This window comes from Chiloscyllium punctatum, chromosome 38, assembly GCF_047496795.1.
Source record: "Chiloscyllium punctatum isolate Juve2018m chromosome 38, sChiPun1.3, whole genome shotgun sequence".
NCBI classification, from domain to species: Eukaryota; Metazoa; Chordata; class Chondrichthyes; order Orectolobiformes; family Hemiscylliidae; genus Chiloscyllium; species Chiloscyllium punctatum.
In genome coordinates, this window is record NC_092776.1 from 168738 (window position 1) to 240826 (window position 72089).

The 72089-nt window shown below is 44.7% G+C and overlaps 1 long non-coding RNA gene across 1 annotated transcript; it reads left to right on the plus strand.

Annotated features, from left to right (window-relative positions):
• The first annotated feature begins 647 nt into the window (after window positions 1-647).
• On the plus strand, window positions 648-30589 carry LOC140463698 (uncharacterized). Its single transcript, XR_011954745.1, has 4 exons — window positions 648-717; window positions 5221-5333; window positions 28713-28954; window positions 30488-30589. It is a non-coding gene; the product is annotated as an uncharacterized lncRNA (long non-coding RNA).
• Window positions 30590-72089: the final 41500 nt, after the last annotated feature.

A 72089-nucleotide genomic window follows, 5' to 3' on the forward strand; every position in this document is an offset into this window, starting at 1 on the left:
TGGATCTGAAAGCATAGAGTATAGTCAGTTCAGAAAAAGATAGGTTGGATTGGGTGAATGGGGGAGGGCAGAGAAATTGATGAGATCTATGTGAGAATGATAGTTCTCAATGAACAAGTCAAGCACAGATAAAAAGCCATCGGAAAGGGTTGAGGTAGAGGGACAACATTGGAAGTGAGTGAAGGGGTCTGTGGGATGGGGAGAGGACTCTTACCGAAAGAAATAGACATTGAAGCAAAGGCGACCAAAGAAGAATTTAGTGTTACGTTGTGCCTGAAATTTGTGAAGATGGAATAGAGGGGATAATGCAGGAACAGGCCTTTTGGCCCACCAAGACTGTGCTGACACATGATGCCTTTTTAAACTAAAATTCATTTGTCACTACATGGTTCGTATCCCTCTACTCACTTTCTATTCATGGCTGAAGGGCCTGTCTCTGTGCTGTAAGACTCTAGGACACTTTGACTCTAGAAAATGGCTGCCTGAGTGAGCTCCTAATTAAACATTGGACTTTTTTTCAGGAAAGTCCAGGGACTATCAAAGGGAGAAGGCCACCTTGCATGTTGACCAAGAAGAAATTCCACAATTCTCCAAGGTCTGCCCAGTGCCATTTGCCTTCTATGCAAAAGTAGAGGCTGAAGTCAGGACGCTGGAAAGTGAAGAAATCATCAAACCAGTCTAGTTTGCACCAGTTGTACTGATTGTGAAGCCCGACAGGTCAGAAACTATGTCTCAACAATTAAGTATCAACTTAATTCATTTTAGTTAGTGTCCTTTAAAGAAGAAAACTGCCATCCTTACCCGGCCTGGCTTACATGTGACTCCAGACCCACAGCAATGTGGTTAACTCTTAACTGCCCCAGGTGCAAATTAGGAATGGGCAATAAATGCTGCCTAGCCAGCGACATGTTCATCCCAGGAATGAATAAACAAAAACATTACTGAATTTGCATTTTATCACAGTTATAACAATTTGCATACAGTTAGTGTTCTCAAAAGACTCAAATTTACAGCATTGGGATGTGGAAAATAATTTATCAAGAAATTCAATTTTGACGTTTCTGTAAGTGGAGCATTTGGTAAATGTTAACAATAGATACCGATGAAATGAAGGGAGAGCATGTTGAAACAAATCAGTGTCTAATAAGTAATACAAGAAAGAACATAAAACATGAGCCAGCTTGAGCCTACTCTGCCATTCAAAACAGTCTTAACTGAGCTACTCCTTTCACTCCCAGTTTCCTACGTGGCCTTGCCTTCCTGATATACAAGTCTGTCTGTCTGAGCCTAAAAATATACATGGACCATTGACGGTCCTTTGAGTGAAAACTTTATCCTCATCTCCATCCTAAATGCTCGGCCATTATTGAGACTCTGTCCCCATGTTCTAAACTCCCCAGCCATGGCAAACAATAACTTGATGTTTTCTCCCTTCTTATTCTTCTGAACTCTAATCGATATAGGAAGATTTGGATAGTTTCCAATTTTGTCCAGCCAGAGGCCCAGCTATGACAACTTCTAGGACCTGTATATATGTTTTTTCTAAGCTTTATTTGCAAAAAAGAAACTTCACATATTTATAATGATTTTGCTTAGTGTTGTCAAATTCTGTTAATTGGCAAGCATTTTATGTTAGAAGAAAGTAAGGTCTGCAGATGCTGGAGATCAGAGTTGAGAGTGTGGTGCTGAAAAAGCACAGCATGTCAGACAGCATCAGAGAAGCAGAAGAATCAATGCTTCGGACAAAAGTCCTTCATCAGGATGCATTTTATGCTTGGGACTATGGAAAAATATTGTGAAAATAATTTGCATCTAGAGTGTCTTTAATACAGCATAACATCACAAGATTTCTTTGAGAAGGTGACCAAGGAAGTGGACGAGGGTAAAGCAGTAGATATGGTGTATATGGATTTTAGCAAGGCATTCGATAAGGTACCCCATGGCAGGCTAATGCAAAAACTACGGAGGTATGGCATTGAGGGTGCATTAGAGGTTTGGATTAGGAATTGGCTGGCTGGAAAGAGACAGAGGGTAGTAGTTGATGGTATAGGTTCATCTTGGAGCGCAGTTACTAGCAGTGTTCCACAAGGATCTGTTTTGGGACCATTGCTGTTTGTCATTTTTTTTAATGACCTGGAGGAGGGGCTTGAAGGCTGGGTGAGCAAGTTTACGGATGACACGAAAGTCGGTAGATTTGTGGACAGCGAAGAAGTATGTGGCAGGTTACAGCGCGATATAGATAAGTTGCAGAGCTGGGCAGTAAGGTGGCAAATGGAATTCAATGTAGCTAAGTGTGAAGTCATTCACTTTGGTAGGAGTAACAAGAAGATGGATTACTGGGCTAATGGTAGACTACTTGGTAGTGTGGATGAGCAGGGGGATCTTGGTGTCCATGTACACAGATCTTTGAAAGTTGCCACCCGGGTAAATAGTGCTGTGAAGAAGGCATATGGTGTACTGGGCTTTATTGGTAGAGGAATTGAGTTCCGGAGTCCTGAGGTCATGTTGCAGTTGTATAAGACTCTGGTGCGGCCTCATCTGGAGTATTGTGTACAGTTTTGGTCGCCATACTACAGGAAGGATGTGGAGGCATTGGAACGGGTGCAGAAGAGGTTTACCAGGATGTTGCCTGGCATGGTAGGAAGATCGTATGAGGAAAGGCTGAGGCACTTGGGGCTTTTCTCATTGGAGAAAAGAAGGTTTAGGGGAGATTTGATAGAGGTGTACAAGATGATTAGGGGTTTAGATAGGGTTGACAGTGAGAACCTTTTTCCGCGTATGGAGTCAGCTGTTACGAGGGGACACAGCTTTAAATTAAGGGGTGGTAGGTATAGGACAGATGTTAGGGGTAGATGTTTTACTCAGCGGGTTGGGAGTTCATGGAATGCCCTGCCAGTAGCAGTGGTGGACTCTCCCTCTTTAGGGTCATTTAAGCGGGCATTGGACAAGCATATGGAGGTTATTGGGCTAGTGTAGGTTAGGTAGGCTTCGGTCGGCGCAACATCGAGGGCTGAAGGGCCTGTACTGTGCTGTATTTTTCTATGTTCTATGTTCTAAGATCAAACAAAATACTCTAAGCAAAAAAAAGACAATGGATTGGATGGCCATTGGCTTAGTTAAAGAGCGAAGAGATGAGGAGTGTCTTAAACAAGGTGAGAGGTGTTAAGAGGAGATGTTTTGGAAGTGAATTCTAGATAATTGGGCTTAGGCAGTTGACAGCATGGTCACTAATAATGGAACAATTGAAATAAATAGGTCTAAAGTGGAGAAATACAGATATGTAAAGGTATTGTGATATTAGAGAGAATTAGAGATGTGGGGAAGCATCACTCTTGGAGTTAGATTACTTTTTGCAGCATAGCAAAGAACTTTGTATCCACAAGAAAGATTCCTTAGATTAATATTTACAAATTGCAAAATAGAGAGACAATTTTTGTTTCCAAGATTGTATAGATACCTTGAATGTACAGTTTATAATAGACACCTCGAACCTAGAAGTATAATGTACTGTTCAAGCTAGTCAGAAGGGGTGGGGGAGTCCAGAACTAGAGGGCAATTGGTTTAGGGTGAGAGGGGAAAAATTTAAAAGGGACCTAAGGGGCAACTCTTTCATGCAGAGGGTGATGCATGTTTGAAGTGAATTGTCAAAGGGAGTGGTAGAGGCTGGTACAATTACAAAATTTAAAAGGCATCTGTATGGGGATATGAATAGGAAATGTTTAGAGGAATATTAACCAAGAGCTGGCAAATGGGACTAGATTAATTTAGGACATCTGGTTGGCATAGACGAGTTCTATGACTCTAAATCAACCTCTTGCTCCTTTTCCTGGAGACACAGCTTTCTCCCGCTCCTCCTTCAAATCTGTTTTCCTGGTGACTGGGCAAAGTTATCCAAGGAGATGGAGAACTCATTCTTTCTCAATTAAATTCAAGAATATTTGGAATAATCATTACTTGAGCATTGGTAAGGTTTTGACAGGAAATCTCCGGATGTATTTCCAAGGTTCTTTTCATGGATCTAGCAACAGTGATGTTAAATAATGAGTATTGTTTTGAATAATGATGTTTCATGAGCATTCCTTTTAGTCATGTTCAGTTCTAACTAGTTTTCTCATCAATCTGTTCAGAGATATTATTTGACATTTCTGGAGCAGATGGGGCCTGAACCCCAGTTCCTAGTTCAAGGGAAAGTGGCCCTAACTTTGGACCACAAAAGTTCCCCTGCTCAACTTTAACTTCAGCCCTTGTTTACTTCAAACACCTGGTTGCTGTTAGGTGAGGGTATTAGCTAAAGTGCTCACCACCACTTCACACAATTTTCACTGCACTAGCTTAAATACAGGAGCTCAAGAAATATGAGCAGGTATCTTAATTAGTTATAAGCTGCATAACAAGACAATGGACAGTTTTTCTAAGCATTGGCTTCACATCTTTCATCAAGATGTCCTCAATAGCAGTTAACTCAGTGCTTCAGCTTATTATCACACCCTGAACAACACTTTAGCACTTAAATATTCATCAAAGATCACCCTCATAACATTTTGAAAGAAAATATCTGGGAGAAAATATTCTGTAGAAAGGAAGCTGAGTATTCAATGATAGCAATGACAATTTGTGATAAGACACTGTGGCACTGAAGTGCATCATTACAAGAAATGAAATAACAGTAAATCAGTGCAATGCTTGGGGGTAATAACAAACAGAATGAAAAAAGCAAAGTAATATTAAGAAGTCTGTCAGTCTCTGTCTTATGCCTCTGTGCAACATAACGGTTTTCCTTACCATAAGATGGAAGTATTTTGAAAGTCAGTGTATTTAATTCGCATTGTGAGGCAAAAGCTTTATCCAAATCACAAAGCAATGGCTGTGGGGCAATTATCCCCTAATCAAGGCTCACTTGGTACCAAATGTGATTGCTAGCCCATGGCAAATAATCTGGGTTTAATGCATTAAACTGAGTTCAATTATTATCCAGTAAACTTTAGATGAAATAACATAGATCATAAAAACTTCATCTTATGCACAGTGTAACCAAATTTGGTAGTGCAAAAAATGTTGTTTTAGTTTCTTCACAAAGTTAAACTGCATTCACCTATTTTCAAGAAATAGAATCACAGAATTGCTCCTTACAGAAGACATTTGACCTATCATTTTCATGTCAATCCCTGCAAAACCAACTCAGTTACTGACACTCATTTCTCAATTTCTCTTTCTCCTCAGGTTATTATTAAATTCTCATTGAAAGCCATGATACACCATGAGACCATAAGACATAGGAGCAGAAATTAGGCCATTCAGCCCATCGAGTCTGCTCTGCCATTCAACCATGGCTGGTAAGTTTCTCAACCCCATTCTCCCGCCTTCTCCCTGTAACCTCTGATTCCCTTAACAACCAAGAACCTATCTCTCTCTTAAATATACTCAATGAACTGGCCTCCACCGCCTTCTGTTGCAATGAATTCCATAGATTCACCACTCTCTAGCTGAAGAAGTTTCTCCTCATCTCTGTTCTAAAAGGCCTTCCTTTTTCTCTAAGGCTACGCCCTCGGGTCCTGGTCTGTCCAACCAATGGAATCATCTTCCCAACATCCACTCTACCGAGGCATTTCAGTATCCCGTAAATTTCAGTGAGATCTCCCTCATTCTTCTAAATTCCATTGAATAAAGACCCAGAGTCCTCATACATTCCTCATAAGTTAACCCTGGTTTCCAGCATCTGCAGTCATTGTTTTTACCTCCTAAATTGCCCATAGAGTTAGGTGCATTAGTCAGGGGTAAATGTAGGGGAATGGGTCTGGGTGGATTGCTCTTCAGAGGGTCGGTGTGGACTTGTTAGAACGAAGGACCTGTTTCCACACTGGCCTAATCTCAGGAAGGATGTATTGGCCCTGGAGCAGATCCAGAGGAGGTTCACAAGAATAATCCCAGGGGAATGGACTAGGGGGGATCGGACAGTGTCGAGGTAGGTTGAGATAAGTTCAGTGGGGCAGGAGCATGCTGAGACAATGGGTCAGCCAGGGTGGTCAGGCTTGTGGATCTTGGGAAGGAGGTAGAACCGGGCAGTGCAGGGTTCCTGGACTATTAGGTTGGAAGCTGTGGGTGGGAGATCTCCTGAGGTGATGAGGTTCTGTATGGTCTGGGAGATGTTCTATCCCCCCTAGTCCAGGAATTCCCCACATATGTTTGAGACACCACCCACGCCCTCCATCTCCTCCAAGACTTCCGTTTCCCTGGCCCCCAACGCCTTATCTTCACCATGGATATTCAATCCCTCTACACCTCCATCCGCCATGACCAGGGCCTCCAAGCCCTCCATTTTTTCCTCTCCAGACGTCCCCAACAGTACCCTTCCACCGACACTCTCATTCGTTTGGCCGAACTGGTCCTCACCTTTAACAATTTCTCCTTCGAATCCTCCCACTGCTTCCAGACCAAAGGGGTAGCCATGGGCACAAATATGGACCCCAGCTATGCCTGTCTCTTTGTTGGCTACATAGAGCAGTTGATCTTCCGTAATTACACTGGCACCACTCCCCACTTCTTCCTCCGCTACATTGATGACTGCATTGGTGTCATCTCGTGCTCCCGCGAGGAGATTGTGCAATTCATCAACTTCACCAACACATTCCACCCTGACCTTAAATTTACCTGGACCATCTCTGACACCTCCCTCCCCTTCCTGGACCTCTCCATCTCCATTAGTGACGACCGACTTGACACTGACATTTTTTACAAACCCACCGAATCCCACAGCTACCTGGATTATACCTCTTCCCACCCTACCTCTTACAAAAATGCCATCCCATATTCCCAATTCCTCCGCCTCCACCGGATCTGCTCCCAGGAGGACCAGTTCCACCACAGAACACACCAGATGGCCTCCTTCTTTAGAGACTGCAATTTCCCTTCCCACGTGGTTAAAGATGCCCTCCAACACATCTCGTCCACATCCCGCACCTCCGCCCTCAGACCCCACCCGTCCAACCATAACAAGGACAGAACGCCCCTGGTGCTCACATTCCACGCTACCAACCTTCGCATAAACCAAATCATCCGCCGACATTTCCGCCACCTCCAAAAAGACCCTACCACCAGGGATATATTTCCCTCCCCACCCCTTTCCGTCTTCCGCAAAGACCGTTCCCTCCGTGACTACCTGGTCAGGTCCACGCCCCCCTACAGCCCACCCTCCCATCCTGGCACCTTCCCCTGCCACCGCAGGAACTGTAAAACCTGTGCCCACACCTCCTCCCTCACCTCTATCCAAGGCCCTAAAGGAGCCTTTCACATCCATCAAAGTTTTACCTGCGCATCTACTAATATCATTTATTGTATCCGTTGCTCCCGATGCAGTCTTCCCTACATTGGGGAGACTGGACGCCTCCTAGCAGAGTGCTTTAGGGAACATCTCCGAGACACCCGCACCAATCAACCACACCGCCCCATGGCCCAACATTTCAACTCCCCCTCCCACTCTGCCGAGGACATGGAGGTCCTGGGCCTCCTTCACCGCCGCTCCCTCACCACCAGACGCCTGGAGGAAGAACGCCTCATCTTCCGCCTCGGAACACTTCAACCCCAGGGCATCAATGTGGACTTCAACAGTTTCCTCATTTCCCCTTCCCCCACCTCACCCTAGTTCCAAACTTCCAGCTCAGCACTGTCCCCATGACTTGTCCTACCTGCCTATCCCCTTTTCCACCTATCCACTCCACCCTCTCCTCCCTGACCTATCACCTTCATCCCCTCCCCCACGCACCTATTGTACTCTCTGCTACTTTTCCCTCCCCCCTCCACCACCCCCCATCTCGCTTACCTCTCCATGCTTCAGGCTCTCTGCCTTTATTTCTGATGAAGGGCTTTTGCCCGAAACGTCGACTTCGCTGCTCCTTGGATGCTGCCTGAACTGCTGTGCTCTTCCAGCACCAGTAATCCAGGATCTATGGGCAATTTCGCATGGCCAATTCACCTGACCTGCACATCTATGGACTGTGGGAGGAATCCGGAGCACCCGGAGGAAACCCACACAGACACGGGGAGGGTGTGCAAACTCCACACAGTCAGTCACTCGAGGCTGGAATCGAACCTCACAATATTCTAAATGTGGTCTGACCAGAAACCTTATAAATACTCAAAGTACATCCCTGCTTTTATATTCTCGTCCTCTTGAAATAAATGCTAACATTGTATTTTCCTTCCTAACTACTGACTCAATCTACAAGTTAAATTTCAGAGAATCCTGGTCTAGGACTCCCAAGTCTCTTTGTACTGTAGATTTCTGAATTTTCACCTATTTAGAAAATAGTCTATGCTCTATTCTTCCAACCAAAATGTATGGCTTCACCCTTTATCATGTTGTATTCCATGTACCACTTCTTTGCCCACTCTCCTAACCTGTCTATATTCTTCTTCAGCCTCCCTGCCTCCTCAATACTAACTGCCCATTCCCCATCTTTGTGTCATCTAAAAATATAGCCAGAATGCCCTCAGTTCCTTCATCAAGATTGTTAATGTATAAAGTGATCGGTTTTGGTCCCAACACTGAGCCTTGTGGAACACCATTTGTCACCAACTTCCATCCATTCTGATCCCCACTCTCTGCTTTCTTCCAGACAGCCAATCATTTATTCATGCTAGCACCCTGCCTCTAACACCATGGGTTCTTATCCTACTCAGCAGCCTCGTGTGCCGTATCTTGTCAAAGGCCTTCTGGAAGTCCAGATAGATGACATTCATTGGCTCTCCTTGGTTTAACCTGCTTGTTACCTCCTCCAAAGGATTCTAAGATTTGTCAGGCATGACCTCCCCTTGATGAAACCTCGCTGATTTTACCCTATTTTACCATACATAAATTATTCTGAAATCTCATCCTTCACAATGAATACCAAAATCTTACCAATGACCAAGGTCAGGCTATTTGGTCTGTAATTTTTCATCTTTTGCCTCGCTCCCTTCTTAAACAAAGGGTTACATTAATGATTATCCAGTTGTCCTCGACTAGTGATTGCATCTATCTTCACTACATTCTCAGGCAATGCGTTCCAAATCCTAACCATTTATTGGCACAAAAGACTTCTCCTTATTTTGTGCTCAATTTGTTTTAATCATCTTAAATCAGTGCTCTTTGGTTTTTGTCTCTTTCACCAATGGAAACAATTTTTACATATCTGCTCTGTCTAGTCGTGGAATGATTTTGAATACCTTTGCCAAAGCTCCTCTCAATCTTCTCTCCTGTAAAGAGGCAGCTCAGCTTCTCTAGCCTGAGAGTGTGCCTGAGGTTCCTTTTCCATGGACCCATCTTTGGAAAGTTTTCTTTCTGCACCCTTTATAACGCTTCCCCAAGTGTGAAATGAAGACCATGCTCCAATTGAGGCTGTATCAGAGTTTTCTAAAGATTGATCATTACTTCTTTTTTACCTCTAACATTCTAGTTCAAAAGCCTGGTTTCACTATACATAGTTCATACCATTCCCAAGCAGTCATGTCACCTTCAATACCTAGAATCATGGAACACTACAGTGTGGAAACAGGCCATTCAGTCCATTGAATCCTCCGAAGAACATCCCACCCAGACCCACACCCCTGTAACCCTGCATTTCTCATACTAACCCACCTAGCCTGCAAATATCTGGATGATACAAGCATTTTAGCAAGGCCAATCCACCTAAACTGTGCATCTTAAAATTGTGTGAGGAAACCAGAGAGAACGTGGAAATGTCACACAGAAGGTCACCCGAGGCTAGAATCAAACTCAAGTCCCGGGTGCTGTGAATCAGCAATGCTAACCATTGAATCACCATGCCACTGTACTTGAGAATGGATATTTTCTGATTCCTCTTTTGGATGTATTTTATATTATTTATCTTTATTTTATTTTGCCTGTCATAGAAACATAGAAAATATGGACAGGATAGGCCATTCAACTCTGAGCCTGCTCTCTCATTTAATTTGATCATTGCTAATCATTCAATTCAATAGCCGGTTCCTGCTGTCTCCACATATCCTTTGATTCCTTTAGCCTTCGGAACTATATCTAAATTCTCCTTGAAAAAATACAATGCTTTTGCCTCAATCACTTATTGTAGAAGAGAATTCCACAGGTCCACCATTCTCTGGGTGAAGAAATTTCTCCTCAACTCAGTTCTAAATAGCCTATGATTAAAGGTGACTCCTGGCTCTTGATTCCTTGGTCATCAGCAACATTCTTCCTGTATTTACAGTCTAGTTCTGTAAACATTTTATAGATTTCTGAGATTCCCTCTCATTCTTCTAAACGCCTGTGGATGCAGTCCTAACTGATTCAGTCTCTCTTCTTATTGTCAATGCTGCCATCCCAGGAAACAGTGTGGTAAACATTTGCTGCACTCCCTCCACAGCTGGAACATTCTTACAGAAGGAGGCCAAAACTGCACACACCGCTGTACGTGTGGTTCTTACCAAGGCCCTCCATAATTGCAGCATGGCACACCGGTTTCTGCACTCGAATCCTCTTGTCGTGAAGGTCAACACACCATTTTCCTTTCTCATCACTGCTGCATCTGCATGTTTATTGACAGAGACTGGTGTACATGGACACCTAAGTCTCATTGCCTGGCACCTTCCCCCGCCACCGCAGGAATCGCAAAACCTAAGCCCACACCTCCTCCCTCACCTCCATCCAAGACCCTAAAGGAGCCTGAGATCCACCAATATCATTTATTGTATCCGTTGCTCACGATGTGGTCTCCTCTACATTGGGGAGACTGGACGCTGCCTAGCAGAGCGCTTTAGGGAATATCTCTGGGACACCCGCACCAATCAACCACACCGCCCAGTGTTCCAACATTTCAACTCCCCCTCCCACTCTGCCCAGAACATGGAGGTCCTGGGCCTCCTTCACTGCCGCTCCTTCACCACCAGACGCCTGGAGGAAGAACGCCTCATCTTCCGCCTCGGAACACTTCAACCCCAGGGCATCAATGTGGACTTCAACAGTTTCCTCATTTCCCCTTCCCCCACCTCACCCTAGTTCTAAACTTCCAGCTCAGTAACTGTCCCCATGACTTGTCCGGACTTGTCCTACCTGCCTATCTTCTTTTCCACCTATCCACTCCACCCTCCCCCCCCGACCTATCACCTTCATCCCCTCCCCACTCACCTATTGTACTCTATGTTACTTTTTCCCCACCCCCACCCTCCTCGCACTTAACTCTCCACCCTTCAGGCTCTCTGCCTTTATTCCTGATGAAGGGTTTTTGCCCGAAACGTCGATTTTACTGCTCCTCGGATGCTGCCTGAACTGCTATGCTTTTCCAGCACTACTCTAATCTAGACTCATTGCACATCCCCATCTCTCAATGTATAACCTTGAAATAACTGCAGAGGCTGATATCCTGTCACCAAGTCACCCTTTACTTGCGATTTGGAGATGCCGGTGTTGGACCGGGGTGTACAAAGATAAAAATCACACAACACCAGGTTATAGTCCAACAGGTTTAATTGGAAGCACACTAGCTTTCCGAGCTCCAAAAGCTAGTGTGCTTCCAATTAAACCTGTTGGACTTTAACCTGGTGTTGTGTGATTTTTAACTTTGTACCCTTTATTTACGTGTGCAGTGCCAGCCAGCTTAAGTCAGTTGCCTGAACCGAGGAGATTCTAAACTCCTGGTTAGATTTTATTAAACAGTACAGTTTATAAATAAACAATTAATATTAACAGCTGTATACAGAGAAACAGCAATTTTACTGGGGAGAGGGCAAAAGCAGGCCCCAAACCTCACCATTCAACCAGTTTTCAGGGAAATGAGGATAAATCTCAAATCCCACTTACAGTCATCACAAACGAAGCAGTAACAAATACATACAAGACAGTCCAATTAGATAACAAACAGTACTTAAAATACAGACACTACCCCCTCCACCCCAAGCAACTCAGCAAACTACCCGTCCCTCGCACCTTCGGCCACTCTAAGGCAGCGCGCCCCTACGCCCCTTCCAGCTCTCTGTGTGCTCTGACACCTTCTGGCTATCTCTAAGACAGTTTGCCCTGGTACCTGCCGGGGTGACAGTGCTGAGGATGGCCTACCTGCCTTCCAGATCTCGGTCTGCCCGTATGCACCAGCTGGCTCCTGCCCACCCCAACACACCGTCCAGCCTGTGGACTGCCCTGACATACCTTCCGGCCCCCTCTAGCACAGCCTGTCCCCTTCCCTGGGATGACAATGTACAGGGCAGCCCACAAGCCTTCCGGGTCTCAGCCTGCCCCTACTAACCTTCTGGCTCTCAGTCGCTCTGACACACCGTCCGACCACCTCTAGGACAGCCCATCGCAAATATCCCTTCTCAGGGTGACAGTATTCAGAAAGGCCTACCCACCTTCCAGCTCTCAGGCAACTGGCATTGGGGTGGCCTACCCATCCTCCACCTTTCAGGACAGGCTACCCACCTTCAGGTTCACAGGATGGCTTCCTACCCACACTCCGGCTCTCGGAGTGACAGCTTTCAGGATGACCTATGAGCCTCCCAGCTCACAGTAAGGCTTGCTAGACCCAGGGACACAGGACAGTTCAAGTGATAACCCCAACAAGCAACAAGATGGTCAATTACCAACAAACAGAGTTCTTTCTGGTATCCAGAGTTCATTATCATAAACAGTTTTCTACAAAACGTAGAGTCCATTCCCAGGAACAGAGTCCACTCCAGTATACAAAGTGCATTGTTAGAAATAGAGTCCACTCCAAACTGCAGAGTCACTTCCAAAAACAGAGTCCACAATCAAGGGCAGAGTCCATTCCTGAAGGCAGCAAATGCACACCCCACAGCACACACAGGTGTTCAGTCTCCTTAGAGTCCTGGCCCATTCATAGAGAACCAGGCCCACTCGCAGGAACACAGTACTTTGTAGAGGCGCAGTTAACTCACAAGGATTTGTTCCAGTCATGAAGGCAGGGTCTACTCCCTAACTCCAGGATGCAGCAAGTGCTCACCGCCCGGCACATACAGGTGTTCAGTCTTTATAGAGGCCTAGTCCCAGGGTCAGGTCTACCCCCAGGAACAGCTCATCTGAAAGGATGTATTTTTTCACAAGGGTTCAGTCCAAACACAAAAGTGAAGATACATTCAAAAAACAAAGAAAACTTGAGTGCAAGGGCTAAGCCCTGCCACAAAATCAACATAGTCCTTTTCTCAAAGTAAAAGAGATAAGAATATCACACAGGCTGCACCCAGCCAGTGAAACAACAGTTCCCTACTGAGAACTGAGTTACATCTGAAACATACTGACTGTGTGGATCAGGCAGTTTAGAAATCAGTCCTCACGCAAAAAAAAAACAGTTAAATAATTCAACCAGTTTAGGAATCAGGGTTCCCCCAAAAAAGCAGCAACGAACAACAGCAGTGACACACTGACTGTGGTCTAGCCAGAAGAGAGTCAGTGCCCTAAATTTCCTGGTTAGATTTTTGTTTCCCTGGAAAAGGGGAAAGAAAAATAAACTCTCCTCCTCAAAACACAGAAACCAGTAGTAGCAGGAACTCTCCTGGTTAGATTTTATTATTTCATTTTTAAAAAACTTTTCTTAGGAAACACCAACTGTTGTCCATCCAGCACAGAGTCAGTCTCCTAAACTGAAGAGATTCTAAATTTCCTGTTTATAATGTTTTATCCCCACAGTACCGCCAAACTGCGGTAGTGCTTATATTTTCCGCAGCACCCATGTTGTGTGTGTGCAGGTGTAGGACAGAGTCAAAGACGACATCAAAGACAACAGGTGTACAAATCTTTATTCAAATCTCCACCTCCAGGAAGAAAGGAAACACCCGAGTGGCCTGTGACAAGCAGGGCCCTTCTCAAAGGGCAATGCTGCGTGATCAAACAGTGAAGGGGAAGGCAGGGATTAAATCAAAATAGAATTGGAGGGGGAGATAATACACTTCACTCCCTACAGTGCCCACCTCTCCCTGAATAGCTCCAGTGAGTTGGGAGATACAGCGTGCTCCTTCTCCAGGACACAGCTGCAGAAGAGGGGCAGGCAATTGGCCACAAAAAACCACTCCACAAGGTAAAAACAATGACTGCAGACGCTGGAAACCAGATTCTGGATTAGTGGTGCTGGAAGAGCACAGCAGTTCAGGCAGCATCCAAGTAGCTTTGAAATCGACGTTTCGGGCAAAAGCCCTTCATCAGGAAATAAAGGCAGTGAGCCTGAAGCGTGGAGAGATAAGCTAGAGGAGGGTGTGGGTGGGGAGAGAGTAGCATAGAGTACAATGGGTGAGTGGGGGAGGGGATGAAGGTGATAGGTCAAGGAGGAGAGGGTGGAGTGGATAGGTGGAAAAGGAGATAGGCAGGTCGGACAAGTCAAGGAGACAGTTACTGAGCTGGAAGTTTAGAACTAGGGTGAGGTGGAGGAAGGGGAAATGAGGAAACTGTTGAAGTCCACATTGATGCCCTGGGGTTGAAGTGTTCCGAGGCGGAAGATGAGACGTTCTTCCTCCAGGCGTCTGGTGGTGAGGGAACGGCAGTGAAGGAGGCCCAGGACCTCCATGTCCTCGGCAGAGTGGGAGGGGGAGTTGAAATGTTGGGCCACGGGGCGGTTTGGTTGATTGGTGCGGGTGTCCCAGAGATGTTCCCTAAAGCACTCTGCTAGGAGGCGCCCAGTCTCCCCAATGTAGAGGAGACCGCATCGGGAGCAACGGATACAATAAATGATATTAGTGGATGTGCAAGTAAAACTTTGATGGAGGTGGAAGGCTCCTTTAGGGCCTTGAATAGAGGTGAGGGACGAGGTGTGGGCACAGGTTTTACAGTTCCTGCGGTGGCAGGGGAAAGTGCCAGGATTGGAGGGTGGGTTGTTTGGGGGCGTGGACCTGACCAGGTAGTCGCAGAGAGAACGGTCTTTGAGGAAGGCGGGAAGGGGTGGGGAGGGAAATATATCCCTGTTAGTGGGGTCTGTTTGGAGGTGGCGGAAATGTCGGTGGATGATTTGGTTTATGCGAAGGTTTGTAGGATGGAAGGTGAGCACCAGGGGCGTTATGTCCTTGTTACGGTTGGAGGGGTGGGGTCTGAGGGCGGAGGTGCGGGATGTAGACGAGATGCGTTGGAGGGCATCTTTAATCACATGGGAAGGGAAATTGCGGTCTCTAAAGAAGGAGGCCATCTGGTGTGTTCTGTGGTGGAACTGGTCCTCCTGGGAGCAGATCCGGTGGAGGCGGAGGAATTGGGAATACGAGATGGCATTTTTGCAATAGGTAGGGTGGGAAGAGGTGTAATCCAGGTAGCTGTGGGATTCGGTGGGTTTGTAAAAAATGTCAGTGTCAAGTCAGTCGTCACTAATGGAGATAGAGAGGTCCAGGAAGGGGAGGAAGGTGTCAGAGATGGTCCAGGTAAATTTAAGGTCAGGGTGGAATGTGTTGGTGAAGTTGATGAATTGCTCAACCTCCTCGCGGGAGCACGAGGTGGCGCCAATGCAGTCATCAATGTAGCGGAGGAAGAGGTGGGGAGTGGTGCCGGTGTAATTACAGAAGATCAACTGCTCTACGTAGCCAACAAAGAGACAGGCATAGCTGGGGCCCATACGTGTGCCCATGGTTACTCCTTTCGTCTGGAGGAAGTGGGACGATTCAAAGGAGAAATTGTTAAGGGTGAGGACCAGTTCGGCCAAACGAATGAGTGTGTCAGGGGAAGGGTACTGTTGGGGACGTCTGGAGAGGAAAAAACGGAGGGCTTGGAGGCTCTGGTCATGGCGGATGGAGGTGTAGAGGGATTGGATATCCATGGTGAAGATGAGGCGTTGGGGGCCAGGGAAATGGAAGTCTTGGAGGAGGTGGAGGGCGTGGGTGGTGTCTCAAACGTATGTGGGGAGTTCCTGGACTAGGGGGGATAGGACAGTGTCGAGGAAAGTAGAGGTGAGTTCAGTGGGGCAGGAGCATGCTGAGACAATGGGTCGGCCAGGGTGGTCAGGGGATCTTCTGAAGGAGGTCGAACCGGGTAATGCGGGGTTCCCGGACTATGAGTTTGGAAGCTGTGGGTGGGAGATCTCCTGAGGTGATGAGGTTCTGTATAGTCTGGGAGATGATGGTTTGGTGATGGGGGTGGGGTCATGGTCGAGGGGGCAGTAGGAAGAGGTGTCCTCGAGTTGACGTTTGGCTTCAGCAGTGTAGAGGTCAGTGTGCCAGACTACCACTGCATCCCCTTTATCCGCTGGCTTGATGGTGAGGTTGGGATTGGAGCAGAGGGATTGGAGGGCTGCACGTTGTGAGGGTGAGAGGTTGGAGTGGGGGAGGGAGGTAGACAGGTTGAGGCGGTTAATGTCCCGGCGGCAGTTGGAAATGAAGAGGTCGAGGGCAGGTAATAGGCCAGCGCGGGGTGTCCAGGTGGATGCAGTGTGTTGGAGGTGGGTGAAGGGGTCCTCGGAAGGTGGGCGGGAGTCCTGATTGTGAAAGTACGCTCGGAGGCGGAGGCGACGGAAGAATTGTTCGACGTCACGGCGTGTATTAAATTCATTGATGCGTGGACGGAGGGGGATGAAGGTGAGTCCTTTGCTGAAGACTGATCATTCACTCTCCATGAGGGGGAGGTCTGGGGGGATGGTGAAAACTCGGCAGGGCTGGGAGCTGGGATCTGGTGTGGGTGTGGAGCTGGGAGTGGGGGCGGAACCTGTAACTGGAGTAGGTGTGATGGTGGGGGGAACGGGGGTGGAGTCATGAGCAGGGGTAGTGTTCCCTTTGGGGTTCTGGGGGGTGGGGATAGTGACAGTGGGGTCTGTGGGGGGCATGTCAGCAGAATGCGGGTGAGTGGCGCTGGTGGGGGCGGAAGTGGTGGTGACCACGGCAGTAGGGGTAGCGGAAGTCACTGAGCATGTGGCATCAGCGATGATGTGAAGGGCGGAAATGATGTCAGGTGTGATGCATGAGGAATTGTGAGGGGTGGAAGTGGGAGTGGCCATGATGGGGGCGGAAGTGACATCATCAATCAGCGTGGGGGTGGTAGCTGTATCAGCCGCATGGCTAATGGTGGAATAGGTTCCAAGGCCAGGGGAATCTTCTGGAATGTTTGAGGAGCGCTGGTTATGGAGGTGGGTGGATAAAAGTTTGTTGTACTTACAGTTTTTGATGTTTGAGATGGAATTGAAATACTGTTTGTTGAGAGTATGAATTCTCCTCCACAGCCCATTGCCTGGACCTGTTTGGCCAGGCCCACGAGGAGGTCCTCTGACCTGCCCTCCCTGCTCTGCACAGGGTGCCCAAAGATCAGGAGGATGGAACTGAAGTGCAGCCAAAAGCAGAGGAGAAGGTTCTGTAGAAAACTAAAAAGGGACCATATACACTTGGACAATGGACTCCACAGCACCATAGAACAAGCAGTTGGGCTGGGAGACTGTGAGCCACCACAATCTGCGGCTGTAGGGGACCACTGCTTGCAGCACCCTCCACCCCAGAGGATGGTGGTGGAGGGTTGTTTGTCAGACTGGAGGCCTGTGACCAGTGGAGTGTTACAAGGATCGGTGCTGGGTCCTTTACTTTTTGTCATTTACATAAATGATTTGGATGCGAGCATAAGAGGTACAGTTAGTAAGTTTGCAGATGACACCAAATTTGGAGGTGGAGTGGACAGCGAAGAGGGTTACCTCAGAATAAAACAGGATCTGGACCAGATGGGCCAATGGGCTGAGAAGTGGCAGATGGAGTTTAATTCAGATAAATGCGAGATGCTGCATTTTAGGAAAGCAAATCTTAGCAAGACTTATGCACTTAATGGTAAGGTCTGAGGGAGTGTTGCTGAACAATGAGACCTGGGAGTGCAGATTCATAGCTACTTGAAAGTGGAGTCGCAGGTAGATAGGATAGTGAAGAAGGCGTTTGGTATGCTTTCCTTTATTGGTCAGAGTATTGAGTACAGGAGTTGGGAGGTCATGTTGCAGCTGTACAGGACATTGGTTAGGCCATTGTTGGAATATTGCGTGCAATTCTGGTCTCCTTCCTATCGGAAAGATGTTGTGAAACTTGAAAGGATTCAGAAATGATTTGCAAGGATGTTGCCAGGGTTGGAGGATTTGAGCTACAGGGAGAGATTGAATAGGCTGGGCTGTTTTTCTGGAGCGTCAGAGACTGAGGGGTGACCTTATAGAGGTTTATAAAATGATGGGGAGCACAGAGAGGGTAAATAGACAAAGTCTTCTCCCGGAGGTCGGAGAGTCCAGAACTAGAGGGCATAGGTTTAGGGTGAGAGGGGAAAAATATAAAAGAGACCTAAGGGGCAACGTTTTCATGCAGAAGGTGGTACGTGTATGGAATAAGCTGCCAGAGGAAGTGGTGGAGGCTGGTACAATTACAACATTCAAGAGGCATTTGGATGGGTATATGAATAGGAAGGGTTTGGAGGGATATGGGCCGGGTGCTGGCAGGTGGGACTAGATTGGGTTTGGATATCTGGTCGGCATGGACGGGTTGGACCGAAGGCTGACCAGGACGTGACTCTAAATTGGACACCTCCTTTTCCAATTCCTCAATCCTGGATTTCCGCCACTTTGTCGACCTCCTCGCGTACCCCTGACAAAAAAACGCAGATGTGAGCCTTGCCCACATCCCGCCATAGCCTCAGGGAGGGGAAGTTTCCCGGCTTCCTTCTCCAGCCGACCCAGAAACGACAAAATGAGTCCCGGAACCGCTTATCCTCCAACAGTAGGTTGTTAAAGTGCCAGTATGGGTACCCGAGCTGGGCGCCGAAAGGAAGGAGTTCCGCCTACACCAGTTGATGGTTCGTGCACGACACCTGCCATGTGGAGGCCGTGGGAAAACAGGAGGCGTATGCCCGTGAAACGTACAGGTGGTCAATTCTGGATGCTCCGACCCCAGGCCTCACGAAGGTGAAGGCGATGGAGTCGGGATGGAGATCCTGTCAGACGTCCACCAGGCAGAAGGACTTGGCCAAGTCCCCCAACCTCCTCCCCAATGCCAAACTCGACCGGGTACTGCCGTGATCCCTGTCCTCGAGGATGCTTCTCCGAAGAAGCTCACTTGCCTCGGTCTGACTACGGGAGGGTAGACATTCACAAAGTGAATCACTATGCCCCCCCAGCTGAACTATCAGATGAAGCAAAATGCCTGGGACAGGTGAGCAGTCTGGGCTGACTAGTACACTCATTCAAAGGAGCTCTAGTGATTGAGTGCCAGTTGGGCTCTATCCCGGTGACTTCGAGTTTCCTTGACAAATTCCCAGAATTCCTCAAGGGAGATGAGGGGAGCTCGGTGCGATCACCTGAGTCAGAAAAACCTTGCTGGAGACTGACTCCACGTCATCCCCAGTGTCCACCACCAAATCCAAACCGTCCTTCGGGACATCACCCTCGGTCACCGGGCCCTCCCCCACTGAGAGAGTGGGGTCTTGTCCAGCACTGCTAACTGGTCTCAAACCCCCAGCGACGCTATCCCCAGGTTCACCAGTGGTAACGTCCTTAGTTCACCCCTTCCCAGAATGCCCAAGGGTCGGGTCATCTGGTGGTAGAGGCTCAGGGCCCCATTTCTCTCCTGACACCGGGACGCCAGGCTCCTCGGGGAAAAGATCCTCCACAGGGCCAAGGTCCCCGGAAAAACAGTCTTGGAGGGAGGAGTGAGGATAACACTGCTGTCCTCCCCCCACCACTCGATGACCCAATGGTATTAAAAATATTAAGGCCCACACCACGAGTGTGGACTTGTTGGGCCGAAGGGCCTGTTTCCACACTGTAAGTAATCTAAACCACAGCTCACATTGATTTTTAGGTTGTCCCCCGGGAGGGGGGGGGTGGGGGGGAGACGCTGGTGGGACGGTGGCAGCAGAAGGACCTACTGCAGCATCTGGGTCGTTGGACAGGCTGGACCGCGGTGGGAGACAGCAGAGGCTCATCCACTGGGGAGGAACAGCGCTGCTGGTGTGACACCGGGAAGTCTCTCCCCTCCAGGGGCTGGCATTTCTTCCCCAGGGTGACAGGGGTAATTTATGAGCCCTCCCTTCCCCGCCCACCTTGGTGGTCATGGGTGGTGAGGGTCCTCACCCTGCCTTTCTAGGAATACTATTGGCTAGTGAAAAGCTGGGGGCATGGCAAGGGCAGGGACAGTCTTTTGTGTCACTTCCTGTCCCACCCTTGGGATGTCAGGTGGTGGTGGGCAGGGCAGGTGCCCCACTTCCTGCCCAGGACTCAGAGGGATGACAGTAGTGATGGAGGCCGAGGTCAGTGCTGGCCGAGGTCAGTGCTGGGTTCTGACTGAGTGGGGCAGAGCTCGGGAACGTCAGAGTTATCACCATGGGGCAGGTATAAATGACAGGGTCAGGGGGCTCAGACTCCCCAGGAATCGATACCACAGACTTAGGCTCAAGGACCTGGTCAGGGGTATTTGGGGGTATGGTTGTTAACAGGGCAAGGTACAGGCATAGAATCGGGGGGTGGTGGGGGTCAGGGTTTCTGCGCCAGGGTGATGCTGGTGGGGCCACAGAGGCATTTTCACACTAGGGTGGGGGAGGGTCCAATCCTAAATGGGGGCATAGGGCTCCATCCACAGGGGCAGGATTGGCATGTTGTCTTTTACTGCATCTTCTGTCCACCTGGACGCTCACCTCCCCTCCCCACCAGAGGCTGAGGTACCAGTAGTCCCTGCTGATGGGGCGTGTGGTGTTGTCTGAGGGGGAAGTGAGTGTGGCAGCACCACCTATGACTGCCAGTGTGGGTGGGTAGCCTGTGGGTGGGGGGGGTGGGGGGGTGGCAGGCAGTTCTTCCATATCTGTCCCACTTCATGGCACAGGTGGTACCGCACACCATCCGCTGTCCAAAAGACATAGTATGATGCGCCCTTGCGGAGGAGGGTAAAGAAGTCCTCGGTAACCTCCTCCTGGGCCAGGGGCCAGGCAAATAAACACCTGGTGCTGGAAAGAGTTAAATGTGCTGGAGGGCAGGGTCCTTCAGACTGCACCACCCGCCTTCCAGCTCTCCGTCTGCCCCTATGAACCATTGGCTCTCACCCACCCCAGTGCATAGTTAACTCACAGGGGTTTGGTCCACTCCCAAACTCCAGGATGCAGCAAGTGCTCACCTCCCAGCACACACACACAGGTGTTCAGTTTTTACAGAGGTCTAGTCCCAGGACCAGGCCTACCCACAGGAACAGCTCATTGGGAAAGTTATATTTTCTCACAACAGCTGTTCAACCACCAAAAAAGTGAGAACACATACAAAACAAAGAAAACCAGAACGAAAAGGTTAAGCCACAGAGTCAACATTGTCCTTTTCTCAAATTAAAAGAGTAAAACACAGACTGTAACCAGCCAGTGAAATAACAGTTCCATAATGACAATAGAGTTACACCTGTAACACATTGACTGTTTAAGTCAGCCAATTTAAAAATTAGTCCTCAATAAGAAGAAATACCAGTTAACAGACTGGTGAAATAATTCAACCAGTTCAGGAATCAAGGTTCCCCTCCATCTCCCCTGAAAAAAGCAGAAACCAATAGCAGCAATAACACACTGACTGTGGCTCAGCCAGCACAGAGTCAGTGCCCCAAACTGGGGAGATTTTAAATCTCCTGGTTAGATTTTTTTTTCCCTGGAAAAGGGGAAAAGAAAAGAAACTCTCCTCCTCAAAACACAGAAACCAACAGTAGCAGGAACTCTGCTGGTTAGAACATAGAACATTACAGCGCAGTACAGGCCCTTTGGCCCTCGATGTTGCGCCGACCTGTCGCACCAATCTGAAGCCCATCTAACCTACACTATTCCATGTATGTCCATATTCTTGTCCGATGACGACTTAAATGTACTTAAACTTGGCGAATCTACTACCATTGCAGGCAAAGCATTCCATACCCTTCCTACTCTCTGAGTAAAGAAACTACCTCTGACATCTGTCCTATATCTATCTCCCTTCAGTTTAAAGCTATGCCCTCTCGTGCTCGCCGCCCCCATACTTGGAAAAAGGCTCTCCCTGTTCACCCTATCAAACCCTCTAATTATCTCGTATGTTAGGTAGACCATTTAGGACAGAGATGAGGAGAAACTTCTTCACCCAGAGAGTGGTGGCTGTGTGGAATGCTCTGCCCCAGAGGGCAGTGGAGGCCCAGTCTCTGGATTCATTTAAGAAAGAGTTGGATAGAGCTCTCAAGGATTGTGGAATCAAGGGTTATGGAGATAAGGCAGGAACAGGATACTGATTAAGGATGATCAACCTTAATCAGGGAGGAAAGGGTCGTGTGAGGGAGCCGTGGTTTAATAAGGAGTTGGAATCCCTTGTTAAATGGAAGAGGGCGGCCTTTGTAAAGATGAGGCGTGAAGGTTCAATAGGGCAATTGAGAGTTATAAGGTAGCCCGGAAGGACCTGAAGAGAGAGCTAAGAGCAGCAAGGAGGGGACATGAAAGGTCCTTAGTTGGTAGGATTAGGGAAAACCCTAAGGCTTTCTATAGGTATGTTAGGAATAAAAGAATGACTAGGGAAGGAATAGGTCCAATCAAGGATAGTAATGGGAAGTTGCGTGTGGAGGCTGAAGAGAATGGGGAGGCGCTGAATGAATACTTTTCGTCAGTATTCACTCAGGAACAGGACATTGTTGTCGATATGAATACTGAGGCACGAATAAGTAGAATGGATGGCTTTGAGATATGTAGAGAAGAGGTGTTGGAAATTCTGGCAAGGGTGAAAATAGATAAGTCCCCTGGGCCTGATGGCATTTATCCTAGGATTCTCTGGGAAGCAAGGGAGGAGATTGCAGAGCCATTGGCCTTGATTTTTGTGTCCTCTTTGTCGACAGGAGTAGTGCCAGAGGACTGGAGGCTAGCAAACGTGGTTCCCTTGTTCAAGAAGGGGAGTAGGGATAATCCTAGTAACTATAGGCCAGTGAGTCTCACTTCTGTTGTGGGCAAAGTCTTAGAGAGAATTGTAAGGGATAGGATTTATGCACATCTGGATAAGAATGATGTGATCAAGGATAGTCAGCATGGTTTTGTGAAGGGCAGGTCGTGCCTCACAAACCTTATTGAATTCTTTGAGAAGGTGACTAAGGAGGTAGATGAGGGGAAAGCGGTAGATGTGGTATATATGGATTTTAGTAAGGCGTTTGATAAGGTCCCCCATGGTAGGCTACTGCAGAAAATACAGAGATATGGCATTGAGGGTGAGTTGGAGGTTTGGATTAGGAATTGGCTGGCTGGAAGAAGACAGAGGGTAGTAGTTGATGGCAAAGGTTCATCTTGGAGTGCCGTCACTAGCGGTGTTCCGCAAGGATCTGTTTTGGGACCATTGCTGTTTGTCATTTTTATAAATGACCTGGAGGAAGGGTTAGAAGGTTGGGTGAGCAAGTTTGCGGATGATACGAAAGTCGGAGGAGTTGTAGACAGTGAGGAAGGATATGGCAGGTTACAGCGGGATATAGAGAAGCTGCAGAGCTGGGCAGAAAGGTGGCAAATGGAGTTCAATGTAGCTAAGTGTGAAGTGATTCACTTTGGTAAGAGTAATAAAAAGATGGATTACTGGGCTAATGGTAGACTACTTGGTAGTGTGGAAGAGCAGAGGGATCTTGGTGTCCATGTACACAGATCTCTGAAAGTTGCCACCCAGGTAAATAGTGCAGTGAAGAAGTCATATGGCGTACTGGCTTTTATTGGTAGAGGAATTGAGTTCCAGAGTCCTGAGGTCATGCTGCAGTTGTATAAGACTCTGGTGCGGCCGCATCTGGAATATTGTGTGCAGTTTTGGTCGCCATACTATAGGAAGGATATGGAGGCACTGGAACGGGTGCAGAGGAAGTTTACCAGGATGTTGCCTGGTATGGTAGGAAAATCCTATGAGGAAAGGCTGAGGCACTTGGGGTTGTTTTCATTGGAGAAAAGAAGGTTTAGGGGTGATTTGATAGAGGTGTACAAGATGATTAGGGGATTAGATAGGGTTGACAGTGAGAACCTTTTTCCACGTATGGAGTCAGCTATTACAAGGGGGCATAGCTTTAAATTAAGGGGGGGTAGATATAGGACTGATGTTAGGGGTAGGTTCTTCACTCAGCGAGTCGTAAGTTCATGGAATGCCCTGCCAGTAGCAGTAGTGGACTCTCCCTCTTTATGGGTATTTAAGCGGGCATTGGATAGGTATATGGAGGATAGTGGGTTAGTGTAGGTTAGGTGGGCTTTGATCGGCGCAACATCGAGGGCTGAAGGGCCTGTACTGCGCTGTATTCTTCTATGTTCTATGTTCTATATTGAATGGTGGTGCAGGCTCGAAGGGCAGAATGGCCTACTCCTGCACCTATTGTCTATTGTTAGGTGAAGGGGTAAATGTAGTGAAATGGGTCTGGTTGGGTTGCGCTTCGGCGGGTCAGTGTGGACTTGTTGGGCCGAAGGACCTGTTTCCACACTGTAAATAATCTAATCTAATCTAATCTAATCTAATCTAATCTAATCTAATCTAATCTAATGTCTCTCTTAAATCACCTCTCAACCTTCTTCTCCCCAATGAAAACAGCCTCAAGTCCCTCAGCCTTTCCTTGTAAGACCTTCCCTCCATACCAGGCAACATCCTAGTAAATCTCCTCTGCACCCTTTCCAAAGCTTCCATATCCTTCTTATAATGCGGTGACCAGAACAGTACACAATACTCCAAGTGGGGCCGCAACAGAGTTTTGTACATCTGTAGCATAACCTTATGCTACAGAACTCAATCCCTCTATTAATAAAAGTTAAAACACTGTATGCCTTCTGAACAACCCTGACAACCTGGGTGGCAACTTTCAAGGATCTGTGTACTTGGACACCGAGATCTCTCTGCTCATCTACACTACCCAGAATCTTACCATTAGCCCAGTAGTTTGCATTCCGGTTACTCCGACCAAAGTGAATCACCTCACACTTAGAATCATAGAGTCATAGAGGTGTACAGCATGGAAACAGACCCTTCGGTCCAACCCGTCCATGCCAACCAGATATCCCAACCTAATCCAGTCCCACCTGCCAGCACCCGTACCTGTCTTCTTCCTACCAAACTGTATAACCTGGCACTTTCCCACATTGTATTCTATCTGCCACATCTTTGCCCAATCACCTAGCTCGTTTAAGTCCTTCAGTAACCTCCCTGTCTCCTCAACACTACCTCTCCCTCCACCTATCTTTGTGTTGTCCACATTAAACTCTATTTGCCACCTCTCAGCCCAGCTCTGCAGTTTATCTATGTCTCTCTGTAACCTACAACAAGAGAAAACTATTGTAGTTTTCTCCTGGTTATATTTTTTCCTTTTTTTCCCCCTTTGTGTTTATTTCTCCCCAGCACCCATGTCATGTGTGTGCAGATGTAGGACACAGTAAAGAGCGACAGGTGTTGAAAACTTTATTTGTATTCCATCACCAGGAAGTGAGGAAACACCCAAGTGGCCAATGATAAGCAATGCCCTTCTCATCAAAAGGCAATGCTGCATGATCAAAAACATGGAGGGGAAGGCAGGGAATACATTAAAATAGAGTTGGAGGGGAAATAAAACACTCCACTCCCTGCAGTACCCATCCCTCCCTGACCAGCTCAAGGGAGTTGGTAGACACCACATGCTCCTTCTCCAGAGACACCCAGGCTCGCACTCCTGGTTAGATTGGTTAGCCAGACCTCTCCTGGTTGGGGTTGTTAACCTGGGCCAATCAATGACATTGTAAACAACAGGGTAATCCTGGTTCCAATCACTGCAAACCTATTCAGATAATAATCTGCCTTCCTGTTTTTGTTACCAATGTGGATAATCCTCACTTTCATTCACATTATACTTCAACTGCCATGTATTTGCCCACACATTCAACTTGCCCGAATTACACTGAATTCACCATCTTAGTTCACCAGCACCCCCACCAGCTTTGTGTCATCTGTAAACTTGGGGCTATTCCTTTAATTTCCTCATCTAAATAATGAATAAGTATTGTGAATATCTGGGGTCCAAGCATGGATCACTGTGGTACTCCACTATTCATAAACTGCCACTAAGAAAGTGACCCATTTATTCCTATGTTTTGTTTTCTGTCTGCCAGCCACTTCCCTGTCCTTTACAGTACACCGTGAGCAGCACAGTGGTTAGCACTGCTGCCTCGCAGTGCCAGAGACCCGGATTCAATTCCTGGCTCAGGTGACTGTCTGTGTGGAGTTTGCACATTCTCCCCGTGTCTGCATGGGTTTCCTCCGGGTGCTCCGGTTTCCTCCCACAGTCCAAAGATGTGCAGGTCAGGTGAATTGGCCATACTACATTGCCTGCAGTGTTAGGTGAAGGGGTAAATGTAGGGGAATGGGTCTGGGTGGGTGAGCCTCGGCACGTCGGTGTGGACTTGTTGGGCCGAAGGGCCTGTTTCCACACTGTAGGTAATCTAAAAAAAAATTATCCCCAATCCTAAACACTTTAATGTTACACACGAGCTCAAATGTGGGACCTTATTGCACGCTTTCTGAAAGTTCAAGTAAACCATATACACAGGCTCCCTGATGAACTGTACTAGTACCATTCCTGAAAAATTCCAGAAGACAATTTCCCTTTCATAAATCCATGTTGACTTTATCCAACCGTGTCCCTGTTATCCAAGTGCTCTGCTATTAAATCTTTAATAATGAAATCTAACATTTTCCCAACTGCCAATATCAGGTGAATTGGTCTGTAATACCCTGTTTTATCTCTACCTCCCATTTTTAAAATAGTGAAGCTACATTACTACCCTCCAATCCATAGGAACTGTTCCAGAGTGTATAGAATCTTAAAAAGAGACCATCAACGCATGAATTACTTCTATAGTCCTCTGAGATGTAGGTTATCGGGCACTGGGGATGTATAATCCCAATTATCCCAGCATAATCCCCCTACTAATATTGGTTTCCTTTAGTTCCTCCTTCTTACTAGGTCCTGAGTTTTCTAATATTTTTTGGGATTTGATTTGATTTATTGTTGTCATGTACCGAGATACAGTGAAAAGTGCTGATTTACCAGCTATTAAGGTAGACCGTGCCTTACAAAGTGCATCAGGGTAGCAGAACAAAGTGTGGAGTAGGAAGGTAAAAACAATGACTGCAGATGCTGAAAACCACATACTGGATTAGTGGTGCTGGAAGAGCACAGCAGTTCAGGCAGCATCCAACGAGCAGCGAAATCAACGTTTCGGGCAAAAGCCCTTCATCAGGAATAAAGGCAGTGAGCCTGAAGCGTGGAGAGATAAGCTAGAGGAGGGTGGGGGTGGGGAGAGAGTAGCATAGAGTACAATGGGTAAGTGGGGGAGGGGATGAAGGTGATAGGTCAAGGAGGAGAAGGTGGAGTGGATAGGTGGAAAAGAAGATAGGCAGGTCGGACAAGTCCGGACAAGTCAAGGAGACAGTGCTGAGCTGGAAGCTTGAAACTAGGATGAGGTGGGGGAAGGGGAGATGAGGAAGCTGTTGAAGTCCACATTGATGCCCTGGGGTTGAAGTGTTCCGAGGCGGAAGATGAGGCGTTCTTCCTCCAGGCGTCTGGTGGTGAGGGAGCGGCGGTGAAGGAGGCCCAGGACCTCCATGTCCTCGGCAGAGTGGGAGGGGGAGTTGAAATGTTGGGCCACGGGGCGGTTTGGTTGATTGGTGCGGGTGTCTCGGAGATGTTCCCTAAAGCGCTCTGCTAGGAGGCGCCCAGTCTCCCGAATGTAGAGGAGACCACATCGGGAGCAACGGATACAATAAATGATATTGGTGGATCTGCAGGTGAAACTTTGATGGATGTGGAAGGCTCCTTTAGGGCCTTGGATAGAGGTGAGGGAGGAGGTGTGGGTACAGGTTTTACAGTTCCTGCAGTGGCAGGGGAAAGTGCCAGAATGGGAGGGTGGGTCGTAGGGGGGTGTGGACCTGACCAGGTAGTCACGGAGGGAACGGTCTTTGCGGAAGGCGGAAAGGGGTGGGGAGGGAAATATATCCCTAGTGGTGGGGTCTTTTTGGAGGTGGCGGAAATGTCGGTGGATGATTTGGTTTATGCGAAGGTTTGTAGGGTGGAAGGTGAGCACCAGGGGCGTTCTGTCCTTGTTACGGTTGGAGGTGTGGGGTCTGAGGACGGAGGTGCGGGATGTGGACGAGATGCGTTGGAGGGCATCTTTAACCACGTGGGAAGGGAAATTGCGGTCTCTAAAGAAGGAGGCCATCTGGTGTGTCCTATGGTGGAACTGGTCCTCCTGGGAGCAGATTCGGCGGAGGCGGAGAAATTGGGAATACGGGATGGCATTTTTGCAAGAGATAGGGTGGGACGAGGTGTAATCCAGGTAGCTGTGGGAGTCAGTGGGTTTGTAAAAAATGTCAGTGTCAAGTCGGTCGTCACTAATGGAGATGGAGAGGTCCAGGAAGGGGAGCGAGGAAGTCAATATTAACATTTAAGAGGTCTGTTCAAAAGTCTGATATTAATGTGGAAAAAGCTGTTCTTGAATCTGTTCTTACATGTATTTAATCTTTTATATCTTCTACTCAGCAGAAGAGGGTGGAAGAGAGTAAAACCTGGCTGGGAGGGGTCTTTGATGATGTGTCATTTTCATGAGGCAGAAAAAAGTGTAGCTAGAGTCAGTGGATGGAAGACTGGTTTGTGTGATACACTGGACTGTGTTCATGACTCTGTAGTTTCTTGCAGTCTTTTGAAGACTGGTTGCCATACCACACTCAGATGCTTTCTTTAATGCACCTATAAAATTGATAAAAGTTTTGTGGAGATGTCAAATTTCCTTAACATCCTGAGGAAGTAGAGGTTTTGTGCTTTCTTGACAGCTACATCAATGTGAGTCAACCAGGACAGATTGTTGGTGACCATCACTCCCAGGAACTTGATGATCTCAACCATCTCTACCTCAGGACCATTGATGCAGACAGGGCATGCAGTCCACCTCGCTTCCTCCATTCAATGACCAGTTCCTTCATTTTGCTGAAACTGATGTAGTAATTGGTTTCTTTACAATATGCTACTATCATGGACCAGACCAGACACCCTCACAATATTTTAGGAACGTAGCGTAAGTCGTAATTTTTTTTTCTTATTTTAAAGGCAAATGTAAAGTGCTGTGTTCCAGCTGCAATGTGACTGGTCAAACTGCTCAATGTTACGCAAAACACATTTATTCAAACACTGTAGTTAAAATACAAGAAAAGAAAGAACTTACAATAACATAACTCTATTGAAAAACTTAACAGAATAATACATGCAGTAATGATGACTCACTGACTGTTCCAGTGTAGTAGCATCCCCTAAACACACCCTTTGGCAAAAAGGCAAATTCAGAAAACAGATTTTCTCACATGAAATGCCGACAGTAGAAAGAGAAATCCTACTTCTGGCTGTAACCAAGAGAGGGGGAAAAACAGCTTCTACTTTTTCAAGACTCTAGCTGTTTCTTCTGAATCTAAAACCTAAAGAAAACTGGAAATCCTGGTTCTGTGACAGTTGGCCACAACCATCTAGGCTTCTTCTATTGTTCTAAATTAAAAAAAACTGAAAACCTCACAATTTGTTTATGTTACCACAAATTTCTTGGTACCTTTCATCCAATCTCTCTCTCAAAACAAAACCTGGACAAAATACACCTCTTAAAGCCACAGCATCATCACACCGATAAGTACTCAAACATCTTTCTTGTAATCTGCGTTGTCATTGTTTGAGATCTGACCTACAATGGTGGTATAATCATTGAACTTATAAATGGAATTGGGGCAAAATTTGGTCAAACAGTTATGAGTATATAAGGAGTCCAGTAAGGGCTGAGTATGTGGCATTGCCTGACACCAATGTTGAGGATTACCATAGAAGAGGTGTTGTCATCTATTCTCACTGACAATCTATAGGACAGGATGTTAGTTGTGACATCCTTTGCGAAGACAGAACCAAAATATATACTTAATTGGTCTGCTATTGCTTTGTTCCTTGTTAAACCTTATTTTGTTTCTGATTGTAAGGGATCTTTTTCTCTTCACATAGCTCTTGAAGCTTTCACAGCCAGTTTTTATGTTCCCCAGATATTTTGCTCTCATAGTCCCTTTTCCCCTCTTTGGCAATCCTTTTGTCCTCCTTTGTGAAACCTATACTGCTCTCAAACCTTGGCTCCATTGCTTTTTTGGCCAATTTGTGTCCCCCTTCCATAGATCCAGTACTATCACTAATTTCCTTTGCTAGCCATGGTCAGGATATCTTTCCCATTTTACTTTTGTGCTATACAGGAATGAACATTCTTCCTCTCTCTTATTCTTCTCTCATTCTTCTGAACATTATTTCATACTTTTCTGCATGAAATTTAATTCTTAATGGGTAGGGGAGAGGTTTGAGATTTGTAACATTTTTAAATTTCAAGCAAACTGAACTCACACCTTCTTGGAGATTATTATTCCTCACTCCCATGATTTAGGAAACCCAAGGATTTAGGAAATTTGAGGAAGTGACAGTCAGCTATAAAAAGTTATGGGACTTTCATCTCCTTTTGAGATTTGGCATTCTTGTAACTCTGTCCTGAAGGGTGCAGGATTAAAATCTTCAATGGTGTTGTCTTATTTTCCAGAAGAGGATGTTATTCAACAACAGGGAACTGTCCGAATGCCCTTGAAAGGTGAACTGCTGTTTTGCAGCATGAGTCAAGTAAACAATGTGAAGCAGAAAGACATGTTGTTTAATTACTTAAGACTTGACAGCAATGTGTACTCTCTGTAAACATACATTAATAAAATTAAATTGAGCAGTAATGCATTTAAAGCCATTTACCTCCAAATAAAGTAACATTTCTGCAAGGCTGAAATATTGGGAAAATGCATTATATGTTGTAATTAAATATTAAAATATTTAAAATTAATTACTAACTGAAGCATTAATAAGCAAAATGAAAACTGAAGCAGGTTTTAGAAAAAAAAATTATAAAGGTTTTTAGATGGAATTTTGATTATTAATAATATTTAATTGGTTAATAGCTAATGTTGATTACTTATAGTCATTAATAATGGTAAATTCTTTCCCAAAAGCATTGTGAGTCAACATACAGAAGGTGGACAGTAGCATTTCAAGAAGGCAGGTCACCACCATCTTCTCAAGGGCAACTAGGGACAGGCAATAAAATGCTGACCAGCCAGCAACGTCCACATCCCATGAGTGAATAAAAACATTAGAGTTGTAATGGGCATTTTGTTCAAGAAATATTAAAAATGTATCACAACAAACTTCAAGAAGTGGACGATGAATGTTCCAGATATGTGTTGAATAATGTAAGAACAGTGGAGAAGCATTAGAAACATTTGATTACCTCTCATATTTCTAGAACATCAGAGGTTCAAGTGGATTGGGAACACTTTAACATAGTTGTGGAAAACCCAAGGTAGATTCTTGAAAAATGGGAAAAGGAATAAGCTTTACATGCTTATCATGGCATTAGCTATTGGGTGGAGTTTTTGAAGAAATTTTCACCAATGTTTCCACTGCTCCAAAATAAATCTAAAAACAATGAGCTTGAATCTCCTGCTGTGATTTAGAAGGTTACCCTCTTCCACGCATTATCATTTTGTGTACTCCAATATACTGTTTACTATGTACTATTATACTAGGTCAGTTCATAGAATAACTCACAGCTGAAATATTAATTAATCATACCCTGGGCATTTCTGGAGTTCAGTTTCTTATTAAACTTCTGAAATTCTGTTTGTTTTCAAAATTGTCAAAATTCTTTTGCACTGTTGACTGTGACCTCTGACAAGATGGGCTCCCCAGCCCAGGAGCATTGTTTCCTCCATTTTATGTCAAATGGTCAATTGCCCAAATTGGACCATAGGTACTGCTAGAAAGGAATAGCTTGCAAGGAATATTTTAGGCTTCCAACTGTAGCAGTGGTTTATCTGTAAATTTAAATCATGTCAAAGAGGGAAATCTGTCTTAAATTGATCATTTGACACAAGCTAACAAATGCCAGCACCGACTGGGAAGTCCCAGATAGAATCTCTGCAGTCTTGCACACAATTTATTGAATTCCTGATGAAACTGTCTTCACTCTTGCTTGTCATGATTGTCAGCAGTGGTTAGCCAAGTCGAGGAGACATGTTTTTAAAGAGCACTGTGTTGTATCAATCTCATAACTGTAGCATGTACCAACCAAGTTTGTGCCAAACACGCTGCATGCACTTTGCCCAAATGGTCATGTCTCAAAATCTAAAGGGAACAGACTTCAGTCAAACCAAGAACAACACCCTTCAGGCAGAGGGACCAGGCACAGTAAATCTAAGACATCATCTGATTTCACTCCAGGAGTTTGGGCTGCTCTTAACTGCCCTCTGAAATAGTCGAAACAAGAAGTTCATTTCCAAAGCAATTAGGGGTAAGCAACAAATGGTGCTTAGGCCAGAAATTCACACCCTCCCATCCCATGAACAAAGAAAGAAAAAAACATGGAGTGAAACCTGCATAAACTATGAAAATATATTGGTGCAAACAACATGGTGGTATCAATTAAAGACAAAAATTATAAAGATAGATATTTGACAGCTTCTAGTTTACACCAGCAAAGCAACCAATTAACAGCTCAGCAACTAAAGAATGTCCTGGAACATTTAAGAAGGATTATAGCTTTTTTTATTTTCATGGAGCTGCTACACTTATAAATGACCACCAACCCTTTTGTTCTTTTCTGGGAATACTGTATACAACAATATTTTTAAATATGTTGTGCAGATGTAATTAGTCCTTATTTGATAAGGGAGCTGCTTTAGCCTGGTTAAATTGGGTTTTTCAGATAGTTTTACAAAAAAGACAGCTGTGCCAGTCCATATACTATTGATCATTTCTATTATCTGCAGGACCTTCTGCCTGTCCTTTTCGAACAAGCTCAATGGCAGAAGAGGCACTTAACATTCTAAATATCTATATTTAAGTGAACTGAAAAGTGAGGTGCATTCTTTTCCAACAACTCAAGTAGATCTGATTTGAATCTCATTACAATTTGATATTTCAGTTATTGTTGTGTACACAATGCAGAGTGTAAACAATTGCAGACAGAAAAACATTTCATTGAGGGCAGCTTCAACATTTCAATAGGAGTGTGAAGACATTGGGTCATTTGTGACACTTGACTGATACCACGCGGAAGGAAGATCCAATTGGGATTCATGTTCAACTATAATCCGAAGGAGGACCAGTGTCAGGCTGTTTACCACTGAAGTTTGGGAGATCCGACAGTTCCCACCATTTAACATTATTTTGGTACATAGAGTGCAAGAGCAAGAATTTTTATAAGACACTAGTTCGTCCTCAGCTGCAGTATTGGCCTAGAGGTTCTGATGCTCAGATAATCATCATGCCAATTCAGATGGAAGTTTTGCATGGAGTCCTTGTAAAATCTCCATTGCAGCAGAATCCAAAGGAAATGAAGAGGAAACTGAAAATTCTGCTCGGCAATTCCCCAACACCTGGAGCTCTCTGAAAGTTTCCATTTATATCAGAGGATTCAGAGGGCTGAAATAAAAGATAAGATGGCAAGATTCAGGAACCTTTAATAATGAGAGATGTTGTAAGTTTACTTAAAAAGAAAAAGGAAACATCTGTAAGGTTCAGGAAACAGGAATCAAACTGTGCTGTACATCTCTATAACTCATTGACTCAAAATACCCTTAAGAAGTATAAAGGAAGCAGAAAGAAATTTTAAAAATAAATTAATAAAACTAGAAGGTGACATGTAATATCCTCAGCAAGTACAATTAAGGAGAATCCAAAGGCATTTTACATATATATTAGAATCAAGAGGGTAACAATGGAAGGGGTAAGTCCACTCAAGACCAAAAGAGGGAATTTAGGCCTGAGTTTGTCTAAGTGAGTGATGTCCTTAATGAGTAATTTGCATTATTATTCACCAAGGAGAAAGGAATGGATCATAGGTATACTTAGAGAGGGGTATGTTGATATTCTGGGGCGTGTCTATAAGAAGGAGGAGTTGGGTGTCTTGAAAAATATTAAGAGAGGGAAGTCCCCAGGACCCGATGGAATCTAACCCAGGATACTGAAGGAGGCAAGGGAGGAGATTGCTGGGGTCTTGTCACAGCTCTCGGTATCCTCCTTAGTCAAAGGCAAATTCCCAGAGGACTGGAGAATAGCCAATATTGATCCTTTGTAAAAGAAGGGCAAAGGAATAACCCAGGAAATTTTGGGCAGGTGAGCCTTACATCAGTGGTGGGGAAATTATTGGAGAAGATTCTTAGGGACAGGATTTACTCACATTTGGAGAAGAATGAACTTCTTACAGATAGTCAGAATGGCATAAGTGCAAAAGATACCGCTGAAACATTTGCAGCAAACTTCAGCCAGAAGTGCCAAGTGAATGATCTATCTCAGCCTCCTCCAGTGATCTCCAGCATCACAGATACCAGTCTTTAGCCAATTCAATTCTCTTTGTGTGATATAAAGAAATGGTTAGAGGCATGGATACTGCAAAGACTATGGGGCTGACAAAATGCTAGGCAAAAGTGAGTACTGTAGATGCTGGAGATTAGAGTCAAGATTGTGGTGCTGGAAAAGCACAAAAGGTCAGGCAGCATCCGAGGAACAGGAGACTCGACGTTTCAGACTTTTGAAGGGCTTTTGCCTGAAACATCGATTTTCCTGCCCCTTGAATGCTGCCTGACCTGCTGTGCTTTTCCAGCACCACACTCTCGACCCTGACAAATTGCTGGCAATAGTACTGAAGACTTGTATTCCAGAACTTTCTGCTCTCCTAGCCACGCTGTTCCAGTGTAGTTACAACAGTGGCATCTACTCAACAATGTGGATAATTGCCCAGCTATGTCTTGTAAACAATAAACAGGAGATATCTAACCTTGCTAATTACCACCCCAACAGTGTACTCTCAATCATAAGGAAAGTGTCATCAACAGTCTTATCAAGCAGCACCTTCTCACTAGTAACCTGGTCAGTGATGTCTAACTTGGGTTCCACCAGGGCCACTCAGCTCATAACTTCATTACAGCCTTGGTTCAAACATGGATAAAAGAGCTGAATTGCAGAGATGAGGTGAGAGTGATAGCCCTTGACATCAAAGCTGCGTTGAATTGAATATGGCACCAAGGAGCCTTAGCAAAATTGGAATCAAGGGGTATCAAGGGACAAACTCTCCACTGGTTGGAATCATATTGGTACTTTGGAAGATGGTTGTGGTTGTTGGAGGTCAGTGATCTCAGCTCCAGGAGTTCCTCAGGGTAGTGTCCTTGGTCCAACCACCTCCAGCTGCTTCATCAAAGACCTTCACTCCATCATAAGGCCAGAACTGGGGATGTTCGCTGATGATTTCACAATGTTTAGCACCATTCAGGACTCCTCAGATACTGAAGATGTTTAATCTTCAAATGCAACAAAACCTGAACAATATCCAGTCTTAGGCTAACAAGTGGCAAGTAACATTTGCATAACTAAATGCCAGGCAATGGCCATCTCCATTATGAGACAAACTAATAACAATTCCTTGACATTCAGTACTGTTACCATCACTGAATTCTCCCATGATCAACCTCCTTGGGGTTATCACTGGACTTACCACATCAACACAGTGGCTATGAACACAGGTCAGAGCCAAATATACAGCAGTGACTCCCCAAAGCCTTTGCACTATCAATACGACACAAATTGGGAGTGTTTCCCACTTGCCTGGAGGAGTGTAGCTTTAAGAACATTCAAGAAGTTTGACACCATCCAAGACAAAACAGATCACCTGATTGGCACCATAGACACTAGCTCCACCACCACCAACGCTCAGTAGCAGCAGTGTGTACTGCTTACACTGCAGAAATTCACCAAAGATCTTTAGGCAGCACCTTCCAAACCAACAACCATTTCCATCCAGAAAGACAAGGCCAGCAGATACATGGGAACACCACCATCTTTAAATTCCCCTCCAAGCCACTCACATGGAAAAATCACCATTCCTTCACTGTCACTGAGTCAAAATCCTGGAAATCCTTCCCTAAGGGCATGTGGATTATCCTACTTGGAAATACTAGACTCTCAATGTAGACTGAGTCATTTCGTGCTCAGTTACTTTGTCGAAGTGTGTGGCGCTGGAAAATCACAGCCAATCAAGCAGCATCAGAGGAGCAGGAGAGTCAATGTTTTGGCCATAAGCCTGATGAAGGCTCTGAGCTCCAGCATCTGCAGTCCTCACTTTCTCTCAGTTACTTTGTATCCACCATGCATCACTGATTCCACTCCCATTATTACACACTCACCAAACTGAGGCCCCAGTTGGATGAATCATCTTTTGTCAGTGGGACATATTATTTAAGGAGAGCACAGGATTGTGAGAAAACCAGGCATGTCATTTATGGAGGTTTCAGTGTATGCTAATGAGGTATTGATAACAACTAAACTAAGTTTGATCTGTCAGACATTAATTCTAAAATTATGTAGCTAACAATGATATCATAACCTATCAGTTCTAAACCATTTTCACTAACATTCTGCATGTAAAGTACGAATTCTACCATTCACTTAAAAAGAGAGCAAAAATCCTGAGATTATTTTACACAGAACTATCATTCCTTTAGAGTAAAAAGCTCAAGTAGGCAAATGAAGCAATTTAGGAGACCTTACCTCTCTCAGCAGTTTTGTAGATTCTGTCATGGGTGCACTGACATTTCTGATTTTGGTAGAAAGTGAAACAGAAGAAATCTTCACAAGGGAATGCTGCCTCTGTACGTTGATGAGCAGAAAGTATTTTACCCCATGAGGAAAATCAGAGACTTATCAATATAAGTCAATATCAAAAATAGAAAAGTGATGGAGGACCACATACCACTGATTTAATTTTAATAAATTAATTAATACATTATTCTGGGCCAACTTTGACTTTCAGAGGGACAGTTAGCAGAGAGCACTAGCTATAGCTGCAGTAAAAAGGTGGCTATGTTAACTTTTGGTGGATAAACCGGTCCCATCCCACACGTGAGTTAGTTTAAACCCATCTGAATAGCAGCAACAAATTTCCCACCCAGGATATTAGTACCCCTCTGGTTCAAGTGAAGATCATACTGTTTGTAGAGGTTCCACCTTCCCCAGACTGAGCCCCAATTATCCAAGCACCTGAGACCATCCCTCCTGCACCATCCCTGCAGCCACATGTTGAACTGATATCTCGCCCTGTTCCTTGCCTCGCTATCATGTGGCACAGGTAACAAACCAGAGATAACAACTCTGTTTATTTTAGCTCTTCGTGTCCACCCGAGCTCCCTGAAATCCTACCATACATGCCTATCCCTCGTTTTACCTATGTCATTGGTACCTACATGGACCACGACTTGGGGCTGGTCACTCTCTCCCTTCAGGACCCCAAAGACATCACGGACCCTGGCACCTGGGAAGCAACAAACCAACTGTGAGTCTCGTTTGTTTCCAACAAACCCTTCTATCTGACCCTCTAACTATTGAGTTCCTAGTGACTAACAATCTCTTTGTTTTCCTCCTTCCCTTCTGTGCATCAGGGACAGACTTTGTGCCAGAGACCTGCTCCCCCCACCCCCCACCCCCCACTGCATGTTCCTGGTAAGTCATCCCCCGCAACAGTATCCAAAACAGTATTCTTGTTTTTCAGAGGAACAACCGCAGAGGATCCCTCCACTGACTGTTTCATCCCCCTTCGAACAATTACCCTGCTTTCTTCATGCCTAGGAGTAACTGCTTCCCTGTAACTCTTATCTATCACAGACTCTGCCTCGTTAGGGGAGGTGGTTGGGTGGGAGGCGCTACAAAGTTAGGGTCTTGGGTTCAGAAAACACTCACTTATATAGCTGGACGGAAATAAAAAGGATCCTCCTTTCCCAGAAACCTCTGCTCTCTGATGTCGAATATAAAAGCTCAAATCAATGACTCACCACCCCTGACAGGTCCCTGGTCTAAGCTCCCACCCTTTTTTTGTCTAATGTGTACAGGAGGGTTTCCTGACACAGTATGTCAAAAGGCCACACTGGATCTGGTGTTTGATTTAGTTGTAGGTGAGCACTTTTGAGAGTGACCATAATTCAGATGCGTTTAGTTTAGTGATGGAAAGGGATAGGTACATGCCACAGGGCAAGAGTTATCGATTGGTTAAGGGAAATTATAATGCGATTAGGCAAGACTTAGGATACATTGGATGGGGTAGCAAAATGCAGGGGATGGGGACAATCGAAATGTGCAGCTGGTTTAAGAAACAGATATTGCATATCCTTGATAGGTATGTACCTGTCAGGCAGGGAGGAAGTGATAAGGTAAGGGAATGGTGATAAAAAGCTTTTGATAAGGTTCCACATGGTAGGCTGTTGGAGAAACTATATTAGTGGTGCTGGAAGAGCACAGCAGTTCAGGTAGCATCTAACAAGCAGCGAAATCGATGTTTTGGGCAAAAGCTCTTCATCAGGAATAAAAGCAGTGAGCCTGAAGCATGGAGAGATAAGCTAGAGGAGGGTGGGGGTGGGGAGAGAGTAGCATAGAGTACAATGGGTGAGTGGGGGAGGAGATGAAGGTGATAGGTCAAGGAGGAGAGGGTGGAGTGGATAGATGGAAAAGGAGATAGGCAGGTCGGACAAGTCCGGACAAGTCAAGGAGACAGTGCTGAGCTGGAAGCTTGAAACTAGGATGAGGTGGGGGAAGGGGAGATGAGGAAGCTGTTGAAGTCCACATTGATGCCCTGGGGTTGAAGTGTTCCGAGGCGGAAGATGAGACGTTCTTCCTCCAGGCGTCTGGTGGTGAGGGAGCGGCGGTGAAGAAGGCTCAGGACCTCCATGTCCTTGGCAGAGTGGGAGGGGGAGTTGAAATGTTGGGCCACGGGGCGGTTTGGTTGATTGGTGCGGGTGTCTCGGAGATGTTCCCTAAAGCGCTCTGCTAGGAGGCGCCCAGTCTCCCCAATGTAGAGGAGACCACATCGGGAGCAACGGATACAATAAATGATATTGGTGGATCTGCAGGTGAAACTTTGATGGATGTGGAAGGCTCCTTTAGGGCCTTGGATAGAGGTGAGGGAGGAGGTGTGGGCACAGGTTTTGCAGTTCCTGCGGTGGCAGGGGAAGGTGCCAGAATGGGAGGGTGGGTCGTAGGGGGGTGTGGACCTGACCAGGTAGTCGCGGAGGGAATGGTCTAGGCGGAAGGCGGAAAGGGGTGGGGAGGGAAAGATATGCCTGGTGGTGGGATCTTTTTGGAGGTGGTGGAAATGTCGGTGGATGATTTGGTTGATGCGAAGGTTTGTAGGGTGGAAGGTGAGCACCAGGGGCGTTGGGGAGACTGGGCGCCTCCTAGCAGAGCGCTTTAGGGAACATCTCCGAGACACCCGCACCAATCAACCAAACCGCCCCGTGGCCCAACATTTCAACTCCCCCTCCCACTCTGCCGAGGACATGGAGGTCCTGGGCATCATTCACCGCCGCTCCCTCACCACCAGACGCCTGGAGGAAGAACGCCTCATCTTCCGCCTCGGAACACTTCAACCCCAGGGCATCAATGTGGACTTCAACAGCTTCCTCATTTCCCCTTCCCCCACCTCATCATAGTTTCAAACTTCCAGCTCAGTAACTGTCTCCTTGACTTGTCCGGACTTGTCCGACCTGCCTATCTTCTTTTCCACCTATCCACTCCACCCTCTCCTCCTTGACCTATCACCTTCATCTCCTCCCCCACTCACCCATTGTACTCTATGCTACTCTCTCCCCACCCCCACCCTCCTCTAGCTTATCTCTCCATGCTTCAGGCTCACTGCCTTTATTCCTGATGAAGGGCTTTTGCCCGAAACGTCGATTTTGCTGCTCGTTGGATGCTGCCTGAACTGCTGTGCTCTTCCAGCACCACTAATCCAGTATTTGGTTTTCAGAATCTGCAGTCATTGTTTTTACCTTGTTGGAGAAACTGCAGAGGCATGGAATTGAGGGTGATTTAGCAGTTTGGATTAGAAACTGGCTTTCTGAAAGAAGGCAGCGAGTGGTGGTTGATGGAAAATATTCAGCCTGGAGTCCGGTTACTAGTGGTGTGCCACAAGGATTTGTTTTGGGACTGCTGCTGTTTGTCATTTTCATAAATGACGTAGATGCAGGCATAGGTGGTTGATTAGTAAGTTTGCAGATGACATTAAAGTCAGTGGAATAGTGGACAGTTTGGAAGAATGTTGCAGGTTGCAGGGGGACTTGGATAAACTACAGAACTGGGCTGAGAGCTGGCAAATGGAGTTCAATGCAGCTAAATGTGAGGTGATTCACTTTGGGAAGAATAACAGGAAGGCAGGATACTGAGTCAATGGAAAGATTCTTGGTAGTGTGGATGTGCAGAGGGATATTAGAGTCCATGTACATAGATCCCTGAAAGTTGCCATCCAGGTTGATAGTGCCATGAAGAAAGCAGACGGTGTGTTAGATTTTATTGGTCAAGGGATTGAATTCTGGAGCTGTAATGTCATGCTGCAACTGTACAAAATGCTGGTGTGGCCACACTTGGAATATTGTGTACAGTTCTGGTCGCCCCATTACAGGAAGGATGTGGAAGCATTGGAAAAGGTGCAGAGGAGATTTACCAAGATGTTGCCTGGTCTGGAGGGAAGGTCTTATGAGGAAAGGCTGAGAGACTTGGGTATATTCTCATTGGAAAGAAGAAGGCTAAGAGGCAATTTAATAGAGACATCCAAGATGATCAGAGGATTAGATAGGGTACACAGTGAAAGGATGATGACATCAGCTTGTATGAGGGACCATAACTACAAATTGAGGGTTGTTAGATTTAAGACAGATGTCAGGGTCAGGTCCTTTACTCAGACAGTGGTAAGGGTATGGAATGCCCTACCTGCCAATATACTTAAGCGAAAGTGAGGACTGCAGATGCTGGAGATCAGAGTCAAGGTGCTGGAAAAGCACAGCAGGTCAGGCAGCATCTGAGGAGCAGGAAAATTGACGTTTCAGGCAAAACCCCTTCAGCACCATTTTAATCTTGCGAGTGTAGTTAACTCAGCCACATTAGGGAGATTTAAACAATCCTTGGGTAAGTACATGGATGATGATGGGATAGTATAGGGGGATGAGCTTAGATGAGTTCACAGATCAGTGCAACATTGAGGGCCAAAGGGCCTGTTCTGCGCTGTATTGTTTTATATTCTATGTTCTATGAGATGCTGGGCACCAAATCAGTTCACTGATTGGCTGAAACAGGTAGTGGTGTAGTCAGGGCTGCATTTTAGAATTGAGTTGGAAGTAACAGGTTCACAAGTTGTGCAATTGTCAGTTGGAAGTCCTTCATTGACCCACTTGATGCTAGATGGTAGAAATTGAGATTGACCATTCTGAGATGTCTTTCCATTGGCTCACAACGAATGGGTAGACATCATACTGAAGAAAGTCAAGGCACCCTGGCATTGCACTTTCATGAATTTATGGCCATTGGATGATTGGGTCAAAATCAATACGTGACAATGTAACGAAAGAATGTTGCTTTTCAGTCAAGGATCAAATTAGAGCCAGCCTGTTTAGGAAATAGATATGGAAACATATCTTCACAGGAAGGGTGTTGGAAATCTGGGATTATCCCCCTCAATAGGATTTTGTATCAAATATATATTTCAAAATGAAAATCAAAAATTTTACTTGATAAGGTACAAAAGGCCGATGGCTAAATGGAGCAACTGCCCAGATCAATAACAAACTGATTGAATGGTGCACAAATCTTGAGGGTCTTAATGACCTTTTCATAGAATTATACAGAACTGAACAGAAGAGACCCTTCAGCCCATAATGTCTGTACTGCCAAAACCTACACTAAATCTACACTACTCCCACTTTCCAACATTTAGCCTGTAGTTCTTTTCTTGTTTCCATGTTCCAATACTTGTGATTCCAGATGCCAACTGAGCAGTACAATTTAGGAGCACTTCGTCTATTCTAGCTAATCCAGAGCAGCACTTCTGGACCCAACAATAGTTAATAATTACAGACTTAGCTGGGCTAAATTCTCCTTGACCTCATTCTAACTGTGGAACTGATCATAGCCTGTGCTAAAGTCTAGAAAAATAGCATAAAATGTTATTTATAGTGTCCTGAAGGTTGCTTCTTCAATTTTTAAAAATTGATGCCCATTAACAGCACTTCATTTTCTTTTTGAATTGTGACAGGCAAACCAAACATTCCATCAATTGAATCATTACCACTGCACTTCATCACAGATTGATTATGAAGTTCAGGGACCACGAAATTAGGAGACCGGTAGAAAATTAATTGAAAAAGGGTTTTTAAATAGTAATCAGCAAGATATTATCAACAGCCCCCAATGGCACCAGATTCATACCATGTTTAATATGAGATTGGAAATTTCCATTTACCAATAATTGATCAACTTGTGCATTGTGTAATGAATTACAACAGTTTCTGTTCCAATCTGGGAGATAAAAGCTGATGTGTTAGCCACTCAAAATATGAAGTCCAATCTGAGGTGCTCAGTATTAAGAACAGTTCAGCCAATGGTTGTGATAATGATCAGTGGAGTATTTGTTTTTCCAGGAAATATTACATATTAAAATTTGCATTTTAACTCAAGGCTAAATGTTGTGAGACCCTTCAAAAGTGCAGTACTTTATTCTGCAAGCACTCATCCACAACATAATTCAATATTAATTGGCACCTTGAAGATAGTCATATCATGTTGAAACCTTTATAATACACCAATACTTTTAGTTGTTATTCCCATTAAACTTTTCACACCTTATAACTTCCAGATGTGGAGGAAGAAGTCAGCACTTAGGAGGCTGAAATATTTTACCTCATGGTGAAGATACCCATTATAAGTATTTTATTCCCAGACTGCATTAGACAAGCTATAGAAAAGCAATGAGGCTGGGCTTGGGAGTTCATATGTCGAGAGTGTGGTGCTGGAAAAGCACAGCAGGTCAGGCAGCATCCGAGGAGCAGGAGAATCGACGTTTCCGGCCGGAGCCCTTCATCGACTTTCTCCGAGTTGGGAGTTAATATTGCAAATCGCCTTAATATTGCAGATTGAGCTCAAAGCAGAAGAGGGAGTGAAGGTGTATCCAGCTCAGTCAGAGCAGAACAGGGAGAGGAAGAGAGAGAAGGTGTAGATTAAGCTCAATCAGACTGGGAGAGGGAGAGGGAGAGGGAGAGGGAGCAGATTAAGTTCACTCGGAGCGGGAGAGGGAGTGGATCAAGCTCACTTGAAGTGGGCCTCTCGATAATGAGAGGGAAATAGAGGAGCAGGAATTTCAGAAAATCACAGAAAGGTGCCAGGGAAATAGAACAAAGAACAAAGAAAATTTACAGCCCAGGAAAAGGCCCTTCGGACCTCCAGGCCTGAGCAAACCCAAATGTACTGTCTAAACCTGTCGGTCAATTCCTAAGCATCTGTATCCCTCTGCTCCCCTCTGTATCCCTGTGCTCCCCACCCATTCATGCATCTGTCCAGATGTACCTTAAACAAATCTACCATGCCTGCCTCTACCACCTCTGCTGGCAACACATTCCAGATACCCAGGGTGTATAAAGTACTTGCTGCGTGTATCCCCCTTAAACTTTACACCTTTCTTCTTGAAAGCGTGACCTCTCGTTATTGAATCCTTCACCCTGGGAAAAAGCTAACCCTTCATGATTTTATAAACCTCAATCAGGTCCCACTCAATCTCCTTTTTTCTAATGAAAATAAACCTAATCTACTCAACCTCTCTTCATAGCTAGCACCTTCCATACCAGGCAACATCCTCGTAAACCTTCTCTGCACCCTCTCCAAAGCGTCCGCATCCTTTTGGTAATGTGGCGACCAGAACTGTACACAGTATTCTAAATGCGGCCAAAGCAATGTCTTGTACAATGTTAACATGACTTGCCAGCTCTTATAATCAATGCCCCGTACAATGAAGGCAAGCACTCCCAGCTCTCCCTGCCCATTAACTTTTCCCAAGGCTCTTCTGTTCATTGTATAATTTGGTCCAGTATTAGTCTTGCCGAAATGCATCACCTCACATTAGTCAGGATTGAAATCCATCTTCCACTTTCCCGCCCAACTCTTCAGTCTATCTAAATCCTTCTGTATTCTTTCACAGTCCTTTATGTTTTCTGCTACTCCACCAATCTAAGTGTCATCTGCAAACTTGCTGATCATACCAACAGTGCCCTCTTCTAGGTCATTTATGTATATTACAAACAACAGTGGCTCCAACACTGACCCCTGTGGAACACTACTGGTCACCTTTGTCCACTTCGAGAAACTTCCTTCAACAACTACTCTCTGTCTCCTGTTGCTCAACCAGTTTTTTATCCACCTCGCTAGAACACCCTGCACACCATGTGACTTCACTTTCTCCATTCGTCTACCATGTAGAACCTTATCAAACGCCTTACTAAAGTCCATGTATATGATATCAACGGCCCTTCCTTCATCTATCAACTTGGTCACTTCCTCGAAGAACTCTATTAAGTTGGTAAGGCACGATCTCCCCTGCACAAAACCATGTTGCCTATCACTGATTAGCCCATTCTGTTCTAAATATAAATAGATTCTATCCCTCAGTACCTTCTCCAGCAACATTCTCACCACCGACAGAAGGCTGACTGGTCTGTAGTTACCCGGAATATGCCTACTACCCTTCTTGTACAGGGGGACAACATGAGCCACCCTCCAGTCCTCCGGCACCTCACCTGTATTTAAGGATGTCACAAAGATATCTGTCAGGGCCCCAGCTATTTCCTCTCTTGCCTCCCTCAGCAACCTGGGATAGATATCATCTGTTCCTGGGGATTTGTCCACCTTAATAACCTCTAGCCTCCCCAACACATCTTCCCTCTTATGTCAACGTGATCCAGACTAATCAAACTTCTATCTCTAATCTCAAGATTCATCATGTTCCCCTCCTCAGTGAACACTGATGCAAAGTAATCATTCATAATCTCACCCATTCTCTCAGGTTCGACACCCAGCCTTCCTTCATTTTACTTTAGTGGACCAATCCTTTCTCTAGTTACCCGCTTGCTTCTTACATAAGAATAAAATGCTTTGGGATTTTCCTTAATTCTGCTCACTAAAACTATTTCATGACCCCTTTTCGCCTGCTTGATTCCTCATTTAAGACTTGTCCTACTCTTCCAATATTCCTCCAGGGCCCGTTCTGTTCTTAGCTGCCCAGACCTTATGCACACTTTCCTTTTCCTCGTACAATTTCTCCTGTCATCCACGGTTCATGAATCTTGCCTTTCCTATCCTTTGCCTTCAACGGGATATGCCTATCCTGCACTATCTTTAACTTATCTTTGAAAGCCTCCCACATCTCAAATGTGGACCTCCCTTCAAATAGCTGTATCCAATCCACATTTCCAAGCTCCTGCCTAATTTTGATATAATTGGCCTTGGCCCAGTCTAGTACTCTTCCCTTAGGGCAACTCTCTTCTTTATCTACGAGTATTCTAAACCTTACAGAAGTGTGGTCACTGTTCCCAAAGAAATCCCCCACTGCAACTTCTACCATCTGGCTTGACTCGTTCCCCAGTACCAGCTCCAACATGGCCCCTTCCCTCGTCGGTTATTGACATACTGCTCTAGAAAACTGTCCTGGATGCTTCTTACAAATTCTACCTCATCCAGATCTCTGACGCCAAGTGTATCCCAGTCAATGTTGGGAAAATTAAAATCTCCCATCACACGACCCTATTGCCTCTGCATCTTTCCATAATCTGTTTACCTATTTGTTCTTCTACCTCACGCTCACTGTTGGGAGGCCTGTAATACAGCCCCAACAATATAACTGCACCCTCCTTATTTCTCAGGTCCACCCATAATGCCTCACTACCCAAGACCTCCATAATGTGCTCCTTTAGCACAGCTGTGATATCATCCTGAACCAGCAATGCAGCTCCACCCCCAGTCTTTTACTTCCCTCTCTGTCCTGTCTGAAGCATCTATATCCTAGAACATTTAATTGCCAATCATCACTCCCTTCCTTCAACCAAGTCTCTGTGATGGCAATAATGTCATACTCCCAGGCACCAATCCAAGTCCTAAGTTCATCTGTCTTACCCACTATACTCCTTGCATTAAAGTAGATGCATTTCATGCCACCAGTTTTTTTGTACTTATCCGCTCTCTGCCTTTTCTTCCCCTTATTAATGCTATCTTCATGATTCTTACAGTCTCCAGTCTCCATCTCGCTGTCTACTTGTTTTCTCTTCTGGTTCCCAGCCCCCTGCCACATTAGTTTAAAAACTCCCCAACAACAGTAGCAAAAACTCCCCCAAGGACATTGGTTCCGGTCTGGTTCAGACGTAAACCATCCATTTTGTAATAGTCTCACCTTCCCCTGAACCGCTCCCAATGTCCAACAAATCTAAACCCCTCCCTCCTACACCATCTCTCAAGCCACGTGCTCATCCTGCCTATTTTTTCATTTCTATGCTGGCTAGCACATGGCACTGGTGATAATCCCGAGATCACTACCTTTGAGGTCCTCCCCTCCAACTTCTCTCCTATCTCCGTGAATTCTGCTTTCAGGACCTCATCTCATTTCCTACTTATATCGTTGGTGCCGATATGCACCAAGACAACTGGCTGTTCACCCTCCCCTTTTAGAATGCTCTGTAGCTGATCAGTGACATCCCTGACCCGAGAACCTGGGAGGCACCATACCATCTGGGAGTCCTGTTTTCAGCCACACACCCGCCTATCTACTCCCCTCACAATAGAATCCCCTATGACTATGGCCCTACAAGTCTTTTTCCCACCCTTCTGAACAGCAGTGCCCACCACTGTGCCATGCTCCTGTCAACTGCTGCCCTCCCCTGGTGATCCATCTCCCCCAACAGTATCCAAAACGGTATAGCTGTTTTGGAGGGAGATGCCCGCAGGGGACACCTGCACTGCCTTCTTACTCTGTCTCTGCCATTTGGTCACCCATTCACTGTCTCCCTCATCAACTCTAACCTGGGGTGTGACCAGTTCACTAAACGTGTTATCCACGACCTCCTCAGCATTGTGGATATTCCACAGTGAGTCCATCCGCAGCTCCAGAGCCGTCATATGGTCAAACAAGAGCTGCAGCTGGACACACTTCTAGCAAGTGTAAGAGTCAGGAATGTCAGACACATTCCTAAGCTCCCATGTCAAGCAAGAGGCACATTCCACGGGTCTGAGGTGCCCTGTAATTGTAAGCTTAGCTTTAGGGTTATAGTTGTAGAGGATTTCAACATTGCTAATATTTATTGGGATCACCTTAGTGTGAAAGGATTAGATGGGGTGGAATTTTACAAACACACCAAATACCTTCTAGTTTACAACAAACTTGCAAACAGCCTCTTTCAGGCTCTCTTCTTTTTAATTTGTTTAGAGGAGGAGAGAAGGATGGAGAGAAGGAGGAGAGAAAAAGGGAAGGATGGAAACACTGCAGTGATGTAACGTTGGGGACTGACCATTCCTTGACACTGGGTTCTTCCGCTCTCTGCTGATCGGTCATGATGACTGAGCCAACATCTCCCAGAATGCTCCTCAGCAAAGTCTCTCTGCTGTCTTCTATTGCATGCTCTTCCTCTCTGTTTATTACTGGGACAGGTTGACTAGGAGAGTGGCACGTTCTGGAACACAACTCTTCAGTCCTATTGGAATGTTGTCAGGGCCCATAGCCTTTATAGTGTGCTGTGCATCCAACCATTTCTTGGTGTTAAATTGACTGAAGACTGGTTTCTGTGATGCTGGGACCACTACAGAAGGCTCAAAATGATCATCAAATCAGCACTTCTGGCTAAAGGTTGCTAAGAATGCTTCAGTCTTATCTTGTGCACTAATGTGCTGGGCTCTTGTATCATTGAGGATGGGGATATTTGTGGAGCCTTATTCTCCTCCAGTGAATTGTTTAATTGCCCACCACCATTCATGACTGAATGTGGCAGAACTGCAGACATCAGGTTTGATCTGTTCGTTGTGGGATTGCTTGGCTCTGTCTATCACTTGCTGCTTATGCTGTTTCATAGAACCATAAAAAAAAGATACGGGGTAGGCAATTCAGCTCTTCGAGCTTACAGCACAATTCAATATGATCGTGGCTGATCATGCAATCTCAGTATCCCATTTCCACCAATCCCTTTCCCTGCAGGGGCCATGTCCAGCTCCCCCTTGAATATATCTAATGAACTGGTCCCAACAGCTTCCTGTAGGAGAAAATTCCATAGGTTCACAAATCTCTGAGGGAAGAGATTCTTATCCCTTAATCTCAGATTGTGATGCCTAGTTTTGGAATTTCCCAACATTGGGAACATTCTTCCCACATTCAGCCTGTCCAGTTCCATCAGGATTTTCTATGAGAATCCCTCTCACTCTTCTATATTCCAGTGAGTACAAGCCCAATCGATCCAGTCTTTCCTCATATGTCAGTCCTGCCATCCTGGGAATCTGTCTGGTGAACCTTCACTCAATTCCCTCGTCCAAATCATTAATATATATTGTGATCGGCTCACCCCCAGCACTGAACCCTTCAGTACCCCACTTGTCACTGCCTGCCATTCTGAAGAGGACCTGTTTTTTCCAACTCTTTGCTTCCTGCTTGCCAACTAGTTCTGTATCCATGTTAATGCATTACTTTCAATACCATGAGCTTTATTTTTCCTCACTAATCTCTTGTGTGGAACTGTGCCAAAAGCCTTTTGATACACAACATCAACTGATTCGCCATTGTCTACTCCATAGGTCACATTCTCAAAAAATTCCTAAAACTTTGTTAAGCATGATTTCCTCTTGCTGACTAGGACCGATTCTGTCGCCGCTTTCCAAACTCTCAGTTATTACGCCCTTAATAATTGAGGGGAGGCAAAGACCATGTGATATTACTGCTGGACTGTTAACCCCAAGACACAGGAAAACATTCTGGAAATCTGGGTTCAAATCCCACCACAGCAGAGGTTAGAATTTAAATTCAATAAAAATTTGGAATTAAGAGTCTAATGATGATTATGAATCCATTACCGATCGTCTGGTTCACTAATGTCCTTTAGGGACAGAAACTGCCATCCCTATCCAGCCTGGTCTACTTGTGACTCCAGACCCAAAGTAATGTGGTTGACTCTTAAACTGCCCTCTGGGCATTTAGGGATGAGCAATAAAATGCTGCCTGGCCACTGATGACCTCATCCTGTGAATGGATAAAAATGAACTTGACTCCAGCATTTTCCCCGCAACTAATGTCAGGATAACTGGCCTATAATTCCCCATTTTCTCTCTCCCTCCTTTTTTAAAGAGTGAGGTTACATTAGCTACCTCCAGTCCACTGGAACTTTCCAGACTCTACAGAATTCTAGAAAGCAATCACCAATGCATCCACTATTTCTAGGAACACTTCCTTAAGTACTCTGGGATGCAATTGTCCACTAATAGCTAATCCTTTGCACAGACTGATTGCTTGTCACTCCTTTGTTTGTTCACCTGTTCTTCTCTCTCTTTGAGTTCTATTTCCACCTATCACTTGCTCTTTATCATGTGCTCTCGATGTGGTCTTCTCTACATCGGGGAGACAGGATGACAACTCGTGAAACATTTCAGGGAACATCTCTGGGTCACACGCACTATATAACTCAACTGCCCTGTGGCTGACCACTTCAACTCCCCCTTCCATTCCCCCAAGGACATGCAAGTCCTGGGCCACCTGCACCGCTGTACCCAAGACACCCAACAACTGGAGGAAGAATGCCTAATTTTCTGTTTTTGCAACCTTCAACCACACAGCATCAACATCGACTTCATTAGTTTCCAAATCTCTCCCCCCCCCCCCCCCCCCCCCCCCCCCCCAACCCCCACCTCATCCCAGATCCAATCTTCCTACTTGGCACGACCCTCTTGACCTGTCCGACCTGGTCCATCGTCCTTCCCACGTATCTGCTCTACTCTCGTCCTGACCTACTACAATTATCCATCACCTGTATCCACCTATCGCCTCCTCAGCTACCTTCCCCCAGCCCAACCCCACCTCCTATTTACTTCTTGGCACCCTTTGCCCTCCACATTCCTGATGACGGGCTAATGCCCGAAACATCAATTCTCCTGCTTCTCGGATGCTGCCTGACCTGCTGTTTTTTTCCAACACCACACATTGTGATTCCCAACTCCTATATTCAATGCTCCGACCAATAAAGACAAGCATACCAATTGCCTTCTTCACTATCCTATCTACCTGCGGCTCTACCTTCAAGGAATTGTGAACCTGCACTCCAAGGTCCTTTTGTTCAATAACACTTCCCAGGGCCTTACCAGTAAATGTATAAGTCCTGCCCTTTTTTCAAAATGCAGCACCTCACATTTATCTAAAGTAAACTCAATCTGCTACTCCTCGACCTATTTGTCATCTGATCAAGATCCCATTATACATTGCAAGTCCTGGGACTCCTCCACCGCCAATCCAAGACACCTGACACCTGGAGGAAGAATGCCTCACCTTCCGCTGTTGCTGTCCATTAGATCTCCAATTTTAGTGTCGTCTGAAAACTTACTAACTATACCTCCTATTTTCATATCCAAGTCATTTATATAAATGACAAAAAGCAGTGGACTCAGCAACGACCCTTATGGCACACCATTGATGACAGACCTCCAGTCTGAAAAGTAACCCTTTTCCATCACTACCCTCTGTCGTCTACCTTTGAGCCAGTTCTGTATCCAAATGGCTAGTTTTCCCTGGTTTCCTTGTGATCTTACCTTACCAACCAGTCCACCATGAGGAACCTTGTCAAACATCTTACTGAAGTCCATATAGATATGGTCCACTGCTCTGCCCTCATCAATCCTCTTAGTTACTTTTTCAACCTCATCCAAAGTGGAAAGAAGGAAATCAATACATACATTGTATTTAAACTTCCAGAATACATTTAAAAGGTACCTCACGATAGGTTAAGTCATAGAGTCATAGAGATGTACAGCATGGAAACAAACCTTTTGGTCCAACCCGTCCATGCCAACCAGATATCCCAACACTAGTCACACCTGCCAGCACCCGGCCCAGATCCCTCCAAACCCTTCCTATTCACATACGCATCCAGATGCCTCTTAAATGTTGCAATTGTACCAGCTTCCACCACTTTCTCTGGCAGCTCATTCCACACACATATCACCCTCTGTGTGAAAAAGTTGCTCCTTAGGTCTCTTTTATAGCTTTCCCCTCTCACCGTAAACCTATGCCCTCTAGTTCTGGATTCCCCAACCCCAGGGAAAAGACTTTGTCTATTTTTTTTATCTATGCTCCTCATAATTTTGTAAACCTCTGTAAAGGTCATCCCTCAGCCTCTGACGCCCCAGCCTGTTCAGCCACTCCCTATAGCTCAAATCCTCCAACCTTGGCAACATCCTTGTAAATCTTTTCTGAACCCTTTCAAGTTTCACAACATCTTTCTGATAGGAAGGAGACCAGAATTGCATGCAATATTCCAACAGTGGCCTAGCCAATGTCCTGTACAACTGCAACGTAATCTCCCAACTCCTGTACTCAATACTATGACCAATAAAAGAAAGCATATCAAACGCCTTCTTCATTATCCTATCTACCTGCAACTCCACTTTCAAGTCAATAGACAATAGACAATACACAATAGACAATAGGTGCAGGAGTAGGCCATTGAGCCCTTCGAGCCTGCACCACCATTCAATATGATCATGGCTGATTATTCCTAATCAGTATCCTCTTCCTGCCTTATCTCCATAACCCTTGATTTCACTATCTTTGAGAGCTCTATCCAACTCTTTCTTAAATGAATCCAGAGACTGGGCCTCCACTGCCCTCTGGGCAGAGCATTCCACACAGCCACCACTCTCTGGGTGAAGAAGTTTCTCCTCATCTCTGTCCTAAATGGTCTACCCCGTATTTTTAAGCTGTGTCCTTTGGTTCGGCACTCACCCATCAGCAGAAACAAGTTTCCTGCTGCTAGAGTGTCCAATCCTTTCATAATCTTATATGTCTCAATCAGATCCCCTCTCAGTCTTCTAAACTCAAGGGTATACAAGCCCAGTCGCTTCAGTCTTTCAGTGTAAGATAATCCCGCCATTCCAGGAATTGACCTCGTGAACCTACACTGCACTCCCTCAATAGCCAGAATGTCTTTCCTCAAATTTGGAGACCAGAACTGCACACAGTACACCAGGTGTGGTCTCACCAGGGCCCTGTACAGCTGCAGAAGCACCTCTTTGCTTCTATACTCAATCCCTCTTGTTATGAAGGCCAGCATGCTATTAGCCTTCTTCACTACCTGCTGTACCTGCATGCTTGCCTTCATTGACTGGTGTACAAGAACACTCAGATCTCTCTGTACTGCCCCTTTACCTAAATTGATTCCATTGAGATAGTAATCTCCCTTCCTGTTCTTGCCACCAAAGTGAGTAACCATACATTTATCCACATTAAACTGCATCTGCCATGCATCTGCCCACTCACCTAATGTTATTGCTGATACATCTTCTATATCATTAACATATATCGTAAAAAGCTGTGGTCCCAGCACGGATCCCTGCGGTACCCCACTGGTCACTGCCTGCCATTCCGAAATGGAGCCGTTAATCACTACCCATAAGATCATAAGATTAGATCTACAATTTTGGATATATTATGTTAGCATTTATAGGGAATTGGCTTATGGGAAGAAAATGGAGTGGAGACAAAGGTTTGTTTTTCCAGTTGGCAATCAGTGACCAATAAGGGTTACCAGGGATCAGGATTGCAACTATTTGCAATATATATTAATGACTTGGAGGAAGGCAATGAATGTACTTGTGTCACATTTGCAGATGACACAAAAATAGATGAAAGTGTAAATTGCGAGAGAGAAAAATACAATTTACAAAGAGATACTGATAGGTTAATTAAGTGGGCAATGAACTGACAAATGGAGTATGATGTTAGACAATACAAATTTGTTCATTTTGGAAGAGAGAACAATTGGAGAACTGGAGAATAAATGGAGAAAAAAACTGCAGAAAGCTGCAACACAAATGGACCCAGGGGATACTTGTGCATGAAACACAACAAGTTAGCACATAGATGCAGCAGATAATCAGGAAGGTTAATGGAATGTTGCCCTTACTTCAAAGAGTTGGACTAGAATGAGTACCCTTCCACCGGCACCACTCCCCACCTCTTCCTCCGCTACATTGATGACAGCATTGGTGCCACCTTGTGCTCCCATGAGGAGGTTGAACAGTTCATCAACTTTACCAACACATTCCACCCTGACCTTAAATTCACCAGAACCATCTCTGACACCTCCCTCCCCTTCCTAGACCTCTCCATCTCCATCCACGAGGACTGTCTCAATACTGACATTATTTACAAACCCAAGGACTCCCACAGCTACCTGGATTATAACTCCTCCCACCCTACCTCCTGCAAAAATGCCATCCCGTATTCCCAATCCCTCCGCCTCTGCTGTATCTGCTCCCAGGAGGACCAGATCCACTACAGAATACACCAGATGGCCTCCTTCTTTAGAGACTGCAATTTCCCTTCCCACATGGTTAAAGATGCCCTCCAACGCATCTCATCTACATCCCGCACCTCCGCCCTCAAACCCCACAACAAGGGCAGAACCCAACCGTAACAAGGACAGAACCCCCAGATCCTCACCTTCCACCCCACCAATCTCTGCATAAATTGCATCATCCGCCGACATTTCCGCCACCTACAAATGGACCCCACCACCAGGGATATATTTCCCTCCACACCCCTATCTTTCCGCAAAGACCGTTTCCTCCGCAACTACCTGGTCAGGTCCACACCCCCCAACAACCCACCCTCCCCTCCTGGCACCATCCCCTGACACTGCAGGAATTGTAAAACCCGTGCCTACACCTTCTCCCTCATCTCTATCCAAGGCCTCAATGGAGCCTTCCACATCCATCAAAACTTCACCTTCACTTCCACACACATCATTTATTATATGCGTTGCTCCCAATGCAGTCTCCTCTACATTGGGGAGACTGCTCGCCTTCTCGCAGGGCGCTTTAGAGAACATCTCTGGGACACCCGCACCAATCAACCCCCACCACCCCATGGCTGAACATTTCCACTCTGCCAAGGACATGCAGGTCCTGGGTCTCTTCCATCACCACTCCCTCACCACCCCCGCCTGGAGGAAGACTGTCTTATCTTCCACCTTGGCACCCTTCAACCCCAGGGCATCAATGTGAACTTCACCGGTCTCCTCATTTCCCCTCCCCACCACCTTATTTTATCAGTCCCATTTAAAGTTCCGGATGTTATGGCAAACTTGTGTTTTTATAACAGCAACGTTTTTTGTTGCAGATTTGTTTCAAAGTGCTTTTTATAGATTTGAATTACTCTACAACCTAATTTAAACACGTGACTGTCAAGACAAGAATCCATAAACCAGTAAAATATATGACCAGCTTATTCTTTTTTTATTATTGGCATTGCTTGATTGAGAAATATTTCTGAGGCAACCTCTCCTGAATATTGGCTTGTTGCAATCATAGGAGAGAAAGTCCAACACTCACGACTGGCTCAGAACTCCAGAGTATTACCTCCAGTCTTGGAGTGGAGCTTAGTTCTGTCTCAGAACTAAAAATGTCCATGAACCAAGATGAATTGACAATCTTATCTGTAGCATTTGAGATCTTTCATTTATTTTGTTTTCTTTAGTTGCGCAGGCCTTTCTAATGGATGCAGAAATATCTGGGATTGTGAGCCCAATGTTAACTGCAGTACTTTGTAAACCTTTTCTTGCTGTCACCCCATCTTAGTACATCAGACATTACGAGACCCTGACAAGAATTGTTGGGCTGGGGACAATAAGGGTTAGGGTGTGATAAGGAGTTATGCATTGAGGAGAGTTGATGGAAAGGCAGAGTCTATCCAAAATAAAGGAACACTGCTGTATTTACAGTATCCTCACGTAACCATCCTTTAAGGAACCAACAAAATTAAAACAAGTATTTAAAGGGGTCTGTCAGCTATCAGAAATCAATTTGAGCTCTATGTCAGCCATTACTATCTCAGAGTTCATGACTCCAAGATCTCAATGGTGGCCCATAGTTAGGGACACCTTGATTTCAATGGAAGGTGAGAGAAATTTGGATAGTGCAGGCCACAAATAGGAGAACCAGGGTTTGGAAATCCTGACAAATGTTACAAAATGATCTGATTAGAAGCATTTCTTCCATTTCCAGTTCAGCAGCCAAACATTTTGTTTGGATTCCCAACTGTACTGTTAGAACCTGATTTTAACAAATGAACAAAGTGTCCTCTTTCTTGAGAGTGGGGCATCTCTACAGCACATAACCTTTCTGTGTGAACACAGCAATGTTTGTGGTTCAATGATCGAATTCCATCTAAAATTTGAACCTTCAGCTCACCAGTCCTTGGTCTTTTGTGTTGGTCATTTTTGAACCATTAACAAAATTTGATACAGATTCTTTAGCTACTTTTCTGTGCAGCATCCCTTTGATAGATCTGAACCTAACAAGGAAAAGTTGATGGGAGTACTTGGGAATAGGGGAAAGGAGGCGATGTGATGGAGAATCCAATTTCAGCTATTCTCCATACACCTTTAATTTCTCTGACTCTAATATGCAATAGTCCACAAATGTTGCAGCTTTGGTGGACTGGCCGTGCTAAACTGCCCCCTAGTATTTGGGGATGTGAAGACTAGGTGAATTAGCCATGGGAAATGTGGGGTCATGGGATAGGGTGGGGGCTGGGCTCTAGGTGATTGCTCTTTAGAAGGTCAGTGCAGTCTCGATGGACTGAATGACATATTTCTGGACTGCAGGGAATTCTATGATTCAATGTACAAATTCATTGACTGCCTATTGTCTCAGATGCCAGATTTGCTATATAATGACCCCTTTAGTGAAGATCCAGTATTCATAAGGGACTTCACTTTACTGCTCTGCTCATGTAAGTGAATGTCTCTCAGATTATAACATATTTTGTTCTCCTAAAGAATGTGTTCTCCTCTGAATATAAGATAAATATTTGCTAATGTATACCTGCAGTCTGAAATCTTGCTTTTGGCTTAATAAGTTGGCTTCATACCGTTCACTGGGCTTGCCTTTCAGTTAACATGCCATTATTAGTATTATCTGTTGCTATGCCAATTATTTCACAATGGAATGTTCCCTGGTGCTAAAATAACTAGATGGCAGGTAGTGGCATATAAACCTCCCACCTGCACTTCATCAATTCCTGTCTCTCCCACACAGTTACTCAGCCATCTCATCGATCACAACATCTAACACACTCAATCATGACTCTAACTCACACAAAGTCTTCAAGGTTTCTGACAGTCCTATTCCACTAACTCGGTAAAGGTTCATGCTAATGGTTATGACAAATGACACAAATATGGATGGGATAGTATCAATTTCTGAAAACAGTATGTTTTCTTTGAGAAATGAAAGAGAGTCAATGGGAGGGTGGGGGTTTTGTGGCTTTGGGACCTGAACTTGTCCACATTGATTAAGTGAAATGGGCAGAGAAAGGACAGATTTCCTTTTCACCATTACAACTAGCCCCTCAAGCAACATTATTCCAATTCCAGATGGGACGCCCCAAATTGTCAAGCTCTTAGATGAGGAGAGATGAAACAGCTTAACTTTTTATTCACTCAGTCCCTTGGTTGATTGCAGCAAGACTAATTTACAAAGGACCCTTTCCCTTGTGGACATCTTCCTCCCAGAACAAATGAATTTACGTTGCAAAAGTAGCCAAGTGAACCAGACATTCCTGACTTAACAAAAGAGTAAGCATATTGATTGCTAAACAAGGACAGTCAAAGTAGACAAGCTGGAGGCTGGGAGAACATAGCAAGTCAGGCAGCATCAGCAGGTGGAGAAGTCAACATTTTGGGTATAATCCTTTTTCAGAACCAAACTGTTCCAGTGCAGTTTCAACACTGGCAGCTACCTGACAATGTGAAAAATTGTCCAGGTATGTCCTGAACACAAAAAAACATGACAAATCCAACCTGGCCAATTACCTCCTCATCAATCTACTCTTGATCATCAATAAAGTGATGGAAGGTGGCATCAACAGTACTATCAATTAGCACCTGTTCAGCAATAATGCTGCTCACTGATGCCCCGTTTGGGTTCCACCAGGCCCACTCACCTCCTGATCTCATTACAGACTTGGTTCAAACATGGACAAAAGAGCTGAATTCTAGAGGTGAGTTGAGAGTGGCAGCCTTGGCATCAAGGCTGCATTTGACACAGTGTGGCATCAAGGAGCCCTAGCAATACTGGAATCAATGGGTATCAAACTCTCTGTTGGTTGGAGTGATACCTGACACATAGGAAGATGGTTGTGGTTGTAGGACATCAGTCATCTCAGCTCCAGAATATCTCTGCAGGAGTTCCTCAGGGCAGTGTCCTAGGCCCAAGTGTCTTCATCAATGACCCTCCTTCCATCATAAAATCAGAAGTGGGGATGTTTGCCAATGATTGCACAATGTTCAGCACCATTCATGACTCCTCAGATACTGAAACACTACATATTCAAATGAAACAGGATCTGAACAATTTCCAGGCTTAGGTTAACATTTGGCAAGTAACATTCATGCCACACAAATGCCAGACAACATCTTTCTCCAAGAAGAGACAATCTAACCACCAGTTCTTGGCATTGACCCAGAAACTTAGCTGGACTTATCATATAAATATAGTGGCTATAAAATCAGGCCAGATGCGAGGAATACTGTGGCAAGTAACTCACCTAACTGCCCAAAGCTTCTCTACCATCTTCAAGGAAGAAGTCAGGAATATGATGGAATACTTGGATGTAGGTTTGCTTGCTGAGCTGGAAGGTTCATTTTCAGACGTTTTGTCACTACACTAGGTAACGTCTTCAGTGAGCCTCCAGACAAAGCATTATTGATGTTTCCAGAACCTCAACCTGAACTACAAATTTTTTCAAAACTTGTTAATGATGGAATACTCCCTAAAGACTAGTGCAGCTTTAACAACATGTAAGAGGTTTGACATCATCCACGACATCTGGGCAGGCAATGGACAAGTGGTAATATTATGATTAATCCAGCAACCCAGGCAATGTTCTATGGACCTATGTTCGAATCCAGCCATGGCAGATAGTGCAAAAACATTTGAAGTCTAATGATGACCATAAAACCATTCTACATTGCCAGAAAAATCCATCTGGTTCTCTCATTCTCTTGATGGAAAGAAAGTGCCATTCTTTCCTGGCCTGGCTCTGGTCAAGCAATCACAGATCTAATATTGGGCATTCTAATTTGACCTACAGTCAGAGATATCTGGCTGACAGAAAATTGGCCGAACTAAATTAAGTGGTAGCCAGCAGTTATCAGCTACAGAGAGCAGTGGAAACTGAGATCAAAAAGGTTACAAAGCTTCAAGGAGAACCAGTTACAACCAGTCTGAGAATTGTATTGGAGAAGTGTTGATCAGATATTCTGAAATCTTGACTGCCTAACAATATGCACTTCATACCTCCTGGCATTGGCAATAATAAAGGATGCTGATATGACCCCATTGGATGCTTTGAACCCAACCCATATCCCCATTAGTCAAAAGCCACAGAATATTCTAGAAGGTTTGGTGCAAGGAGGCATAGCAACACACACCTGGACGCCAAGCTCACAACGAAGATTAGCAGCAAGACTCATGGAAGAAAACCATGTGGCAACCCAAGAAGACCCGGGAGAAGGTCTGTCCTGACCTGTGAGGTCCATCTTCTTGAAGGGAGACAACCCAATGTCGAAAAGGAAAGAAATTCCAATGAAGTAATGCAAACACGTGGATTGTTGCAGGTAATATCCTTTCACAGATGGATAGAATGAGATAGAATGTTGTGGGAATTTAAGAAATGCTTAGATAAGGAATACTTAGTGAATAAAATCGAGTTGAACCACATAACCACTCGCCAACCTGACCAGTTGGGTAAAGTGTTTTTAAAACATAAACTAGTCAAAATGTCCAAAGCATGACAACATGACCCAAATATGACTTCAGATCCACAGTAATGTGGTTTACTCTCAACTGGGAAATAGAACAAAGGGCGCTGCTGAACAGCAACTGAGGAGGATTTTAGGAGAAGTTGGCTCTATCAGTATAACTAAGAAAGGAATTGTGAAAGACCTGGTGTCAAAGAACTAACCTCCTGGCTAACAGAGTAAATATTTTCTTGGAGGTGGGATTTAAACTTGTCAGTCATGTTGCTAAAACTGTCAATATCTGTGTGCGTAGTGTTGAATCTACAATGTGATATACCTCTATGTTGACTTACCTGGCCAATGCTTGTTTCTGCAGGAGTGTGGATACTGCACCTCAGCAGCTACAGGAAATGGTTGAGCTTACAGGCCCACGGGCCTTCAATTTGGTCAGGACGACATGATAACCATTTCTCTGGCTTGGGTATTCTGCATTGAGGAGGCAAATTGACCATCTCCGAGGTTAAGGAGGTGATGTTCAGGCACTTCCTCGGTGCAGCTAAGACGTACAGAAATGCTCCACGAGACTAATTAATGTGTACATCCCCATGGTAAAGAGTGAGGGGCTGGCCATCCTCTAACAGCTCCCAACACTCCCTGTTGGCGATGTCCAGGCCAGTCATTCTGGTCAGAGACTTCAACAGCATCATTGATGTGGATGGACGATCCAGAAAGGCTGACAGCGAACTGGACTCAATGTCCAGATTCCTGATGGAAACGGATAAAGTTGCCAAACTGCATGATGACTTCAGCACCCCTGCTGTGTCCGTTCAATTATCAGATCCTTCCAATGTCTCAAATATATGTAAATAATATGATGCATAGGTAAAAAATGCTTTCGGGTTGTTGAAATTGTTGGGAAAGTCAAACTCTAATGCTTATTTGTTCTCAAGGTACTAAGATTGTACAGAACCAAACTGCTCTAGTGTTGATGTATGTTTATAAAGATAGTTTTATGAGTAAGGTATATTTTTGAAATTAAAAAGAAAACGTGTAAGACAGGGGTTACATTAACAAATGGGCCTAGATTTGGAAATATCAGAGAGGGCAAAAGAGTGAAGATAGTGAATGGACAAAAGGAAACGAGGTAGGGCATCAATAATAGTGAAGAAAAAAATAATCACCTTTAAATGGGCACAAAAGAGATAAGTGCAGAATTAAGTTGTATATATGCAAATACATGGCATATAGTGAACAAAACTGAGGAACTGGAAACAGAAATTGCTCTGGGGGATATTGTCAAAAATCACATGACACCACGTTATAGTCCAACAGGTTTATTTGAAACTGTGAACTTTCAAAGCACCCCTCCTTCCACAGGCAGCTGGTGAGGCAGAATACATTGGACGTTAGGTTCACATCATACAACAGGTGACTCCACCACACTCTGCACTCTTATACACACACCACTGCCCTCTCACACAGGGCTCTGTCACACAGTCACTGAAATTTACTCCACAATCTTCCTTTGTCTGTAGCTTTATGCTTTAAAAAAACAAGCTATAATTGAAAGTTCATTTAGATTAGATAAGATTCCCTACAATTTAGTTCATTTTATTGTTCTGATCAAAAACCTGTGACCTGTGATCTGTTGTCATGACAGTGTAAAATCATTTGCTTTATTATTACACCAAGACTCCAAATTATAATGGTCATAACAATAATCTCAGCATTTTTGTTTAATCTGTTAACTATTGATTTGCAAATATATTTGCTGACTGCTACATGATTTTAAAGAGACAGCATATGCCTGTGTGTTTATTCTTAGAACATAGAACATAGAAAAGTACAGCACTGAACAATGTTGTGCCCAGGGTAAATCCTAATCTAAAATAAAATAACCTAACCTACGCACTCCTCAATTCGCTGCTGTCCACTTAAATGTCCCCAGTGACTCTGCTTCCATCACCACCGCTGGCAATGCATTCCATGCATTCACAACTTTGCATAAAGAACCTTCCTCTGAAGTCTCCCCTATACCTTCCTCCTAATATCTTAAAACTATCACCCCTCCTCCCAGTCAATTCTGCCCTGGGGAAAAGTCTCTGGCTATCGACTCCATCTAACCCTCTCATTACCTTGTATTCCTTGATCAAGTCACCTCTCTTCCTCCTTCTCTCCAGAGAGAAAAGTCCGAGCTTAGCCAATCTCTTTTCGGAGAACAAACCCTCCAGTCCAGGCAGCATTCTTGTAAACCTTCTTTGCACCCTCTCCAAAACCTCTGTGTCTTACCTATAATAGGGCGACCAGAACTGGACACAATACTCCAAGTATAGTCTTAACAGGGTTTTGTAGAGTTGCAGCAAAACCTTGCGGCTCTTAAACTCTATCCCCCTGTTAATGAAAGCCAAAACACCATATGCAACCCTATCCACTTGGGTGACAACTTTGAGGGATCTGTGCACTTGAACACCAAGATCCCTCTGTTCCTCCACTCTGCCAAGAGTCCTGTCTTTAATCCTATATTCAGCATTCAAGTTCAACTTTCCAAAATGCTTCACTTCAGATTTATCCAGGTTGAACTCCACCTGTCATTTGTCAGCCCAGCACTGCATCCTGTCTATGTTGCACTGCAGCCTGCAGTAGCCCTCTATACTATCAACGACACCTCCAAACTTTGTGTCATCTGCAAATTTACTAACCCACCCCTCAACCTCCTCATCCAAGTCATTTATAAAAACTAAAAAGAGCAGAAACCCAAGAATAGAAAAAGCGTTTTTTTTAAAACTTACATTCTCAAGTAAACTTTGTTAAAGTTCATTTAAGAATGTAATTTTTAAAAATAACTTTTGCGATTTACATATGAAAGAAGTGAAACTATCATGGTCATTCTAACAGATGAGAGAGTTAACAAACAATCAAGGTATTTTTCAATGTATAATTTCAGTTACATCACACTGTAAACTTTTGCTATAAATTCTGTGCCTTACAATTGTGTCCTCCACAACCACCTGATGAAGGAGCAGTGCTCCGAGAGCTAGTGCTTCCAATTAAACCTGTTCGACTATAACCTGGTGTTGTGTGATTTTTAATTCTGAATCCAGCCAGCCAAATCTCCCTGTATCCCATACTTCCTGACTTTATGAATGAGCCTACCATGGGGAACCTTATCAAATAACTTGCTGAAATCCATATACACCACATCCATTGCTTGACCTTCATTGATTTGTCTTGTCACCTCTGCAAAGAACTCAATAAGATTTGTGAGACACAACCTACCCCTCACGAAGCCATGCTGACTGCCTTTAATCACTCTATTCTTTGCCAAATAGTCATAAATCCTATCCCTCAGAAATCTTTCCAAAACTTTGCTGATCACAGACGTAAGACTGACTGGTCTGTAATTGCCTGGGTTTTCCTTATACCCCTTCTTGAAAAGAAGAACAACATTCGCCTCCCTCCAATCCTCCCGTACAATTCCTTGGAGACTGAGGAAGCAAAGATCTTCACTAGCAGCTTAGTGACCTCCTTTCTCACTTCCTGGAGCAGCCGAGGATAAATCTAGTCAGGCCTGGGGACTGATTGATCTTCCTATGTGCCAAAATTTTCAGCACATTAACTTCATCAATCTTGATTTGTTCAAGCAGGTGTCCCAGCTCCTCAAAATTCTCACTCACAATGATGTCCTTTTCCTTAGTGAAAACCAAAGCAAACAACTTATTTAGGGCTTCCCCTATCTGCTCACACTCCACGCTCAAGTTCCCTACACTATCCCTGATTGGCCACACCTTCTCCCTGATTATTCTCTTATTCCTCACATCTGAGTAAAATGCCTTTGGGTTCTCCCTAATCCTTCCTGCCAAGCCTTTTCGTGCCTCCTCCTGACTCTCCTCAGTCCATTTCTGAGCTCCTTTCTCACAAGCCTGTAATCCTCTAAAGCTGTGCTCGATCCTGGCTTCCTCCACCTTACATAAGCTGCCTTCTTCCTTTTGACGAGAAGCTTCTCTGTTCTCGTCATCCAAGGTTCCTTAATCTTACCCCTTCTTACCTGTCTCAGAGGAACAAATTTGTGCATCACTCGCAGCAACTGCTCCTTAAATAATCTCCACATATCTGCTGTGCCTTTTCTGTGGAACAATTGCTCCCAATTGGTACTTCCTAACTCCTGTCTGATAGCGCTATAATTTCCTTTTCCCCAATTAAATATCTTCCTTGGTGACCGCTCCTTTCCCTCTCCAAGGCTATGGTAAATGTGGGGCAGTTGTGATCACTGTCACCAAAATGTTCTCCCACCACGAGATCTGACACCTGTCCTGCTCATTGCCACGCACCAAACCCAAAATGGCCTCTCCCCTTGTCGGTCTGTCTACATATTGAGTAAGGAAACCCTCCTGAACACACCTGACAAAAACTGCTCCATCCAAACTATCTGCACTAAGGAGGTTCCAGTCAATATTGGGAAAGTTGAAGTCACCCATAATAACAACCCTGCTACATCTGCATTTTTCCAAAAACTGCCTGCCTATGTGTTCTTCAATCTCTCTCCTGCTATTAGGGGGTCTGTAGAAAATCCCCAATGAGGTGGATGCTCCTTTGCTGTTCCTAACTTCCACCCATACTGACTCAGTAGACAAACCTTCCTCAACAACCTTTGTTTCTGTAGCTGTGATGCACTCTCTGACTAGCAATGCTACACCCCCTCCCCTTTTTCCACCCTCCCTGTTCTTTTTAAATGTTTTAAACCCTGAAACATCTTGCAACCAATTCCTGCCCCTGTGAAACCCACATCTCTGTTGTGGCCACAACATCATAGTCCCAAGTTCTGATCCATGATCTAAGTTCGTCACTCTTATTTCTGATACTCCTTGCGTTAAAGCAGGCACACTTTAACCGATCCCTTGGTTTCATCACGTGAAAAACCTTCTGAATAGATTCACTACACCCTATCACTTCCCCATATCTAATAACCCCCCTATCAGATATGTAGCTCTGGTTCACACCCCCCCCCTTGCCAAAATAGTTTAAATGCTCCCGAACCACACACACAAATCGCCCACCCTTCTTGACAGTTTAAGATGATCATGTCATCGACAGGAATTCACTGTGGTAAATTTTAGGTGTGATATATTTGGAGATGGCCAATCAGTCTAGTCTAAGCACTGAAAATTCTTTTGGATACTGGATAGGCATGTACTGTTGTCATGGGTGTGGATTTAACAAAGCTCATGTTTCTTCTTCACTCGGTGTGACTCAGTTCTGTTCACTGGAGGTGACATCTTTGCTATTGAGGTTGTCACATCAAGTGGGGTTCTCTCAGGTCTCATCTGGATATTAACACTTTCCAGATATTCTTAAACCTCCATGTGAATGTTTCCTCTCAAGTACATTGATGGATAAAAACTTCTTTTTGGCAAGCACTCATCAGATATTCTGGCACCATGTCCTGAGTATCATGTCTCATTTTCCACTCTAAGGTTTGCCCTTTAGAAAGTGACTGTCATTCCCAGATATACTCTATCCACATGACATGGTTTTAGCATGTTGCTATTACATAGTTCTAGTTTTGCATGTGGTAACTTGGATATGTGTATTGTTTTATTTGAACAGGAAACCAAATATATTATATTACGTATCTAATCTACTTCTCAGGTATGGCTGTTTCCTTCTATGCCCACAATTCTAATTGTTAGTGAGGAATCTTTCTTGAAATTTATGATTAGGTCTTTCTTTTAGTCTGCAAATTTGCTCTGTGATAAATACATGTAGATGTCTTATGAGGAGCTACTAGGGGCAGGTTGGAAAAGCTGTGCCAGTTTCATCACAAATCTGTTTGCTTGCTCAACCATCTCATTGCTGTTGAGGCAGAATGCTGGTGTGACATGGTTGTCAAATTTTCTCACATCACCCACAACAGTTCAGTTGACAATCCAGTGCAATACTGAGAGAGTCCTGCATCATTTTGAGTGCCTCCTTTTTAAGGAGATAATAAACAATGGAGAAATCCAATAGCAGTATTTTAAAGAAGAGTTCAAAGTTTGGGAGAAGATTTGTAGCTCGGGTGCTCGTTGTTTTGGTTCTGTTCTCCGAGCTGGGAATTTGTCTTGCAAACGTTTCGTCCCCTGTCTAGGTGACATCCTCAGTGCTTGGGAGCCTCCTGTGAAGCGCTTCTGTGCTGTTTCCTCTGGCATTTATAGTGGCTTGTCTCTGCCGCTTCCGGTTGTCAGTTCGAGCTGTCTGCTGTAGTGGCCGGTATATTGGGTCCAGGTCGATGTGTTTGTTGATAGAGTTTGTGGATGAGTGTCATGCCTCTAGGAATTCCCTGGCTGTTCTCTGTTTGGCTTGCCCTATAATGGTAGTGTTGTCCCAGTTCAATTCATGTTGCTTGTCGTCTGTGTGTGTGGCTACTAAGGATAGCTGGTCGTGTCGTTTTGTGGCTAGTTGGTGTTCATGTATACGCATCGTTAACTGTCTTCCTGTTTGTCCGATGTAGTGTTTTGTGCAGTCCTTGCATGGGATTTTGTACACTACATTAGTTTTGCTCATGTTGGGTATCGGATCCTTTGTTCTGGTGAGTTGTTGTCTGAGCGTGGCTGTTGGTTTGTGTGCTGTTATGAGTCCCAGTGGTCGCAGTAGTCTGGCTGTCAGTTCAGAAATGCTCCTGATGTATGGTAGTGTGGCTAGTCCACTGGGTTGCGGCATGTCCTCGTTCCGTTGTCTCTCCCTTAGGCATCTGTTGATGAAATTGCGGGGGTATCCGTTTTTGGCGAATACTTTGTATAGGTGTTCCTCTTCCTCTTTTTGTAGTTCTGGTGTGCTGTAGTGAGTTGTGGCCCTTTTGAATAGTGTCCTGATGCAACTTCGTTTGTGTGTGTTGGGGTGGTTGCTTTCATAGTTTAGGACTTGGTGTGTGTGTGTGCCTTTCCTGTGTTCCTTTGTGGTGAATTCTCCGTTCGGTGTTCTCTGTACCATCACGTCTGGGAATGGGAGTTGGTTGTCCTTTTCTTCCTCTCTAGTGAATCGGATTCCTGTGAGTGTGGCGTTGATGATCTGGTGGGTGTTCTCTATTTCTGTGTTTTTAATTATTACAAAGGTGTCATCCACGTATCTGACCCAGAGTTTGGGTTGAATTTGTGGTAAGACGGTTTGTTCTAACCTTTGCATTACTGCTTCTGCTATGAGTCCAGAGATGGGTGAGCCCATGGGTGTTCCGTTGATTTGTTCATATATTTGGTTGTTGAATGTGAAGTGTGTTGTGAGGCACAAGTCCAGTAGTTTAAGTATGCCGTCTTTGTTGATAGGTTCAACATCCTGTTGTCTGTTATGTCTGTCCAGCAGGTTGGCTATTGTTTCTTTGGCTTTCTTTGAAAGCAACCACCCCAACACACACAAACGAAGTTGCATCAGGACACTATTCAAAAGGGCCACAAAACACTGCAGCACACCAGAACTACAAAAAGAGGAAGAGGAACACCTATACAAAGTATTCGCCAAAAACGGATACCCCCGCAATTTCATCAACAGATGCCTAAGGGAGAGACAATGGAACGAGGACATGCCGCAACCCAAAGGACTAGCCACACTACCATACATCAGGAGCATTTCTGAACTGACAGCCAGACTACTGCGACCACTAGGACTCATAACAGCACACAAACCAACAGCCACGCTCAGACAACAACTCACCAGAACAAAGGACCCGATGCCCAACATGAGCAAAACTAATGGAGTGTACAAAATCCCATGCAAGGACTGCACAAAACACTACATTGGACAAACAGGAAGACAGTTAACGATCCGTATACACGAACACCAACTAGCCACGAAACGACACGACCGGCTATCCTTAGTAGCCACACACACAGATGACAAGCAACATGAATTCGACTGGGACAACACTACCATTATAGGGCAAGCCAAACAGAGAACAGCCAGGGAATTCCTAGAGGCATGGCACTCATCCACAGACTCTATCAACAAACACATCGACCTGGACCCAATATACCGGCCACTACAGCGGACAGCTCGAACTGACAACCGGAAGTGGCAGAGACAGGCCACTATAAATGCCGGAAGAAACAGCACAGAAGCGCTTCACAGGAGGCTCCCAAGCACTGAGGATTTAAAGAAGAGTATTTCTTCCATGACCTAACCAATATTTATTCCTCAATCAACTTAGCTGGAACTGATAAGACCATAAGACTGTCAGACATAGGAGCAGAAATTAGACCATTCAGCCAATTGACTGGATTAGTGGTGCTGGAAGAGCACAGCAGTTCAGGCAGCATCCAACTTTTACCTCATTCAGCCAATTGAGTCTGCTCCACCATTCAATCATGGCTGATAAGTTCCTCAACATCATTCTCCTGCTTTATCCTTGTAACTCTTGAACTCCTTGACAATCAAGAACCTATCTATCTCTGTCTTAAATATACTTAGTAACCTGTTCTCCACAGCCATTTGTGACAGTGAATTCCATAGATTCACCATTCTCTGAGTGAGGATGTTTCTCCTTATCTCCATTCTAAAAGTGCTTCCTTTTACTCTAAGGTTATGCCCTCGGTTCCATTCTTTCCTGCTAATGGAAACATCTTCCCAACGTCCACTGTGTCCTGGCCATTTCATATTCTGTAAGTTTCAATTAGAATACCCTCTCATCCTTCTAAACTCCATCAACTATAGACCCGAGTTCTCAAATGTTCCTCATATGTTAATCTTTTCATTCCAGGGACCATTTTCGTGAACCTCCACTGAATATGCTGCAGAGCCAGTACATCCTTGCTAGAATACTGGACCCAAAACTGCGCACAATACTCCAAATATGATCTGACCAGAGCCTTACAGAACCTCAGACGTGTATCCCTGCTTTTATGTTCAAGTCCTCCCAAAATAAATGCCAACATTGCATTTGCTTGCCTAACTACTGACTCAAACTGCAAGTTTACTTTGACAGAATCCTGGACTAGAACTTCTAAGTTTCTCTGCACTTCAGGCTTCTGAATTTTCTCCCTATTTAAAAAACAGTTCATGCCTCTATTCTTCCTAATAAAGTGCATAACCTCACACTTTCCTATGTTGTATTTCATCTCCCACTACTTTGCCCACTCTGCAAATCCTTCTGCAGCCTCCCCTGCCTCTTCAATGCTACCTGTCCACCTATCTTTGGATCAACTGCAAACTTAGCCAGAATGCCCTCAGTCCCTTCATCTAGATTGTTAATATATAAAGTGAAAAGTTTTGGTCCAACACTGACCCCTGCGAAACACCACTTGTCACTGGCTGCTGTTCTAAGAAAGACTATTCTTTTGCCCTGCTGTCTGCTTTCTGCCAGACAGATGATCTGGCCATTGTGATGTTGCTGTTTGTGGGTGTTTGCTTTGCATGTATTGGCTGCTACATAACTTCAAAAAGTACTTAATTCATAATAAAGCATCTTGGGTGCCTTGAGGTTATGTAAGGTGCTATAGAAATACAGATTATTCCATTTTGTTAAGCAGTGGCTGCATTCTAAAGGTAATTCATTTATTTGATTTTAAACAATTCAAAATTCCTTCAATCACGCAAAGTTAAAATTGAATCTGCTTTTGTAAAAAACATTTTGAGGTGTTTGGATTGGCTACTGTACATGAACTTGCAGAGATTATTGTTGCTGCAGCATAAATCATCTGCACCAGGATGCGTCAGATGTTATTTGAAGTCAATTTTCATGACATCATAACATTAGCAACATGAAGAGCCAAAGAGCTATCAGAATGACATTTTGTTCCTGAGTCACATTTGCAATTGTAAGATCTTGTATTTGTCCAGATAATGGAAGTTTCATTGTAATACATAGAAACACAAAAGACCAATCGAAAGTTGGTATGTTTTGCCAATGTCACCTGAAGGTAAGGAAGCCAAATGTTTGTTCACTTCAGCAGTTGTAAGGGGAAAAACAATATGATGTTGGGTAAGGGCTCTTGGACAAATGTTGCTGCATCAATCTTGCTTTGTTCCTGTTCTTATCACATGGGGTTGAGATAAAAGTATTGCTGATTAAAGGCAATCAGAATGGAATATCGTTCATTGTTTAAAGTGTCTTGATATAAAAGGTTTTGGATACATTTAAATGCTATTATAAAAGTTTAATTACTGATCTCATTTTCAAGGATAGACTGTATGATTTTGAAGAATTGTTTTTGAAAGCATTGCATTTTTAATCAGGATTGATGTATTACTGAGTATTGCCGAGTGTCATAAAATCCCACAAAGAAAAATGAAGCCACAAATAAATAAGTCCATCACAAAACACTCCTGTTTGAAACAAAGATTATTGTAGTACCAAAATCTCCAACAATAGCTTGCTTCAGTTCAGAATGGAAACTCCTAACGAAATCAAATCAAACCACAGTTACATCTTTGCTGTTTGATTTCATGTCTCTCTAGACATTTAAGTGCACCTAGGAAAAAATAAAAGCAAAATTCACAGCTGACCTTTGAGGAACTTGTGTGGGAGTTCTCACAGCACAGGAACAGATAAGTGCATAGTTTTTAACATGTGATCTTGTTGTAAGTCTACAGTAGTGAGTAGAGTGGGTTCTTTCTTGATTATATGTTTTATTGAGATCTGTCTCTTGATTAAAATTTAAACATGAAAGAGCTCAGAAAAGATTTATAAGGATGTTGCCAAGGTTGGAGGATTCAAACTATAGTGAGAGGTTGAATGGGCTAGGGCTGTTTTCCCTGGAGCGTTGGAGGCTGAGGGGTGACCTTATAGAGGTTTAGAAATTCATGAGGGGCACGGATAGGAGAAATAGACAAAGTCTTTTCCCTGGGGTGGGAGAGTCCAGAACTAGAAGGCATAGGCTTAGGGTGAGAGGGGAAAGATATAAAAGAGACCTGAGGGACAACTTTTTCACACAGAGGGTGGTACATGTTTGGAATGAGCTGCCAGAGTTTGTGGTGGAGGCTGGTACAATTGCAATATGAGACTCCAAATAGCGCGCGCGCGTGCATACACACACACACACACACAAAATTTTTTTCTGTAACTTGTTGACAGTTTCCACCTTTGCCCTGTACAGGATAATCTTAGAGAGATTATCTGGGGAAGAGGGGTTTAGGGATCACCCCTGTGTCGATCTCCAGTGAAAGTATAGGGGGAGAGAGGGTGGGAGGTCAGTCATTTAGAGACGGTGTCTGCGCTCCAATCAGTCCAGGGCTGTTCTCGGCAGCACTTCTAATCACTGTAAACAAAAAACACAATCAGTGTTGTACACACATCTTTGATGTAATGGTTCTGTTGGAACCTGAAGATCTCGTTTGAATAATCCGATTTTTGGATAATTGGTATTCGGATAATGGAGCTTCCTCTTCTTCTTGTCAGGGTGAAAGAAAAGGCTGGTAGGTATAGGGAATGCTGGATGACTAAAGAAATTGAGGGTTTGGTTCAGAAAAAGAAGGAAGCATATGTCAGATAAAGACAGGTTAGATCGAGTGAATCTTTAGAAGAGTATAAAGGAAGTAGGAGTATACTTAAGATGGAAATCAGAATAGCAAAAAAGGGACATGAGATAGTTTTGGCAAATAAGGTTAGGGAGAATCCAAAAGGTTTTTACAAATACATTGAGGGTAAAAGGGTAACTAGGGAGAGAATAGTGCCCTTCAAAAATCAGCAAGGCGGCCTTGTGTGGAACCACAGGAAATGAGGGAGATACGAAACGAGTATTTTGCATCAGTTTTTTCTGCAGAGAAGGACATGAAATACATAAAAGTGGATAAATCCCCAGGACCTGATCAGGTGTACCCTAGAACTTTGTGGGAAGCGAGAGAAGTGATTGCTGGGTCCCTTGCTGAGATATTTGTATCATCGATAGTTACAGGTGAAGTGCCGGAAGACTGGAGGTTGGCAAACATGGTGCCACTGTTTAAGAAGGGTGGTAAGGAAAATCCAATGAGCCTGACGTCGGTGGTGGGCAAGTTGTTGGAGGGAATCCTGAGGGACAGGTTGTACATGGGGGAAAGGCATGGACTGATTAGGGATATTCAGCATGGTTTTGTGTGTGGGAAATCATGTCTCAGGAACTTGATTGAGTTTTTTGAAGAAATAATAAAGATGATTGATGAGGGCAGAGTGGTAGACCTGATCTATACGGACTTCAGTAAGTTGTTTGACACAGTTCCCCATAGGAGACTGGTTAGCAAGGTTAGATCGCATGGAGTACAGGGAGAACTAGCCATTTGGATACAGAACTGGCTCAAAGGTTGAAGTTAAGAATCACACAATGCCAGCTTATAGTCCAACAGGTTTATTTGGAAACATGACCTTTTGAAGCGCTGCTCCTTCATCAGGTGGTTGTGGAACACAGGATCATAAGATACAGAATTTATAGCAAAAGATGACAGTGTCATGCAACTGAGATGGCATATTGAACAAACCTGGATTGATGAAATAAAAGTCTTTCATCTTTTGGAATGCGTTTCAGGTTTCCATTCATTAATATGTAAATCCCAGAACTTTTTATAAGTCATCTTCTCGAAATAATATAAGATTTTATAACAAAAAGTGACATCTTAGCTCAGATAATGCATTAAAGGTGTGAGATTAGAGTCTGTCTGTACTCCAATCTTGAGTCAGACTGGTTCTATTTCCAATGTGGAATTTACATAATATTGCATGGATTGACTGCTTGCAGATTGTGCATTTTTTGAGCAAAATAGAATGTATCTGCAAATATAATTTGTGAATACAAATTTACCCCATAGACTTATATGTGCGTGCACATTGTATGAGAGAGACACATATGTACATGTGAGTGTGTGCATGTGAGTATGAATGCACATGAGAGAGTGTGTGTCTGCATGTGTGAAAGATGTTTTAGTGTGTACGTGGGTGTGATGGCGTATAAACCTGTGAGAGAGTGTGTGTGGATGGGTGTGAGTGTGGGGGGTGTATGCATGTATGTCTGAGAGAGAGTGCGTGCATGAGAGAGGGTCTGTGTGAATGTGTGATTTTGTAAGAATGTTCTTGTGTGTGCTTCTGTGTGTGTGTGAGAAGGTGTATCGTGTAGTGGGGTCACCTGTAGTGTGACATGAACCCAAGGTCCCGGTTGAGGCCATCCTCATGAGCCCCAAACTTGGCTATCAGCTCTGATCAGCCACTTCATGTTATTGTCTGTTCCGAAGTCTGCCGTGGAGGATGGTCACCCAAACATCTGAGGCCAAATGTCCATGACTGCTGAAATGTTCCCCAACTGGGAGAGTAGATTCCTGTCTGGTGATTGTTGTACCATG